General features: G+C 43.1%; 1 protein-coding gene and 1 pseudogene across 1 annotated transcript; one reads left to right on the forward strand and one right to left on the reverse strand.

Moving 5' to 3' along the window:
• Positions 1–32273: 32273 nt before the first annotated feature.
• On the reverse strand, positions 32274–47536 carry LOC128299726 (uncharacterized; annotated as a pseudogene).
• A 6076-nt stretch (positions 47537–53612) lies between these two features.
• On the forward strand, positions 53613–55204 carry LOC128299738 (nematocyst expressed protein 3-like). The gene is made up of 13 exons (XM_053035786.1): positions 53613–53706; positions 53770–53832; positions 53891–53956; positions 54021–54086; positions 54151–54216; positions 54281–54346; positions 54411–54476; positions 54541–54606; positions 54671–54736; positions 54801–54866; positions 54931–54996; positions 55061–55116; positions 55178–55204. Exons 1-13 carry the CDS (start codon positions 53613–53615, stop codon positions 55202–55204), a joined length of 834 nt encoding a protein of 277 aa, XP_052891746.1.
• Positions 55205–65602: the final 10398 nt, after the last annotated feature.

Genomic DNA, 65602 nt, shown 5'->3' on the forward strand with positions numbered 1-65602 from the left:
GCTGGGCTCAACCCGGGGATCAACTGGCATGAGTTGAGTTTTGCAAAGCGAGGACCCAACCTGGCAAGTGCACCGGGCGCTGAGAGCAGCTCAAATTTACATCGCAAACACTTGATTTTAAAATTCGCTTCCCCACAAAACGTAGCACGTTGATGCTGTACGTGAATATGTAGACTGGTGACCGTCGTAAGGGCTCGCATCTCGTAAGGTGCCCGCACGACAATCGGCAGCAAGATTTGCATCCAAGGCGCTTTTGGTTTCCTTTGGTTGGCGAGTTGGCCGCAAGCAAGGCAGGGCTGGGAATTTGTGGCACGAAATTGAAAATCCATGATGCATCAGTGTGCAGTGTTGTAATACTCCATTTTCGGTGATGCGACGTTTCGGACGAGACCGGTAAAAGCTCATGAATTTCAATCGCTTAAAAGCGTACTCGTGGAATGAGATTGCTTCGCCAAAAATCCATTATTTTGGATGTTTTTTTCATCAATTACCGCAACGTACCGTACATTCAAATTGACATGTTTTGGGAACTTTATTGCTTTGATGCAGGAAAACGGTAAATTTTAGTTATTAATGATTAGTTTTGATATATTAGACACAATATTGAATGGAGAAATAATTCGATGGTTAACTCTTGTAACGAGATTAAACCGTCCCAGTATTTCACAAGATTTATGAAACACTCGTCAGCCGAGTAGTTCTTATCTATTGAATTTATATTACAATATTAACGAAACCATTGCCAACCAAAATTCCCATCATTAGGTGCAGGGCCAAGGAAGTTGACAAAATGCTTACAAATTTGTCAAGAGACAAAATAGCACCTAATACAGCAATTTTACACGAAAACCGCCGGAAGGTATGCAATGTTTAAACACTAACTTTCCATACAAACCAGCTGTTTTCAGATTTCCGATACCAGGAGAGCATGTTTTAAGAGGTGACACCTGGTACCAGCCGCGCAAGATGGCGCGCAACTTCGTATGCAATGTTGAGCAACAATGCATGCAACAAACTTGCATGCAATATTGCATGCAACATTGCATTCATGTCACTTAAGAAATTTGCCAGTATTTTGTAAACTTTCATGGCCCTGCACCTATTCAAAGTTCATTTAAATAAGAATTTGTTTAATATTCTGCTGCCAAAACTATGTTCATGTCATCAGTAACTCCATAAGTGCCAGCAGTTCGAAAAGTAACCATTGGCCAAGTTCATTAACAGTAAATTTTAGTTACAGATCTTAGCAGTTCCTGAATATTTTACATCAAGTCAAAGTATCTCCAATGATTAGATATCGACATTTAGCAGAAAAACTCCAGAGTTCCAACACGCTAGCTTATTATGCTTGGCCTTGTTCAACAGGGACATAAATTAAGCACTTTGATTTGATTGTCCTGTGATCCTTTTGACTTGCTTTTTGAGTTTTACGACGCATCAACGTGCAACAATTAAGATTTAAGAGATTCCTATTGGTTGGACGCTTAATAAGAATGATGCCGAAGAAGCTAACCAGTCAGAGAGCCGCAAATCAGTCATCTACATAGACAGAGGAAGCGTTGTAAATTTAAGTTAAGTTCAATAAGCAACACTCTTTTGCTGCATGTAATACGAAAGCCTCAAAAGACTTCTGCAACATTTCAGGATCAGTGGTGGCGAGGTCTGCCAAATTTGTCATCATTAAAGCTAACTATATTATGCATTTGTACTCTCTACTCATCTTTAACTATTTTGTTTTTCAAAAGCACTTCCACCGTTACTTTTGTATAAAATAATTTATAACTTACTCAGTTTATTAAGTAAAGCTTTAATAAAGCAATATTTACTGAGCAAATTTGGCATCAGCCGAGGCTTACGTGCATTTTGCATCTGTATAACAGCATGCAGTTGTGTCTCCCTCGTGATGAAACTCACATACGTTAGATCTTAAGCGACCACTTGTGAAGGATATGTACAAAATTTGCATCCATTCCGAGAAAGATTGCACTTAAATTGCAAGTCCGCCGAGAAAGCGCCATCGCTAGCAATCGGGAACCGGTTGTGCCGGTGCTTTAGTGCAAATAACGATCACGATGTTAAAAACCGGCGAGATATGTTATGACCATCAAAACATGTTTGCCACGAATGGGGGGTTGGGTGAAAAATGCTTCATCCTACACCGCCTCGCTAAAGATTATGCGATGTGTGATAAATCCTTTGCCATGGTAAATCCCGTGGTATTTTTATTCCTTTGCATCAACACGATCCGCACGTTTGCACGCGGCTGTACGAGCGACGCTGTCGTAATATGTTCTTTCGCTTCCCGGCACCTTGTGCTTGTTGCCACGGTTCAGTTCAGCCAGAATTCAAAGGCACCAAACAGCAGCCACCGTCACGCTAAGGGTGCGCCAAGTTTCGTGCAACATCCGTTTCGCAGTGCTGTCAGCGATGAACATGATTTTTTGCCCGTGCCTCGTCTTGTTTTTTTTTTCTCTTTCAACCTTCCCAACCATTACAAACCATAAGGGATAAGACCACCAGACTGGTCCTTAATTTTCAAGCGAGCATATGAGCTCGTGATGCTGAAATTAACTCTAACGCCCATGCCAGCGAGTACTGGTTGCGGCCCGAAAATGTTTCCCTGCCTTGCCCACCGACCAAAACCCTTGGACGGCTGTTAAATGACTTGAAACCCGAACCCGGTATCTGACAGAAACACGTCTGATCATCTTCGCTTCGTAACGATGTGGCGATGGAAATGGGAGGGCCGGGCAGGAAGTGGAACGACCCGTCTCGTTCCATTTTTACACCCGTCGGTCCCACTTCCGGCAGGGATGAAATTAGCGTAGCCTTAGCTGATAATGGTTATGTGACTGGTGGGATGGAAATTTTCTTCCCAAAATGGCTACCAGGCCCAGGGCAAACGGGACACATTTTGTGCACACTAAAGACTTAAGTTTTCCGATGTGCGGAGCCGGAAGCGAATTTTTGAAGCGAAAGTGTAGAGAAAATTTAAATGTTCCCCATTGTTGGCTGATGAACGAATGAAGATGGGTCACGCTTTTCGATGTTGAAGGGATGAGTTTTTCTAATTTGTCTCATCTTGTGTTATACATCGGTGGTCGTCAGTGTGGAAAAGAAAATTTCCTACAGTTACATACATGTTTCGTTGAAGAACTCAATTATTTAACAATCGTGAGTTAAATAGAATTTTTTTTTATTTCACAACAAACGTTCAGCTAAATAGAAGAAAAGAAACGTATTGCTAAAATTAGCATTATTAGGTATTAAAATATACTATATTGTACCATACTATACACAATATTCATCCATCAAATCAGTTAGTTAAGTTAATTTATTTAATATAATAAATTATATAATAAACTTGATTAAATATTTGATCGAGTAGGAGCAGTGATCGGTGGACGACGGCACTAAAACAGGCGAACGTGACCAAACATTAAACACTGTAACGACAATTAAGTAGTAAGCATTGCATACTTTTAGGCGTTTAAATTATAAATCCAATTGCAGTAGACAGTTTTTATTATTTGTTCTTAAAACACATAGCAAAACATAAAGAAATTGTACACCGAACCAAGATCAGGATTGAAAATTGTAGGATTTAGTAAAACCTTTATGAATACCCCAATTTTAAAAAAAAAGGAATTCAAAACTTTGTAAATACCGTGCAGAAAGCAAGAAAACGCTTTCCCCGCATTGATCCTGTAGGCGTCTTTAAAGCATAAAGCAGCTTCCGCAAACATGCCACAAACATCACTCGGCGTTACCAAACACCTATCATGTTGCTCATATTGCGTTCCCTAATCTGCATCACCGGCAATATGCAACGCCGGCTCCATTCCAGCTCAGACTGCTAATTTCAAAAGTTTATTGTCTTCTTTTCCACTTCCCTGTGTCTGTCGCTCGACATGAAACACGGCATGCCTTCTAGACTTGCTGCCATAAATCACACATACACACCAGCTCACCGCTCACAAGACACGGATACCTGGCATCTGCCGAGCCGCGATCATCAAAAACACGCGGATATCCCCCCCCCCGGACGGCGAAAGCTCAACCCGCGCGTCCCGTGTGCTGCAAATTAAATTCAATGCCGGCACAAAATGACGCGCGCCCCGGCAGTGCCCCGGTGTGCGTATAAATTTCGCAACTCGCTCAACCGAAAAGTGCTTATCGTGTCTTATTAGTTGCCGGTGCAGCTGTGGAAAAGGGTGGCACCCACGGCCGGAAATGCTGTACCGAAGCCGGCTGTGGCGGTGGCGGTAAAGTGTGCAACGATGCTGCCCTTACCTGGCGTTTCGCCTCCAAACATGGCGCCGGATGCAGGAGACGCATGTTGCAAGCATTCATCCTGGCCGGGAAAGGGCAGGACGCGGAGAACGCTCCGCTCCCATTCGACAAGACACCAAACAGGTTCCGAGTGCAGTTATGAGTGCAGTTATCAGTGAAACAACCGTGCCGGAGTTGATTGCAAGTTGCTCCACCCCGGTGAACTTTACCGGCACATGGCGGCATTATTACTATTATTATCATCATCCTGCTTGAGTTTCCGGGTGTGGCCGAAAATATTTTCCACTGCCGGGCCTACACTATGGGTTGGAAGAAAAATGCAGGCCCAGGTGCATCCAATGGATGCAAAACGTGCATTCCGGCTGTTCTGGGCTGTTTGAGCACGAGATAAAATTCAACCGAACACCAACAAAAACTCCCCGAGGATGCGTTTAAACAGCGCGCAAGAACTTACCTTACCTTCCGAAGGAAGTTGTGCTCTTTGGCGCACCAAATTTGTCGAGAAATTATTTTCTCCTCCTCAGCGAGATTGGCCGTGCGGTGGGTGAAAAAATGGAGCGATGCTTTCGGCCCTCCTCCCCCTTCCCCCCCGCCTATAGTGCCGCAATTAGTTATTTCATTTCTTAGAATTTAACTTTCACAAACGGAAGTGTCTTAGCGGAGTGTTGACTAACGCAGTCGAGTCAATTCGGAAAGGGAAAACTTCACTGCTTCTGCTGCTGATAAGTACCGGGGCGCCAGCAGCGGTGTGCCGTTGTCGTTGTAGATGCTTTGCTCAGGTTATTTTTGTGGTTTTACTCACACCGACTTGCACACCGTGGTCGAGCGTGGTCGGAATGGTGTCAAGCGGTAGCTGGTAGTCAAGAAGCGATGCTTAACTTTCGCTTCGGTTATTTACACTTCGTTACAATGCTTAGCCACTAGCTTCTGCCGAACCGGCAACTGTCGTTTTGGTGTGAAGTTTTTTTTGTTTTTGTTTTGCGCTCTGCTCCCCATTTCTCTGATGCTGAAGTATTTGCTCGACCGAACGCTCCGAACCATCCGCGGCGCTGAGTGCTTGTGTTTTATTCAAATGTCAAAAGTGGAATCGCGCTGACGATGGAAAACTTGACAGTGTTTTTGCCAAGTGTGCCATGACGAAAAATACGCACAGCAACGCGGCCGACTGCAAGAGCAGTAGGCCACTTTTGTAAGCTGAAAGCTGGTTGCAGTTTACGGAACCATTTGATTGAGCGCGATAATCATCCTTGTAGAGAGTGTGCGTGTGAGTGCTTTCGCGGAGTCTCGATGACAGCACAACAAGCCTCCCAAAGGTAGCGAAAATGGGCAATGGAAGCTTTTGGTACTTAATTGACAATGTTGATGAGCTTAAATTGTCTTAACGAATGTGTTCATTCATGTAAAAACACTAGGATGGAATGGAAGCCCTATTCAGAGGACTTGTCGGATTGAGGGTTTCCATTGATAGTATACAATGTGTCAAATAAAAAAGGTCTGCTAAAATGTATTGCTAATTGATAAAGAAATGTTTAGATAACTATTTTAAAGATTAATATTTCGGAATGCAAAAATATACTACATGATTATTTCTATCTTTCCATATTAGAAGCTGACGTATAGTTGTAAGGTCAGTAAAAGAGAATTATAACATTTATAGCAAGAAAACCATACATTTGAAAATGATAGTCTATTGAAAAACTAAACTCTACAAATTGCAAGATAAACTCACTAAATTGCAAGATAAAAAGTGTATTTCTTCCTGAACATATTATTCATACACCAACATTTTAAAAGCTTTTCAAAACAACTGTTTTTGAGCAACATTTTTTAATATATAATATCATTTTTTTATAGAGTTAGAGCCATAGAGTTTTTGGGAAACTTTGACAATTGCATCCGCGCTTCAAGAGAGTTTGATAATAAAAGAGTTTCTACATATTTAAATCATACCATACATTATTTTTTTTTTGCTATATTCTTTACTATGTTCAGAGAAAGAATGAAAGGTCGAACATTTACTGTAAAGATGCTTAACTTTCAGTAATTCGCCTCAACAGGAACATTTATGGCAATTCGCCTTAATTAGTGCATTAAGATGTATTAGCTTCGATGTATTGAAAATTTTTCTATTGAACGTTCCAAATCAAATGTTGCTGTTTGGATGCTGTTAATTAATAAAACAGTAACAGTTTTCCATCTTACTACCCATTATAGCCATGTTGGAAGCAGCAGCATTAGAGTTCCTTAAAAAAACACCAAAATGGCCTTTTTTTGAGATTCTGAATTCATTTTCCCCCCTTCAAACTGTCCAGCGCACTCACCACATCGGAAATTAAGTACCATGTAAATTATAATAATTCAACTAATCCAACCACAAACATTTATTGATTGGCTATTAATTTCATCTCTTTGTATCCTTTCCACTCCCTTACAACAATTCCCCACGCTTCAATCAAGCCTTCCAATCCAATCGCTGCAACCGCTTGCATAATCATCTCGGACAACATCATTAAGATTGACGCAAACCACTTGCGGTTAGTGGCGGATAAATGTCCCGCGTCTGGCGTTCGGCTTCCGGGATCCCTACCCGGGGGGATCAATATCCCGGCCCGGATAATTAACAAAACCCCGGGCCGGGGCATCGGAAACGCTAACCCCGGAGGTCAGTACGTCTTCAGGTGGCCTTCCCGGACCACACGGCCGGCACCGCGATAACGCTAATGAAACGTCACGGTTTAGCGGTGCTTACGATGGCGCGAAAATCAGTTTGGTCCACTCAATCAATCATCCAATCAATCGCTCCATCAATCCAAGCTGCCAAGTTACGGCCCCTGCTCCGATCGGTCGGTCGCCCAGAATGCACGTCAATCGCGTGCGCTCGCGTCGCCTCGCGTGGGCTGGGTGGGACATGGAAAATCTCTTCCATAATTTACTAATCCCTCCACTGGTGCCCTATGGCAGGCTTTACATTAAGCGGGTGTACCGGGTCGCAACCCAGTGTCAGAAATCGATTGCAAAATCCATCCACGTGCCATTTAGCCCAGCCCAGCCCAAATACCTACAACAATATGCATCAAATCATCCATCGGCAAACATCCGTCCAGATGCGTCTCGTTGTCTCGCGCACCATCGACACCAACCCTCGACCGACAGACACAGTTCGATTGTGGCAAACGGTTCATCCCGTGACCAATTCAACCGTGCACCATTTGACGGGCGATAAATTGGGTCTATATTTCAGTGGGGCAGCATAAAAGGTAAGGAAATTAATAAGCTATAAATTGTGCGTCACTCCACCAGCACCTCACACTGGCGATGATTATGATGTTTGCTGCGGAGGAGTGTTTGCCGTGTCACCTAACGGTCGACAAGTCGGCGTTGCAGGACTGGCAAACCTTTCGCAGTGTTTCAAACTCCACAAAAAGGGCAGTCGGGCATTCTTACGGTGTCGAACCGTGCCGTTTCTGCAAACGCTTCCGAACGCTCGGTGAGCAGTAATCAGAAATGATTGAATGATTCCATAAATTACACCGCATTTGCGCAGGAAGGAGAGGAGACGCCAGAACTCGCTTCCCTCCATTTTTTGGGAGGGAACGGACGGCACGGGTATTTCGGCATCTCCCAAGACTTATGCCTCCACGTCCTCCCTTCCCGCATGACAAGCGTTTTTCGTCGCTTCCTTTCGGATCTTTTTACATATATTTTTTTCCGCCTGTATCTTTCCCTGTTCCAAAGATTGCTACTTCACCAGTGGAGCACCATTGCGAAAGGAAAGTTTCCTTCCCTCCTTTTTCTGCAAATTTCCCTTCCTTTTTCTTTTTCGACGGGTGTGATTTTTCCTTCCCGCATGAATGGTTTGATGGTTGGCAGATTTGTTTTCGTCCTTCACTTGTTTCGTGCCGTTTAGGATAACCTTTTTTTTCTGCATTGCTCGGCCCCATCAACCTCGCCGGGATGCGAAAACAAATACATTCAAGTGGTTCCACCATCTTCTGGGAAATTGTTTTTCTTTTTTTTGTTTTGTACCGCACGAAAAAAAAAGAAGCTGACAATATCCGATACAATCCTTTGGGTAATAACCATCGCTAGACGCAGAGATGATGACCGTTTTTATTTTTGGATTACTTGTTTTTTTTTCTTTTCTTGTCGAAAGATCAAATATGTCTGTGAAAAGAGCGAGGTTTGAGAAGTTCCGAGAGCTTTCAAGATTGATGCAGGGGTAGCGAACCCCTCGCCGGAGGTGGTTTATTTGATAGTGCTGTTTGCTGTAGGTTTCACTCTTGTCTTGCTGCACAATACGATTCTTTACTGCTAGTCGGGTCGGGTGGACCACAACACACACTCAACTGATTTATTATGGAAATGTTTGAATCACTTCCCACCGCTGCTTGTTTGTCAGTCGTTCGATCCAATCCAAGTAGTCCGCACAAATTGAAATGATACAAAATTGACGAATTGATATTGAATTTGCTTCTGTAATTGAGGGTTTGTTTAAAAGAAAGAAAATAATGTTTTCTGAAGCAATACACGAAACCGCAGAGTAGATTTATTAAATACCATCTTCATTATTACCCTTTAAGTAAAAATCACAGTTATTCAGTTACATAAAATTTGAATTATTATTTCCATAAAGCGAGAGATTCAATTAACAAACTTACGTATTAATGGCACCTATCGCGAACGAAATTAACTACTAGTCTATAAAAATATCAACCCTTATAATGACAGTAATGGCGGATTGGTATCGCAACGCAACAAATTTGTCAACCCTTAAAACGGTGAAGAAAACTGCCATGACTACCATACAAATCGTGGGGAAAAAATCGAGTAGTCTTTAAAAAAGTCTTTAATTTGTATCGCGAACGAGCTAAACTAATTATATCAACCCATATATTTACCTACTGCCTCGATGCAGTAGTTATACGGTATCAACCCCGTTTTATGTGAAGATTTAAGAACTTACTTCACGGGAAATTTAATGCAATGTAATGGGAAATGAATTATTGAAAAGGAAAAGTACAAACTTATGAAAAAAATTAAAAAATTTCATTAATATAATTTTTTTATTCTGGTAAAACGGACTTTCGTTTTTTTTCTTCTTATTTTGTGTCTGTATTTCCTTAGCAATTTCTTTCCTTTTCTAAACTAAACGTATTCTGTTAGGCCGTCTCCAAATGAGCGGTACCGCGGAAAACGCGTATAACTTTCGTTGCCAATACAGAACATCTGCTCGGCCCGGCTCATCTCGGTCCCTGTCGGTTATCAAATCTTCCGTGGCTGTTGTACCGCAGAGTTGTCCATCTTAAACCACGCCGCGTTTTTCGCGGTACCGCGGCGACCGCGGTCCATGTGGAGTTGGCTTTACCTTGATTTGACCACGTCCAAATGAAAAACATTACACTAACATTCACGAATACCTTATTTCTCTAGAATAAATGACGATTAGAACCGGACCGCCTGCATACGGGAAATGTCATTCCTATTGTTTTCAACATTTTAGAAAAAACTAGCCTAGTCGTGGAATGGGAAAGGTGGAAGGAATGTGCTGCAAGTTGCTGCATCACGCAAAACACTTCTTCGTTAGCCGACGATATGAAGAAAAACCACAGAATTTGACGAATAGCAAAACTACTAGATCTGTATTTATAATGGTTGGTATGATTTTATAGACTGGTAGGGGAAAAACGTTCGCGATACCATTTCTAGCAGATATATATAATGGTGGATAAAACCAAGCAGGTGTATAAATTTTAACAACTTGCTTCGCGATAGCTACCAATGTGTTGTAAAAAAATGCTTAAATGGTTTCATTGCTACCACCTCAGATATATGGGAGATAGGGTCGATTTTTTGACTTCCCTTCCTGGAGGATAGGTACTTTTTGTTCCACGTGCTTTATGTCAAAAATGGACCAGGTAGTTAAGTTACGTTAGGCTTTAATATATGTGCTACTAATAACGAATTATAGAATAATTATGTACACACAGCAAGTCGCATCTATAAAGTCTAATCGTGCAAATAGACATGCAGCGTTTTTTCTCAGTGCGAAATTTTGCAAAGTAGCTCAATCTTGTAAAAATCCCATTTCTCATTTGAGATAATTCAGCGCCTACTGAGGCTGTCAAATAATAAAATCGACAAGCCGTTTTTTATATATGAACTTACCATCGCATTTCATCGAATAGCATTGCGAAATTTCGCACTAAGAAAAATCGCTGCATGTCTATTTGCACGGTAAGAAATATTTTCTATGAGAGATCAAAGTTGATATTGAGACACTTATGAGAAAGTTGGTTGCTATGTAGTCAAACACCAGACTAACTAATTTCTAAAAGCTAACGTCAAAATTTCTCCTCAATTAGAGCTTGTCACGTTTCCTCATGAAATGTGTGCGGTCTTAAAATACTTCTTAATTACTTATTTATGATGCATTTCCTTGCAAAAAGGACCATCGATTGGGAATAACTCTAATGTAAATTTAGTCGTAAATGCTCGGAAACTCGGACGAACTCGCGGAAGAATAATCTGATATCCAAAATAAGAGATAAAATCCCGTATGAATTTATATGTATCTCGTTTGAGAAATATTCGATCACATTAATTAAACCAGAAGAAAAACACAATAATAACTAGACTTTCGAAGCACAAGAAATGGTTATTATTATAAAAACTTCAAAACATACCCTTTAATTAAACAAAATTGAGGGGAAAAAAGCTTGTTGGATGTTGAAAACTCCCTCTTCCTTTTCCAGAACCTCTATCTCTACGAAAAGAGTTAAACCCTCGCCCGGAAGATACTCTAAAAAAGCGTATCCACTCCAGCTTTTCATTGAGTATATAGCGTGTAATTGAATCTTCCAATCATAATGCGTTCAACCGTGGTGCGCACACACACACACACCCTAGTGTCGATTGGAGTGGTTCCCATCATCATCATCCGTTGGCTTGCTCCTCGCATCCCGTTGCTTTGCCCTTGTTCGCATTTTGTCTGTGTTTTTATTCGTGTGTCCCTTCTTTTTTTTATTTCGGTACGCCAAGACACGATACCTTCTTCTCAACGGCCCATAACGAATCAATCTGCTGCCACCGTTTTGCACCAGGTACATTCAATCACATTCTCTCGCTCTCTCTCTCATCTCTCGCATTGCCGGACCAGAAAACGATTACGGGGTTTTTGTTCATTTCATCCCTTTAACGAAGCCTCAAATTGATTCCTGTCGAATGTAGCATTCCGACGAAATTAAGTTCGGTAGCAAAAAAGAAATGATTCCCTTTTCTCTCGTCTTCTTATTTTATCTGATTCTTTCGTTTTTTTTTTCTTTCCCCGGTGTTAAATCTTGTACGTCCTGGTGCCGTGCATGCGAAGACGGTACCCCCTGCATGGGCGGTACGCTAGCAATGGTACTTCGCATGTTCGTGTCTGCCCTTCATTCTTTTATCGACACAGGCAGCACACCAGCAAACCAACTGGAGGGTTTTTGTTTTTTCTCTTCCCTCAGCGAAGCGGCTCCATCGCTTCATCAGGTGGAAAAACAAGAAAAAGGTTACCAAGCAATAATGGACTCGTACAAGCTGCTAGACCTGCCCCATACCCCACCTTCTGACGGGTGGGATCAAGAGTAAGCTGATGTGTTGTTTTTCCTTTTTTTTTTTGTTTGTTTCCTCTCATGCCTCTTTTTTCCGGGCCTACTCGTCCATCGCGATGCTGATGGTCTGATCCGAGACAAAATGAAAAGACAGCTCGGATAACCGAATATGAAATGTAGCCTTGGCGAAAAACTGAAGAGCCGCACACAAGCAAAAAAAGCCCCTTGCTCAAAATGGAAGATGTTATTATGATCCTTATGTTCATTTCTTTACATTCTTACGTTCGGTCCTGCATTGTCACTGCCCAACAATCCCCATCGTTCGTGCTACTGCTGCCCAAGTCATACACAACTTATATTTCTCATCCTGTTTGCTGGCAGATACCGAAGCAAAACAAAACAACACCACCAAACAACAGATGCCTCATCCGAAAAACATCTGGGTGAAAAGCCACCCAGGGCAGATAGGCAGGGATAGTTGGCAGTGTCCGTTTCCGGATTAGACTGGCCACGGGTACGCCAAGGGATCAAGAAACAAGGCTGGGCCGTAAAACCCGAAGCTGAAAATTGATGACTCGTCCAAAACACGGTTTTAAACAACGAGGATGCAAGGATGCGATCTGCTCCATTCGTTTATGCTCTGTTTTCGCCACATCACGCTGCCCAAAGGTCTACGGGCCAGCCAACCTACGCCTTGCCCCAAACTACCAAGCAAACACCTGACAGATGAACGCTGACGGATCAAATTTTATGTGACTCTGTCGTTCATTCCTTTTTTTGGGGTCAATCTCCCCTCTCGAACTGACGTACGGTCGTTGGAAGATTAAGAAGTTGTAATAAAAGATTTCATAATATGTTTAGACAACGCATTCCGGGCAACGACGAGTAGAAGGGGCCATGTGTCCCATCCGTATGACTGGCTTCGTTTGTCATCTTTCTGGGCGAAATAAAAGGTGCTTTGAATGGGCTATTCACTGCTTACGAGCGGAAGAGATAAAGCTGACAATGGTGAGTTGGACGTATGTTTTTTTTCGTTTGTTCTCTAGGTTTAGATGAAACATTTGAGGCATCATTGCTACAAAACAAGATGTAAGGATGCTTTATAACACGTGTTTATCATTTCTTGGGTGAAGATTCTTTGCTGGTTAAAATATCTCTTTGCTTACGGACGTAACATCGAGAACATTAATTCAAAAACTTTCTATAAAATGATTAACTTCATAAACATTACATTGCTTGAGTTGCATAAACATGTTTTGCTTGATTTACTAAATTTTATAATTTAATTAAAATATAATTTAATTTATAATTAAAAAAAATTTATATTAAATTCTATAGCGACAGAATCAAAGGTAAACTAAAGTAGCTTTAAGTATATGGCTCACATTGAAAATTTGTTTCTATTTTCATATAAACCAGAACATTCTTGGACTTAATTCCGTATGCTAAATCCTCCTTCAGTCCTCAGCCCTTTACAGGGATCGATCTTGTCCAGCGATATCTAACGTCTACTGCAACATTCCAAATCTCCAGCTCCATGTGGTATCCCGTGGATTCTAGCTTGCTCTGCAATATGGAGATATTGATAGGTATAAGTTGCACACCTCCTATTTCTTGTTTAGGCTAAGATGTAATCTATTGATTGATAAATTTTACCACATTCACCATTACACAATTGCAAAACGGTTTGGAAATTCCATCTTGAGCTGGATTCTTTATCAGCGGCGGATCAAACGGTAGGCGGAGTAGGCGGTCGCCTAGGGCCTCGCCGTGTTGGGGGCCCCAATAAATTTGTGCCTATTGTGCGATTTTTGAAAATTTTAAAACAAAGTTAAATTATATCAAAAAAAAAAAAATTTACAAGGTAGAAAATTGATCAAAAATATCTTCCTTGGTTATATAAAACATTATTTTCTATGTGATAAATTAAATGCAGAGAAGAATATCGACTTTGTGACTTTAAAGTATAAACGAAATTGCACCAGGACCAGGACACTAATTTTCCCGTTGGTCGAGAAAAATTTCTTCGAAAACTACCTGTTTGCGAATGTATAATACCAGGAGAGCATCCACGGAAGAGGTAGCTCCTGGTACTACGCCGTAAGGTATGCAATTTGTATACACTAACTTTGCAACCAATTTTCCGCCGTAAGGTATGCAATGTTTAAACACTAACTTTCCCGTTGGTCGAGAAAAATTTCTTCTAAAACTACCTGTTTCCGAATGTATAATACCAGGAGAGCATCCACGGAAGTGGTAGCTCCTGGTACTAGCGCCGTAAGGTATGCAATGTTTATACACTAACTTTGCAACCAACTTGCAACGCAATGCGCCGTAAGGTAAGCAATGTTTGTACACTAACCTTGCAACCAACTTGCAATGCAAGTTTGGTGCATGCAAGAAACTTGCATGCAAACTTGCAAGCAAGTTCTTGCAAGCAAATTCTTGCATGCAAAGTTGCATGCAAGTTTGCATGCAAGTTCTTGTATGCAAGTTCTTGCATGCAAGTTCTTGCATGCAAACTTGCATGCAAGAACTTGCATGCAAACTTGCATACAAGAACTTGCATGCAAACTTGCATGCAAACTTGCACGCAACTTTGCATGCAAGAATTTGCTTGCAAGAACTTGCATGCAAGTTTGCATACAAGTTTGTTGCATGCAAGTACGAAGTTGGGCGCCATCTTGCTGCAAGTTTCTTGCTTGCATCAAACTTGCATTGCAAGTTGGTTGCAAGGTTAGTGTATAAACATTGCATACCTTACGGCGCATTGCGTTGCAAGTTGGTTGCAAAGTTAGTGTATAAACATTGCATACCTTACGGCGCGAGTACCAGGAGCTACCTCTTCCGTGCATGCTCTCCTGGTATCATACATTCAAAAACTGGCAATTTTCGAAGAAATTTTTCTCCACCAACGGGAAAGTTAGTGTTTAAACATTGCATACCTTTCGGCGGGTTTCGAGAAAAATTGCTGTACTAGGTGCTACCTCTTCCGTGGATGCTTTCCTGTTATCGGCAATCTGAAAATAGCTGGTTTGTATGGAATTTCGTACCAGCCAACGATAAGTTTGAGCGAGATGAAGGATGCTTTCCGTTTCATCCATCTTCCTTACACTAGCGATCGCTCTCACGGATTTTATAGAATGCAATGCAATAGTGATGGGCAAATTTATTCCACACTGTAGGTGTCACCTCTTGATAACCATGCTTTGCTGGTTACGCAAATCTGAAAACAATTGTGTTGTTCATCGCCTAAAACATCAACTGAGCGAAACAGGTTTCTAAGAAATTTCTCTGATTGTTACCGTAAAGTAAACCGATTGAAAACTGTACCTTGGGCGTAAAATCGTAGAAGGCGTTGGAGCAATCAGGAATTATAAATGTTTGAAATCGTAGAAAATGTGATCCAAGTAGTGGCGTTATGATTCTCCTTAGCGCATACAAACGTTTATAGACTAGCTTACTAGGCCCGTTTACAGGGATACGCAACAGAACTCTGAGATGTACGCAAGGGAGCTTTCTTTCCGAGACTTTGCTGGTGTTGTTAAATGATGTTTGAAGTACACCTCCCTAACACCGATAATGTCGTAGCAAAATTATAGGCCCCCCTTTAAAAATTCCGCCCTGGGCCTCCAAGGGGATTGATCCTCCACTGCACATGACCTATCTCACCTGCAGTCGGTGCGTTGTTCCGGCACTGGTCAATACCTGGTATACGTGAAAGGAGAAAAAGGCGCAGCTCAACGCGAAAAGACATGCGTTCATATGTATGACTGAACATCCGAGTTAGGAGATTGCGGGTGATAAATACTCGCTGCAGGACAGACAATATCGATTATGTCCACCACCAACTACTGGTGCTTGAATGTTTTGTAAAGTTAAGTTAAGATCGAAGAAGTATAACTGAGTGTTGCATGGCGAATATCCCGGAAGAACAGCGAGCGAACCAATTCGATGGCAAAGTGCTCCTTGTATGCTGTAGTTGTCAATACCACCACGTGCAGCTTCTCGAATTTGGCGCACGTATGATTGTAGCTCCATTTAGAAGAGTACAGGTACAGTGGTAACTGTTGTTGGTGGTGATATAGCCGGTTCCGTTATTGTATTCGAAGATGGTGATTTGGGGTGGCCCAGCGGCGGATCAAAAAGGGTAGGCGGAGTAGGCCCCATCTTACTGCGCTTTTCGACTTGTCTCATTTCAAGTCCTCTCAATGTTCCCCTTCCCTCCCTCCATCGTTTTTGAAATTAGAGGCCCCAACTATAATTCCGCCCTGGGCCTCCAAGGGGATTGATCCTCCACTGTTCTTTATTGTTGCTAGCCAGAAAGGATCGTCCGTATCGGCTCAGGAATGCTAGCCTCAACTTGCGCTTCTGAAACAAATCAATAAAGTAAGATTATCCTTCCATGGTGAATTCAAATGTCATGTAGAAAGGCATTTTACTACTGTTGCGACAGTTGAAGCTGAAGTTCTCATTCAGCCCTTGTTAAGAACTGGTGATCTTCCTGAAGATCGATACCAATGTTGGAGTTGTATTCCAGGATGTTTAAACCCAGTCCAGAGTTTGTAAGGCTCAATAAAAATAGTAAATACAAATTGTTTGTGATATTTCGCAGCGCTGAATTTACGTGTGATTCACAAGGCGTTTGAATCGGAAGAGACTTATATTCCTAGTTTGTAACAATATTATCCTTACGTACTAAACTAACACATAGAAAACTTCTTCGGCCTACTTCGTTAGTCAGGTACAAGTACCTAAACTAAATGTATTGCAAATTGCATAACCTTCAGGCTGCAACACAAATATTAAAGCACCGGCCATGTTGACAGTTAAATTAGAAACTAATTTTAGATTATGCGAAATATCACTACAATCAAGAGAAAGAATAATGTATAGGCATGCCATTTACAGACCTATTTTCCGGTTGAAAACCTGAAATAACTCCACCAATTAGGCTCTAAACATTTCGCTTCAATGAACCAACTTCAAAACCATTCCATAACATAGAATATTCTATTCGATCCTATGGAGATCAAAACTAAACACGGCTCATTTAAGCTTCCCCGCATGTATGCAAATGATACTAGGAGCATTTTTTACTTCAACTATTTCTATTGATCGAAACAGAATGCTATCGCGGCTGAACACTGTCCACATCAAAGCTATGAATGTGTTTTTGTTTCTGTTCATCGACAATATGTGCTGATGATTGTGATTGCACGCTGGTGATATAATCTATTGCTAAGCACAAACCATATTTTACCCCTTTTTTTCCTATCAGTTCACAGCCCATCATGACACAGATGAGCACATTTTTGCATCGACTAATACGCGCATACCCGCTTTATTAAACCAGCTGGTTGACAAATGGTGACCCCCAATGCAATGTGCTGTGAAAGCATCCATACAGGCAGGGACAAATGGAGCAACTTTCAATGCGAAATGAGCAATGCCCCAATGACTTTTAATGTGATCAGTAAAAAAAACACAGCGAAATATTCAATAAATCAAATTCATGCATCACGTCCACCGTGAGCACCTTTGGACTATTCGAGCAAAGGGCGCGTTAGCTCACCGAACCGGGTTTTTGGCACACGTTTCCACTCGCTGAAATATGATATGTTTACATTAATTTAGCTTAATTACAACATATGCTGCGTCGCAAAACGGTGTACCGCGCGTATCGCAAGGCATTTCCACAGTCGCTCACAAACTTCGTCATTAGAGGGGGCCAACCTAATGTGACACGTATGGGCACGAACGTTACCGCGCGGTGTATGTGTGTTGAGTGCAGATATGTCGGCGAAGTTGTATGTGTTTACATTTCGGTTGTGTCCTATGCGCGCGGTTGTGACAATGCCGGGCCCGGTTGATGGGAACCGAATGGCATTTGCTGCCAAAACGTGCCTTTCGATATTGTTGCGCAAAACCCTTCACCATTTTCACCGACAACTTCGCTCCAATGTATGGTGCGGTACGCGGGGAGGGGTCGAACCTGAAACATGCCCAGGACGGTTGTTTGTGTTTGATTTGAAATTCATTTGCGGCAGGCAGATCTATTTACACATCCATTATCAGACCGGCTTCAGATGAAGCCTTTTGCGGTGTGGTGACTGTTTATCCTTAGCTTCCCGGTTCCGATCCGATTGTCGGCGTCGGGATAGCGGATCGATTGCTCAACTTTGTTGTACAGGAAATGCAACATCGCTCTGCGGTTTTGATGTTGGCAAATATTTTTTCAATTGCAAGCAAACACAATTATTTATTCAATTTCTGCCATGCTGTGTTACGAACCTGCTCTGGCCATGTGAGTGTCCCACCAGAGTGTCCTGTTTAATTTTTAAAAATACTCAAAAGCTAACCGTTTCCGGTTTGAAATGAAATTTAATTGTTGAAAAGCAAGTAATAAGGTAGTTTTATTTGTTTGGTTCCAAACCAAGCGGCAGTTTAATTAAAGTATTTTGCAAAAGAGTTCCCCGCGGAACAAATGGAAAGAATATTTAAAAAAAAAATACTATTAATTACGAATCTTTCATCGTTGGAAGAATTTTGTTGCTGTTGAAAAAAAATGCCTATTATGGCGAAGAATGCAATCAGCGGGAACACCATTTGCTTACAATTAAAGAATGCAATTTTCATTTAAAATGTGGCCCCCAATCGAATGAGCGAAGTAGTGCAGCAGTGCAAACAGAAATGCAATTCTTTTATATTGCGGAGAAAAAATTAAATTAAATCACACACAAAAAACGGAATTCACCCCCCAACACGCCCCCACACACACAGCGGATCCGAATTATCGTTCGCGCTTCAGCGATACTTAATATTTTATCACGGTGCAGTCCAACGCATCCAAGTGCATTGCCTGGATTGCAATTGCCTTTTGACGAAAGCGCCTGCAAAATGCGTCTGCCGTACGCTGCATGGTATGATTTTTACGCCAAGCGCAAACAACAATGTAACTGCGTACTGGTAATTAAAATTTCAGTTCCAAATGCGCCACCATCACCCTCTGTCGGCCACGATACGCGCATTGCAATTGTAAGGATTTCCCGTCCGGCTCCCTGGATGTGACCCGAACCCGGACTTACATCGACGCCAGTGAGCGACATTTCATCGCTGGTACAGCCTTTTTGTAAGGAAACCGGTAGGGTCGAATAATTTGCAACCGGAAACGTGTTCGACCAACGGCAAACACACGTCCCATAACCGTAGCGCCGTGTGCGCGGTTGATAATGAATTATAGCTGTGTACTAATTAAAATAATTAAGCCAAAGCTAACGAATGGCCCCTCGGGATGGCTGGTTCACACATGATAGAGCATTGTAGCACCTTTGTAGCGTTGGCCTTACGGTTTTACTTTGGCCCATTTTTCGCCTCTCCATTCTGCGACTATGGACACAAATGCAAACGGATGACACCCACGGGACCTGCCAGATGTGCTACCGTTCTATGCGTATGTATGTGTATGTGTGTGCACGTGTGTCTGGTTTTTGTGTTTAAAAGGAGAAGAAAAATTGAAATTTGCTCAAACCGCTCCCCATAGTAAAGCACCTGTTCGATGAAAAATAGCACTCAACCAACGGTTCTTACTCGTCTAGTTTGCATGGCAAACTATTGAACCACCGTGTCTCAGGAGATCGTAACTTTATCTTCGGTTTCGATGGTAAGCAATCCTTTCATGAAGCTAAATTACTACAATCGGTAAAAGCTTTCTCCCCGAGGTATAATTTTCAATTTCAACAGTGCACCGCGAATACTTTTACCGCTTTAGCCGTTCGAGTAATAAACTGTACGGGAATATTTCTCAATTAGAAACATTGTGAATCTGTAGAAAAATATAATTTCCCTACGGAGCATCGTGAAAATTAAATTTGTGATGTTGCCAAAAGCACACTAACTTTAGTGCTAGTATTTATAAGCACGATAAACATAATAACATTTCACATTGACTAAAATCTTGTACAATCTTGAATTTTGCCAACCTAAATAAAATAGCATTCTTTTGTTATTTTGTTTTAAACATTTAATATTTCCCAACTGTTAATGTCACATTAGTCGTGCAAAACGCTTAAACGGATTACCACGCTTTGACTTACATACATTTATAAAACACCAGGCGTCTCCATTGAATTACATAAAATTTAATAATAAATTATCAATTAATATTTCAAATTGTATTTCTTCTATTTACGTTTGTTCTTGTTTGTTACGAAAAACTTTTTTTCGGTGAGAATAATTGAAATTACTACCATTAGAGGCCAAAAGGAAAAAAAGATTACCACACTTTGACTTGCATACGTTTATAAAACACCAGGCGTCTCCATCGAGTCACATTGCGTGGAATAATAAAATAATTATTAAATTTCAAAATGTATTTCTTCTGTGTACGTTTGTTCTTGTTAGATATGAAAACACTTTTTTAAATTAGAATAATTGAAATTAATACCATTACCCAGCTGACACTGAAGCGCTTCAGGTTGAAAAGTATTGTTGGCCGTCCAGAAGGAAAGATGGAATGATGCTGTTGCTGCATCTGTATTTGATGGCTGTGATCTGTGATGTGATGTGTGTCTTTTGCATGAATTAATAATAAATTTATGTTCTTGCATTGTTCTACAGTGCTTATTATATTTTTTTTATGAGCGGCTTTGGGATTTACATAAATTTCTGATAAAATTGAGCAATACTTTGTTGAAATAACATGTTTACAGTGTAATTCTACGTTTCTTCACCCTCCTTAATAGTTTTCCGATGGCTTTTGCGTAGGAAATAGCGAAAACATTCCTTAAATAAAAATTTCGAACTTATCTGCTTTGCGAAATAAATGCGAAATAAAATATTTCTACGTAGAAATTGTAACTATTGTCACAAAATGTTTATGCATGAAACTATTTTTGGCATTTTAAAAAAGAGTACTCAACACAAAAAGAATCCGTTTTATTTTGGTTTCGTTTCAAGTACATTAATAAATGATTGGGTTCGTTTTTGTCGAGGCGAACAATTGGATTTTTGGAATTTTTTTTTTTTTTTGTTATCAATCGCGACCTCTATCGCTCTCTAGCTATGACTTCCTTATCATTCAGGAATGTCAAATTGACAGTAGGCCAAGAGGTTTATGAGACGATGAAGAAGAAGGCGAAGGAGTTCGCATTGTAGAAAAGACATCGAATAGTCATGCGTTTAACTATGATGGAATTGTTTAACCTTCACAATCAAAATGGAAAACTTGAAGCGTTTCAGCCGAAATGACTGGTAAAGGCAATCTAGTGCTCACTCACTCACACAGTGAAACTCACACCATAATATAAAGTTTTACAAAAAAAGTATTCTTAGTACATTCATCCTCACTCGAACGTAACAATATCACCCTAACGATTACTGGTGACGAATTAACTTACACCATGAAAGAAAGAGCTATCAACGTTAAGCTGCCATTTAGCTCGAACACGAAACGAATGCAATTTAATTTAATATCAGTTACAAAATTGAAGTTCCATCAATTCCGAGCCAGGAAATGAATTTCTGCGTTCACGTAGTTAATTTTCTTCACAAAAACACGAAACCAACCAGCACCCTGCACGATTTACTATCCATATAGCAGCGAAGCGGTCGCAAATGAGGTTCAGATGGATAGCGAACGCTTACAGGAACAAGCATCAACCGTAAGGGAGCCAAACCTCCTTCCGAAAGTACCTTTTTACCGGTAGTCCGTGCGAACGTGATTGGCATATCATATTTCGCCCAGAAGGACCATCAAGGGCGGACCTTAAGAATGAAAAACGACCCACGAAACGTCGTCTGCCCGAACGGTGCCACACCGTAAGAAAACTGTTCCGTAACACAGGGTCACCGACCATCGAGGTGCGGGAGCGAAGCACACTGGATGAAAATAACTTCAAATAGTGCTAACCAGAAAAAAAAGAGAAGAAACTACAACAGAATGGAAAAGACGCCGAAGCGTGAGCTGATATGGAGCGAGCGGTATTTTCCTTCCAATAAAGGTGCACACCATTTGTTACCCGCACGCGGCTATTTTACATCCGAAACGGAAATGTTTGCCAGACAGACGGCATACCTTACTGGCTGGCTGCCCCTGGAATGGGGAGGGGGGGAAGGGGATGTCCTTTTTGCTAGTGCCAGGAAGATTCCAATCCATTCATGCACAGTCAGCACACCCTCTGGTTTTGCTGTGTTTACTGGTGCCAGCTGTGAAAGCAGTTGTGCTGCCGGGCTAAAGAAAAGGAACCACTTTCCTATCAAGCGTGGCATATGCATCGGAAGCAGCAGTAACAGCAGCAGCAACAGCAGCAACATCCTCTTACGGCAGCACAATGTTGCTTGCTCCAACAGCTGGAGTCAGGCCAGGGGGAAGCCGGTTTGCTATCTTTCCACGCGCGACACTGCAGCATCCGGGTGGGTGGCAATAAAAAAGTTTAAGATGTATATAAAATGTCGGCTTTTGTGATGCCAAATGTGAACTGCTTCAAAAACCGTTCCCAAAGCACCTATATTGGTCCCTGCTTTTCGGGTATGGGAACGAGCGTTGAAAATAGTCCCTCAGAGTGGGATTCTATGGATTTCTTGTTTTCTGTTTATTTTTTCTACTGCTTTTCCACCCCATTTTCTTTCAACAAGAGCAACACGCTTCCGAAAAACACTTGAGCTTGTTGCCCTTCGGCCAAAAAAGTGTACGGGCAATAGGTTCGGGTAATCGCGTCATGCTATATGCCAAAACGGCAGCAGCGCTGGGTGGGAAATTTCGACCGTGCGGATGTTTATTTCTTTTCGGTCAATGGTGGAAAACGTAATATTGTGCTTCGTTGAATTTATTGACGAATGGTGCATCTGGGCACAGGCGGTGAAGTGAGTCGTAACCCGGCGGCAATGAGCAACATGCTTTTTGCGTACGAATGAATTCCTAAACATGCCTCCTTCCTGCTAGTTCTGCCAGCTTTGAAAATGCCAATAACAGCCCAACGCGTCCCGGCCGGCCCCATCCGCTTGGCGCTGCGTACAACGAACCACGGCGCAGTCAAATCGTAAATATTTTGGCATTTTTCACTGCACGGATCGTGAAAGCGACCGGGAATAAACGAGTGCGGGATGAGCGTTTCTTCTGCACGTAAAAGCATGGGCAAACTTACGATTCAAATGTCTGCTTTGTGCGGGTACTTTAGACAGCAATCGAACCATTGTTGATAACAGTGAGATGAAAAGTCAAATGCAGGCTAAGGAAAGCTGAAGTAACGGGTTTACAGTCAGAAAATGGTACGATTGTTGCAGTAGGCCTCAGAGTGATAGCCTACTGCGCTTTGCTCCAATTTGCAACCTCTAAACTGTCAAATACAACTGTCATACAATCAAATAGAATATTTAAATTGTGGAAAATTGGAATAGAGCAAGGAAAAGGATTCATTGAGTTTTATTTCACAGCTAGAAGTTAGTGAGTATTCCTCACATAAATAGGTATGTTAAATAACACACATATAGCTATGTTAGCTAATATAAAGATGTGTAAATCGACAAACAAGGGCCTGTTTGTTAAAATATTCAGCAAAATTCATCCTCGGTGATTTACCGGCAATCATAGTTTCTTTATTTTTATTACGCAATTACGTTGTATATAGGAAAAAAAAAACACTTCTAATGCTCCTAAAACGTAGATTTTGCAGGTTTTTTGTTGTAGAAGAATTATTATGAATCAATTATTTAATCAAGCAAGGTGTTGTAAAAGTAACGGCGAAAAAAGGTTTTGTCGGTTGTGCTAATCGTTAGCAACCACAAATTGGTCTTTATTGCCACTTAGTTTGGAAAAGAACGAAATCGTCCCTTTCACCCCCTATTTATACAATTTTCCGCTCTCCTAACGGCCATCATCTTTCTCCAATGTCGACTCGCACACTGTTTCGTCATGATCCTATCTCGCTTGACATTTCCTCAAACGGTGAACTTATTACTGCAGTAAACCTACGCTGTCACCGAGTGTGCACCACTACATTGACGCGTTGTTTTCACAACACAAGGCATTACATTAACCATTTACTTCATTTTATGGTTTAAGATTCATTTTAAACATTTTAATAAGCGAAATGAAAAAAGGCCTTGGCCGTTTCTTTTTGAATAAAGAAAGGAAAAAGGAAAACAAGTTCAGAAAAATCAAGAAAATGTTTGATCAAGAAAGTCAAACTAGATGGTCCGACAAAAATCAGTTTTTTTAACGTTGTTTATAGACCAATTTTTTTTTAATAAAATGTATTTAATAAGAAAAAAGAAACGAATATTTAAATACTAACTTAAACCAAAAACCTCAAAAATTTAAAATTTTAAATTCTCTAAGATATTTCCTTACAAATAAATTTCACTTCAAGGATACAAATATTTCGACTCAATCTTAAACGATCTGACATTGCATTGTAACTTTGTGCATCGAATAAATAATTTGAATTAAAAAAAAACAAGTGGAGGAAAAAAATAGCAATGAGGTTTGAACATCATTCCGCGAAAACAGGATCGTTATGCTTTCCCAAACAAATAATTGATGACGTACTCAATAACGACTCTCAGCTACATTGTCACTTTGGTTGAGACAAGCTAGTCTTAATGTTCCTATTTCATTTTGAGATGAACTTGCAATATATACATTTTATTTAAAACATGTTTGTAATGTAATATTGAAAACAATCATTTCACTACACGGTATTTATAGTGAAAATAAAGGATAGATAGGAAGTTTGCCCAACCCATAAAGGTTTTGAGTAATCGAAAGCACCGGAATTTCTACATTCAACACTAGAATAAATATTGTGCCTAATTGTTTGAAGCATATCATCAAACAGAAATTCTCCGATATGTTGAGAATCACAAAAACGGTAATCTTGGAAGCACAAAGACGAACAATCGTTCAATATTTCGAGATTAAGGTACTGTAAATACTTCTTCCTTTCGAATAGAAAACAAAAACATAACCAAATATGTAGTTAATCAATCAGCCTTCTCTACCTTCCGTTCACCACAGCATCGACATTTGCAAGTGGTATGCTACGCACGTGTATCTCAAAATTCATAACATTCTTCCGTGCCGCGATCCAAATCATATGCTTATCGGTTAAACCATAGCCTATCACGGAAAACATAATCATACCGTTCACTGAAACACGCGCATTAAACACACCTACACGGTCCCCGCACATACAGCGTGCGTGCCCGATTCGGGCGGGGGAAAGAATCACACACCGGTAATCCAACCATTTTTATTGCGCACACAAGCATAATTGCTCCCTCGCCAACACAAAGCCCACTCGAACACGCCTAATCCTTCTGGCTTGGGAATGTTCACCTCCTACCCCCCCCTCAGTGGTACTCTCACACCAACTTTGTCGTATAAAATCTAAATAACGAGATTTAAATGATGTGCTGCTGGTGCTGTTTGCTGCGTACGTGAACGGCACACGTACAACAAACATCTCAGCACGATAAGCATCTCCGGTGGAGGGCAGGGTTCGCAAATGGGTGCGACACGCGTAATAACACAATCGGCATTAGAATAAAAATGATCGGTACATGGTCGGGCGAACCATTTACGTACATCATCGAACCGAACGCCGGGCGGGACCTTTCCTAGATCATTTGTATTGTTTTTTTTTTTTTTGTTGCGTGGATAGGGTAGTTGAGGTTTTAACCACGTCCGTGTCTTCACACCTGTGGTGCGGCTAAAATCTTGCGGCCCAGAAGAGCTTTTTCGGACGGGACGGGTTCGGGGAATTCCGTTTTGTTCCTTTCTACGACCCAGCGATTCCTGCGTAAATCCACTTATGGCTGAGCCTTGTTTATGGCGCCCGATACGACCTTATTTGCAAAATCACGATCCCTCCAAGAAAACCGATATTTACTTTCGATGGGGGTAGGGCGTGAGTCCGTGCCAGGATCATAACTGTCGCCCAGCCTCCCAACCAGACGCACAAAGGAGTTGTCCTTCTTGGTGGATTTTTTTTGGCATCACCGGTACAAAAATCGTGCATGTAGGGAAAAATATTCGCACAAAAAACCCTTCGCCACAGTAAGCACACGGTAAGAAAAAAGGGAAAATTTATCGCCCCAAATAAAATCGATCCACAATCCGATCCTGTGGTGGAAGGCGTTTAGCACTAACGGGGCCAACCTTTTATTGCTAGGGCGTCGCATCATTCGTCTTAATGTAAACAATGCCACGTAACAATGGCGGTGTCCCCCGTACCGGCTTCAATCGTTCCGTTTCCACCGGGTGTCTTTTACTTCTCAACCTCGACGAACCACGGACAGATGGGCTCCGTAGGAAATTGATACCTTACATGATACTTACATCAAAGATCGTTACGGTTGAGGAATGGGAGATAAATTTGCCTACACCTACACGAACGCTTGATGGCCGATGACGCGCGGTGTTCTAACGTTATTCCGATCACAAACACGCACACCGCTGCCGGTTGGAAGTTTCCAGCGGCGTAAATATTGGACCGTTTATTTCTCTACCCACCGCACTGGATGGGATCTATTTTAACATCTCTTTTTCCGGCAGCGTCCTACTCGCAAAAGAATGTTGGATAAACAAAAAGACAAAAACAGAGCAAAGGCACACACGAAAAGATAAATGTACCGCATCCTCCCGATCGCGCGCCCGGCGATGTCCGTCGGTAATATATTCGAACCATTCCACCATCTTGAAACGTGCAGAAAAAGTGCAGAGCAAATGGGAAAAATATGGCAACAGACACGCAACCGCTTTGGCAGCACTAAAGAGGACCCTCATGCTCACACACACGCACATCGTTGGTGTGGGGAAACCAGAGAAATGCCAGAAATCGTAAATCCAGCCCAGAAAGTACTTTCGTTTCATTTTCAAAACATGATTTGCATACAGATGATGCGGTATAAATTTCACCATCGGCTGGCGTCTGGTGAAAAACAAATTGATTGTCTATTTTGCTCTCCAGGCCACCAATTCCACGCTCGGGACATACGCACACCCACAAACGGTTCGGCGGCTGGAACCGGGCAAACTGCTGCTGCAGAACGGTGGCTAATAAACGGTACGTAGAAGCACAGCACAGAAAACAATGGATGCCCTTCGAGCGGTTTTGTGAAGGGCTTCCCCCGGCTTTTTCAGTGTTCGATTCTTGTGACAGCTCCCAGCACGCAACAGTAAACCGCAATAAAGCAACAAGACAAATTACAACCCCTAGGCAGGGAAAAAGAAGTATGACAGCAAACCGAGGGAGCAAGGTTTACACATTATTTGACAGTTCGTTTTGCACTTGTACCGATGGAAGAAGCATTTACAAAAGCATTTAACTGAAAAATTGGACCCTCAGAAGGAAAGAGGCTTAGGGGGAGAGAGAGAGAGAGACCCATTTAATATTCTAAGCAGAATAGAACACATTGACAGTTTTAGCAAGTGATTGGCTCGAACAATTTATTGCCCGTAATTAGTTTAACGTACTAAATCAGTCGTTTTTTTTTAAAGTGCGATTGAGCTATAGGATTGAAATTGGAAATAAATGGGCTTAACGACTTTATGGGCCTTCTGTTTAATGTTTTCTTCACTATTTAATGCTACTTGTGAATTATTGACCTCCCAATTACGATTCAACACATGGGTCTTGTACGGGATGATGCATTGAATGTTCTCAACAACGTTGTCTATTGTTAGATTATAGTTTTAACAACGTACTTTCAATCGAATATTTAAGCAATATGTACTAGAATTCTGAAGAAATCTTCTTTTCATATAAGAGTCTCTGTCATACAAGGTGTAAACCAGCCACATACTCTTAATTTATTCCAATAATAACTGTTATACGTATATATAACAGATTAAGACACTCAATTTGTTGCGCCTTTCGATAGGCATTTCCCGCTATTCCCGCGGAAGAACCGGTACGACACGAGTATTGGTGAGTGCGGGTACGCTCCACGCTCCAAGAGAGGTAGAATTACACAAATAGAAGCGAATTACAATTAGTGTGTTAATAAAGCTCGAAGTTGAACAGGTCACAAAAAGAACCTAAGTCGAGTTAGTGAGTTGCAATTATAACGGATCCGAACTGGCCCTCAGTGCGAAAGCGTACACAATTAAATACCTTCAACTGATTGTGAGTTTAGTAGAAGAGTTCATATGAAAATTGTAGAATAAACCTGCGATAAAATAAAGGAAAGAAGCCATTTAATCTTTCTTCGTTCTACAAGAGTTCATTGAAGATTTGATAAAAAAAACTAAGAATCTAGGTTGAAATTTTATTTCTATGAGGACTGTCAAGACTTAGTTCAAACCGTTTCCGTTTGGTTAAAAGTAATCATATTTCGACACTAAGCTAAACTAATCCTCTACTCCAAAATTTTCAAAAATTGCGCTACTTAAGGTAGCAAGGATGCTAAAATTACAAGTGATCTGGTGGTCATAGCAACTGCAAATCTAATGCTTACTGATTTTTATATCAAACTGGAGATATCTAGCCCGTTTTAAGCCAAAAGCTACTCCCACAAGTCACTCTCTTGAGACCAGGATGCTATTCAAAGTTGACGAAAACGTTACAGCGGAATGTGGAGTGATGTATAGCCGCAAGGATAGCGACCAGAGGGTCGAGTATAAAAATTAGTCATTCAACATTCTCGCTATCAAGAGTTGGTCATGTCATTAGAATAACACCGGACGACCTTATCATTAAGTTAAAGTAAATGGTTCCATGAATGAAAAGGAGAACTCCTGCATTAGACCACAACAACGTTCAGGATGTTGGCCTGCATTTTATTACTTTCTCTATCAATTTCTTTTCTTTGCAATTCTGCTAACAGCAGAACTGTCTTGTATTTGACGTGGCACTTGACTAGCCTAACAAGAATCATTAAATGTTCTCAAGTTCTAACATCCTACGCTGTGTGCAAAAAATATGTTGATTCAAATACTGTATTTCTGAAAAAAAAAACAATGAAACAAAACACAACCCACACATCGAGTGCTTGCTTTTCGCCTGCTTCCAGCAACGGCATAATTCATCAGCCAATTTTGCAGCTGATTTTATTGTTCCGTTCCGCCACTAGATGGTCGATTTGCTTGCAGCTAAATTATTATGCTTCTCCGCCACCCATCCAAACCCCGCCAACCGCTTCCAGGTCCAGTGCTTCAAACTCTCAAAATCACAACCACCACCACCGCCGAAGTAAATACTCGAGTCTCGCCTTCTCAAACTCGAAAATCTTCACCATCGCATACCGGAGTGCGATGTTTCCAACCCGAAACAAGGGAAAACCGAACAGTTTCTGCCAGATTGTTTTCTATGGGTATTATACACTTTTCCAAAAACTTCATTTTTCCTTCCCGTGGCAATAGGTGGAGTGGAAAGGAGAAAAAAAAAAATGGAACCGAACCAGTCTAACTTCCCACAACAATTCCACGTAATTCGCGCTGAGCTGTTTTGCCAGCTGTGAGACGATGGAGCGAACGGTGGCCATTCTTGCATTGCCATAACTTCGACACCCGGCCGAAAAACCGAACCGAAGCCAACTTTTCTATCCATTATGTCCGCAAATGCCCGGCCTCGCCCCCACTTGAGGATATTTATGTTCCGGACTGCGAAAGTTTTGAATAATATGCTGTTGCAAAAACCGCAGAACAACTGTTTCCCGGCCAACCGAGCAGCCTGTGGGGGAGGAGTTTAATTTTTTTCGTTTTTTCTTTGCCTGCTTAGACCAACCATTAGTGCGCTGAGTCTAGCATGAGGCAAAATTCTTGTTCGAATCAACCAGCGGGATGAATATATGCTTTACCGAGAAAACAAATGCCACACATCAAAGCTCAACTATCAGCAAGCAAACATCAACTATTTATCAGCAAATTTTATTAATTTAAATTGCTAACATCATCCATTACAACGCCGCAACCAAAGCAGCATCAAAGCTGCCGTGGTTGTGAAAAATTCAAATATTCCACCACCGCTTGCTACACCAACATCATCAACACCACACGTAATGTTCGTGTGCGGTTAAGGGGCGTAGTGCATCAACAAAAAGTGTTTATTGCTTCCGGCATTCCGCTGAACGTGCTTTAGCCTGTTACCCCGTAATAAACCGTTTGTAGCAGCAAATTTGCTCTTCGACGCAGATTGTTTCGGATTGGAAGTGTAACGTAACACGAAAATTGTAACGGTTTTTTTGAAACAAAAAAAAGAAATAACCCACACCCAAGAATTCTAAAATAAAAAGTACACCAAAGCAAAGCAAGGTTTGCGTGCGTGTGGGCAGAGGAAAAGCTTTGCTAGTTTCCCTCGCACGAACCTGTGCGCCGTACGCTGGTGGCTAAGCATTCGCTGTCTATTGACGCTGTTTCACACAATCAAACCCAGGGCGTTTTCCCCTAACGAACTCGTTTTCTTCACATCCTACAACCTTCCATTTTGCTTTGCACCGTTCCAGAACAGTATTCCACACTTGCAAGCGCACACCGAAAAGGATAAACTTTTAGCCGGGCCAGAAACGCCGGGGCGCTTCGTTGAGTTTAAGCGCACACTTGCCTTACCCATTTAGCTAAATGCTGCATATAGCCGACGTTTGCCGTTTTCGTAATAAGCCGTTTTCTTCCCCAAACAACCGAACAGATTCCCGGTTCCCTGAGCTCCGTTGCGAGTTGTTGTTTTAAGTGAGTTCATTTTTTTTAACTTCCGTGCGTATATGCACACAAACACACATCCAAACGGTTGGAGGATCAAAATAAGGAAGCAACTGGACCTGGACCTGGAACTGTATGCTGTGGTCGCTCTTTTTTCTTTTAACTTCCTCACAGCACACGAGCATTTTCTACGCCAACAGCCCAAAACTACGGCACTGCTAATTGCCTTTCGCCACTCAAAAACCCGGACCCGGGCGACCTGGGGTGTGAGAATATTTTCCAAAACTTTACCGAAAGCAGCCATGCCGATCGCAAGCTTGCAGCCGGCAAAACGACTCCCTACGACGAAGGTTTTTGATGTTTGTTTCGAAAGCCACTCCAAGCGAGAGTGCTACGCACGACCTTACAAGCCTTAGCGGGCAGGAAGACGACGTTCAGGTGGGTTTTGCGGGGGTTTGCGAGCAAGATTTTGCAACCAGGAGCTCCACTATGCGCCATCGCCACAAAACGGCACGGGGAAGGAATTTAATTTATACTTCCAACTTACCCCTGCGAGGCTACAGCTGGGTGCAGCCGGGTGAAGATTTGCTACAGGCGCAACCCACCGACTTGGTTACGCTCTTCAACGCCTCCCCATTAGCTGGAAATGAATTTTGATGATGTCGATACGGCGTGGTGTGTGGTTTTGTTGGTCCCTTCTACGATAGACATGCTGGTTAATGAATTCGGCACAAGTGACAGTCTGTCAATACTGCACGAGCCAGATCAAATGAGGGTTTGGTTTCACGTAAGAAGCTCGCGTTCGATTACTGTGCTCCGGTCACAGGAATCTTCGAGAAGGGTTGAAAAGTTGAAGTGCGTTAGTCGATACCTGGGTGTGTCGATACTTGCGTTCGATCCTTTTTACCAACGTAATGCGAGTGTGATTACGTACGTTGAGTAAGAGATGCTTAGAGCAACGCCGTACCAAGTACTACAAATTGTTGAACGTTGTTAACATGTCGTGTTACAGATTGAAAGAAGTTGGCAAGATCTAGCAACTTCCATTAAAGGATTATATTTTGATATGATCAAAAAAGGTGTTTATATCTTAATGGGCTTATTAGATAACAACTTGCTTTATTAGAATAGCCAGCATTAGGTATTTTAACATAATTTGTGTGTTTCTTGGCTTAAGTATAAACTATACAATATCGCGCTGTATAAACTATACAATATATGGCAATCAGAAAAAAACACAAATTTCAAACTAAAACATAATAGCTATAAAAACTATTATAGTTATATATACTAGTGATATATAATGATTACATTGTAAATTTAAAGGTATTTGAAGAGATCCAATATGAGTAACCATATCTTTTATCATTCAAAGTGGGTTTTGATAGGAATCTAATGCTGATCTTCCTTTAATTCGTATTGGCAAATGACATTCCGAGCGGGGGTAGCTTATAAGACAGGGGTTTTAATATACAAATTGCTGATAAAGCAATTCAAACAACAGTTGTTTGTAAACATTTTTATCTCAAATTTCATTAGAATCCTGCATAAACCTTTGTTGATATCACAGAAAATTCATGAGAATCCTGCAAGCTTACCGCAGTTGTACCAACTCATCAAACTGCGTATGGATATCGATATCTCATTTGCGTAATGCATCACTACGTAAAACAAAATGTCAAACGAAAGCCAAGATTAATACAAGGTTGATGGAGGTGTATTTATTTCTCAGTAAAACCATCTCCATCAACGCAATTCTAGTGATCAAACTGCAGTTTGAATTGCTGTTGCTAAGGGCAACGAGGATGAGGTATATTTCTAACGAGTATAACTTTCTTGGAAATGATTTTGTTTCCATATGCTCTGCGTGGAGCAACATAACAAGATGTCTTCTTTTGCAATGGTAAATTGTTTGTACCCTTTGATATTGTAAGTAATATTAATTTCAACGAACAATACATAGACAATAACATGATAGTTGTGCCTCATAAACGACTTAAACTCTGGCATATTACCAAACTTCATTAGAAACCCTTAATTGGCCAATATTTTATTTCATTTTCATTTTATTTGAACCGACCGCCATTGATAAAGTATTAAACCGCCAAAAGTAATATAATGCTGTACCGCAGTAGCCATGTTCACTGGGAAATTAAACACATAAACAATACCAGCCCTGCACAGCGGATGAGTATGGCCCGATACTGGGTGGTCGATCGCCGCTCTACCAAGCAATAGACTTTGCCAATTTTTCAACAACTCTCTAGCATTACGAAATGCATAAAAAAGTTGGAACCTCCACCTTTATGTCTCTTGTGAGCTTTTAACTACTTGTTTTTTTTTGGTCCTTTGCCTGCAAAACTCTTCCCATCGCTTCAACCAGCTTACTCGCTTTTTATCATTTCAATATGCTGCGAAATTTGTGTAACTGGCTGGCTGGAAAGATAAGGAGAAGTAACAAAAAAAGAACGAGGTACACACTCCCGTACACTGGACCTACTTGCGCCCGAGCCGGAGCCTTCTCTCGGTGGGAACTTTTTCAATTTGGTTCAATTTTGGTCCTTGTTCAACGCCACCATCGGTTCGTCGGTTGGCCTCGTTTGTCAGCACCACCATCGTCATCATCATCATCATCGTCATTGTCGTTTTCGGCGGCCTCGGTTGCCGTCACCGTGGCCGCAATCAAACGAACTCGCATAAAAGTGTACGGTTATGAACATCAACATATTCCATCCGCCGGCCATTGTTGTCAGTTAATTTTGGTGCCCGTGTTCATACTTCTATTGCTGCTTTATTGCAGCGGAGTTGGTACGGATGGCTCCAGAGACAGAGATACTCCACCGCGCTGTGCCAGCAACAAACCGGATACCTTTCAATACCGCAACTCCCACCGGAGCTATAGTACAGGCCTCGCTCGCTCACAATTTCCCGGGAAGCAACGATGCGGAGACGACGGCACACGGAAACTCAGTTATCCAAAGGTGTCTTCCCTGCACACTCGCACCACCAATACCCTTACACCCCTGTGCCCCGAAAAAACCGAAAAGGCAACAAAACTTCTCACCGCATAACGATGGAAAACTTTTGTTGAGTTCGTAACCGGATCCGAAATCTTTCCGATTGCAGCAATCGAATTGGGTGCTCTATTCCCATTCCCTAATCTTCCCCCACTCTTCACCCCCAAAAAACACCCCTCCAGTTCCGCTTCCTGTCATGCGGCGGAGCAGCAACAACACCAACAACAGAAAATAAACCCCCGGATATCGGAAGAAGAACGATCCAACCTTGCAGCCTCGGAAGGACTCAGCGACCGTGGTCGAACCCCTAAAGGCGTAGCTGTTACCCGCTCAATAACAATCTAATTTTATGTTTAATGTTGCTATAAACGTTTTCATTTTATTCAATTTCTGTCTGCCCGAACCGACGAGCCGGAGGATGGCCTCGTTCGGCACCGTTGGCTCGCTGCCAACAGCGCGGGGGGTTCATAATGCGCGCCGTGAAGCGTTCGGTTACCCCTTTTCGCTTTCGCACAATGGCAATGGCGTCTGGCGTTAGTATGGGGCGGGGCAAATTTCTTCCCCCGTGCACACTGTCTTACCGGGTGGGAAAGCGATAGCCCAAAGGACCTCGAGTGCTTTCGCTACTTTCGATTGCTTCGCTTAACGATTTATGATTTCAATCGATTAAACAACTACATTCACCTTCGCTAGGGGGTAAAACCTTTCATCATGCCTTGGTTCGCTGCAAACTGGGGCAAACTGTACTTCAACCAGTCGGATAAGTGCTTGACGTTTAAAGGCGTTTCTACGTACCGGGTGCACAGCATGCGAAGAAAAAAGATGAAACGAAAACACTTTTCATCCTTCGGGGCTGTTGGAAGATGGCAAGAAATGCGTGGTGGAAGACGGGCACGAGCGACCGGAAGGGAGGCAATGAACAGATTGTCCACTAATCCAGTCCGTAGTAAATTACCACACTTCCTTCCACACCACATCCCGTGTTTTTGTTCTTTATTCTACCTACAATTACAAGCCACATAAAACGTGGTCCGCTCTTTTGCCATTTAGTTGCACAACTGCTCACAAAACATTTTTTTTTTCATTCTGTTTCCATATTTGCTCATTTGTCGTAAGCTTTTCAAAAAACAAGCCTTTTACAGCTGTGCTCAAAAATGTAGCAGATCGAAAGGGCGGACAAAAATGGTATTGAAATTAAACTAGCTGTATTGGCCCAGTTACACGGCGCGGAAACAAACTAAAATCTCTTTGAAATCTCTCTGTTTTTGCGAAAAATTTTAATTATTGATTGCTTTGTGATGTTGTTTTCCCATAATTTGCTTCTTACTATCAAATTGTTCCAAAAATGCGGACCGTGATAAAGTAAATATAATAAATATGATAAATATGCAAGTGTAAATGTGACGAAATGAGCAAAAGTGTTTTCACGATTACCGGAGAGGTTTGTTATTTGCCAGAATTTCTGCATTTTTTTTTTTGACGCACGGACAACCGACATTAAATTGGTGCTTGAATCTTGCTACGTGGAAATCAAGCGAATGATAAAAACTCTCGTTGAAGGATCAAAACATGCTATCGTAGAAGGCGTTGTAGTAATATGAAATCGTAAATGCACGTAAATCGGAGAAAACGTGATCCAAGTAGATGCCTTATGGTTTCCTTAGCGCAAACAAACGTTTGTATATAGAGATCTATTAAAACTAGGTAAACTATGATAACTCTGCTCCTAATATTGAGTTATGATAAAAACAGCTTAAGTTAATCAATCATATCGTATAACTATCAATTGTGGAAAATTGATGCAATAGAACTAAGCAAAATGGAATGAAATTGCATACATTTAGGGGCTAGGGTCACATTGCCGAATGAGCCGGCGCAGTGAATTATTTCCTAAACCACCTTAAATCACAACTTAAAATTTATGGAAGTTTTACTTAAATTCACTATTTCTATTATTTATTTCTTTTTTAAATCATTGCTTTACATATACTATTAGTTTTTAGATGAAGGTGTATTAAATTTTGTGTCAATTAATGAATTAACTACTGGACATTTTTGATTATTTTAATTATAAAAAAGCTCTTCCGACGATAAAGAAATACTACGGAAGAATTTATGCTACCTTTTGCAGAGGAATAATTATATTTGATTGAAAACACAGTTCAAACCGCAATTTCACCCAACTGAAATCTGAACGCCTGTGTGTTTGCAATCAATTCCTCTATTACTTCACTGTACCATTAAATTGTGATAGCAAAATTTCGTCTGAACTCAATTCTACAATTCACAATTACAATTCAAATTAAGGTTTTTGTAAGTAATGGGCAAAAAGTATAGAACCATAATACTTTAAAGGGTGATTTTTAAATCGCTTTCTTTCTTACATATTTACTTACCCATCTTGCGGACGTTTAAAAACAGCTACCAGTTTGAGCACGTTTGTACATAAATTAACGATCAAGCTAAAAAAGGGAAACAAGAATTAAATGACAAATGGCATCGCGGCGCTGGAATGAATTCCACCATAGCATCAAATAATAAAAACCTTCCGAGTGCACACATTTGTACACCGCCACTTTCGCCCTTTCGGTCGGTAATTTCTCTCGCCTGCAACCACAAAATTGTATTTAACGCGCTTGCCCGGGTGCACTACTTGCCTTACGGTCACTGCGCTGCAATTGCATTTTACTGCACGAGCTGCAACCCACCCTGTACGGGCTGGGCAGAGGACGCAGGGCGGAACCCGGGCTCCGCATGGACGTGCAGACATCAAACGGAAATGGCCACCACACAACAGCCCCACACGCGGGACCATTACAACAAAGCGCAATACGACGGCCAAACGAAGTAATTCAAACAATTAAAAGGCATTGCTTTCATCTCTCGTTAGTGACACTCTTTTTTTTCTCTCTTTTTGGGGTTTTCCACCGCCTCCTTCGTACTTCTTTTTGTCCATTCCCATCTGCTTCCGGAGGTTTTCCACCGTCGGTGTGTGCAGCGGACGCTTTTCCAACCATCCATTTCGTGTACCATTTCAATCAAGCAATCGGAAGCGAGGGAAATGTGCTTAAGCGCTCGGCTTCTGTGTGTAGTGTCCCTTTTTTTCTTCCTTCACACGTTTTGTCCTTAAATTTCCCTTGCTCACAAACACACGTACAATTCCACCCCCGGACATACAAACACTCGCCACCGAGAAAAAACCGTGCGGGCCTAAAACGGAAAGCTCTTTTTTGTTTCAGCAAAGAACAAAATCAGTCACTTGAGCTTTCGTGTTCTTCTCCCCCACCACCGTCACCAACGCGACCATTTTCCAACGCTTGTTTTTTCTTCGCAAAACCATTTTCTTGTACATTGTGTTTTGTGTTTTCTGCATACTTTCCGTGATTCGTTAGCGCTACCTTGTGCCTTTTTTCTTGTGTCGCGGTAGGCAAAGATTTACGGTTCGGCTTGCTTCGGGGGGAAGAATGTAAGAAAACACGACAGCAATTAACGTTTACGGTGAGCCTGCTCAAAAGGGCGTGTTGCGAAAGTGGTTCGTGATTAGGAAAGTTAAAAGTCGATACAATAGCGCGGTGGGGTGGGGTTAGAAACAGGTGGGATCACGCAGATCGGGGGTTAAAATTCAGCTAATTTTTGTAGGAAACAATTTAAAAACTTTCCAACCGTTTTGTTCTTTGAAGCTGTGGCCGTCGAATAAAAATCGGCCAAGACGAAACATGAGAATTTATCACCGTTCGTATCTTTATAAATTTTATTGTATTATCACGTCACCCAAATATGGGTGCACTAGGCAAACAATATTCGATTGCATTTTTTAAACAGAATTAATAGAACAAGCTACGATGTACAAATTGGGAATGAACGATAATAATAATAAATAATAATAAATAATAATAATACATTTTTTGAATACCAAATTCTTTACAAATTTAATATTAATTCTATCTGCTGTTTATTACATGCTTAACCGAAATTACTTTCCTTTCATAAAACCACTAAAGTAATTTGAAGTAAATTTCTTTATTTTCATAATTTTCGCGATTCCCAGATGTAGGAGATTAAATACGTTGTTTTTTTCTCATATCTATTTTGGATAATACTGCCGGTGATTTAATTTTTAGCTATATTCAACTTTAGATATTTGTTTTATAGAAGGTTTCTATTTTTGTTGTAATATTTGAGAACTTTACAATTACATTCATTTGATGTACCCACGCTAGCTCGCCGTATGTTTTATCGTAACTTATTTAGTTCAGTATAAATGTTTAAAATTCACAAACATTGAATTAGGAAAATTTATTAACGTTATATAACAAAAAAATATCAAACACAAACGACCTTGAACACCCAACTCAATTAGATGGCTCTTGCCGGGCTCAACATAAAAGTATCCAACACACTAGTGAGAAACTGTCTGAAGAGCAAATGAAGCACTTTCTTATAGAGCATTCGTTTCGATTGCCATTAACCCTTCAAAACCGCTTCATCCCCAACCCCAGTGATACAGGGTTTACCAGTCCTGAAAACAACTGTCCACTTGATTATAACAACCGTCTCTTTGATTAGTCACCACTGTCTACCACTTGTACACACGACACACAGCGTAAGCTACTCTGTCCAAATGATTAACACAATTGTCAATTTCAATTGAACAACTGTCATTCTTGCTATTCAAGCTATATCTTTATGATGTACATGCACCTAGCATTTCTATATTACCTAAATTATTTTGTAGAGTTAAGTTAGGCAAAAAATAAAAAGAACGTCTTCATCTTTAGAAATAAAAAGGATAATTGGTATTTTAAGTACTAGAAAAAAGTGATTATCCTTTCGCAGATCTCATCTTTACACAATAATTTAAGCAATCTAGAAAAGCAGGTATACATGTGCATGTACATCATAAAGGTATAGCTTGAATAGCAAGAATGACAGTTGTTCAATTGAAATTGACAATTGTGTTAATCATTTGGACAGAGTAGCTTACGCCGTGTGACGTGTGTACAAGTGGTAGACAGTGGTGACTAATCAAAGAGACGGTTGTTATAATCAAGTGGACAGTTGTTTTCAGGACTGGTAAACCCTGTAAGGTGCAGCCGACACAAAACTCCACACCACTCGAGCCCAAATCATAGGTTCATCTAAAAGCAATTAGAAACTCATCGCGGTTCACCACCGTCACGACCGTTCGAGTGCTGCTACAACAAATTAATCGCTTGTATTCTCCGGTGTCCCATCGATACGGCGCACTTAAGGTGCCATTAATCATGGGGAAAATTAGTGCCGGACCGGTTTTGCCGGTGTCGATTGGCCCACCCAAAACGAGCGGCATTTTGTTTTGCATACCGGTCCCGATGAGTGGTGCCGATGTTATCCTTAACGTTCCCGTGGGAACGCAATCCCTTACTGCCCTGTTACGTGCAGCCTGCTTCGATTGGTATCTGATTAACTCCTTGAAACACAACCCCGTTCGGTTTGTGGCCATCGTTCGGCAGCAAATGGGACGATTCTGTGAGCCGATGAGTAGTGGCTGTCGTCTAGCAGTTTGTCGATTTTTTTTTATCCACCAACCCATATCGGTGACTTCGAAGGCATTACGCGAACAATTAATTATATGCGCCACACCACTTGTGGCTACGTGCCAGCTGCTTACCTTGAGGAGTGCGCGGGATGAAATGGGTTCTCCAGTGACTGAAATCTGATCAATTGCCGTGTCGCAATGTTCAGGTGGAAAACTCGAGACTTGAAACAATTTGGGCCAATTGGTGAAAAGTTTACCGTGTCATATTAAACACGTGTTAACAAGATGCGGTACTTGATGTGGAGGAGCCAAAAATACATGTTATGTCAGAATGGAAAATTATACTATATACATTACAACGTTCTAGTCAAACTTAAAATCTATTAAATTATGTATGAAATATTAAATTCTTGCATTTATAAGGCAGAAATTTATGTATTTATTATTTAATATATTCAATTGTCTAATTTGTTAACCCGTTGCATTTTTAGTCCTTATCGTTTTTATAGGTGCAAGGCCACGAGAGCTGACAAAATGCTGACAAATTTGACGCAACGGAGCTTTTGTCACTTTTTGTAGGCTTTTGTCAAAATTCGGGTTGTAGAAAATCCACGTTAAAAAGTTGACTAAACCAAGGTCTGTATAGAATAGAGGTCAAATAATAGCCAAGATTGGGGTTCGCCATTTTGGATTTCATTTGACGTTTGGTCGCCCGTGTAAGATTTCTTGCGTCTAGCCTACTTGTTTACTATATCGCGAAGTTTCACAATTAACTTGGTCGTTAAAGTTTTCCTTCGTTTTGAATGCCTTTCAGTTGATAAGTTTTATAAAGTGGTGTGTGGTCATCACCTATTAGTGTTCTGATACCAAGGGTTGTTCACACGGTACCAGACTTTCACGTCGTTCTGTGAACCGGGAAATATGATGAGCCTCATCCTCTTCCTTATATGTGAAGAGCCTCACCTACTCGTTGCCAAATGATCGCTTTACAAAATCTGATTCATCTTGTTGCTATGACCGGCCCGATTAATCAACACAACTACGCACAAAACATTTGAATGGAAAAGGGCGTCCAAACGTCAAATCACGTGTAAGGAACTTTTGGCTACTTTTCAAATTGCTCTTTATTACTCGACCTCTATCCTACACCTTGGACAAAACCCTGACAAAATGCCAACAAAATTTTGACGTTTGCTCAAAATGACAAGTATTCACAAATGTAAACAAACACTCGAGCGTCATGATTGAATAATTTTTAAGTTAACAGGTAAAAGATCGATTGTTGTTTAGTTTAATTTTTACGTTGTTTTATCCGAATATCCGCCGAACTGTGCATATTTAATTTGTATACTATTTATGTATACTATTTCCGTACTATTTATGTATACAGTATACTATTTATATAAAACATAAAAATATAAAATGATTTTTTTTTGGTATCGACTGTTGAAAGCTCTTTCGACCGTGTGTATATTCTTGTCAATACAAGTCTTGTCAAGCTGATTTTTTCAGCTCTCGTGGCCCTGCATCTAATCATACAGGAACTGCTTAAGTGCTTAAGTCAATCTAGAACTCTTCATAAAAATTATGTTTGTGGTTATAAATTAATGTTTGGCTGGTTTTTAATTTCGTAAAATGTTTTCCTAATCAAACAATTAAATAAATTTTCTATATAAACTCATAAATTAAAACCTCTAAGTCTAAGTAAAATTAGACCCCTTCAAATGATTTATAAAGACATGCCTACAATAAAACAACGTTCTAACAGAAATTAGAAGTGACAGTGAATTTTCATAATGTGCCACTTTGCGCAGAAAATTCTCACCTAAATGACAATAAAGAAATTAGATAAACGAATAGAACTAAACACAATTAACCAGTTGATTCAATCACTAAGCGAACATGAGCGAACCAGTTAGACATTAGCAGCATTGTACCAGCTAGCATCCTAGACAGCTTCACCCGTTTGCACATAACCGTTTCAAGCTAATGGACGTTCGCCTTCTGGTTCGTGGAATTCCATGCTGCGCCCGGGAAAAGGAACGATGGAACGCTTATACAATTGTCATTAAAACTTGCATAAGATTAGCCGTACACACGCTCCTTTATCCACCCCTCCCCGGTGCTACTGCCCTATCTAGACCCGTGCACGATATTATCAAAGGCGACAATAATGTGTCGGAACGGAGCGAAGATACATCATTGGCTTATTAGCATTCCGAAGCGCACCAGCCAGTGCTGCCATCCAGTGGTACGGGCGAGCGCATCACCAAGCAAGGATGCGTTTAATATTTCCTACAATGTTATCGAAATCGAAATGGCACTGGCGGAGAAGATTTTCCCCGCTGATACAAATGGGGCTGTTCGTTTCACCATGTCGCTGCCCGTGCCGGGCGATGCTGCATACGAGATGAGCAACTTTTTAATGCAATTGCCTGTAGTGCGCTACCAGTCGACGCTACTCTGGCATTGTGCAGCATTCACACGGAGTGGCGCTTCACCGATCCATCCAGCGCACGGGGGATGCTGCACGGCTTACGACGATTCATCTTGAAGGGTTGTGCTTCGCTCCGGCCGGTTGCGAATATCACCATCGCCACCAAGTACACTTCAGAGAGCTACACACACTGCGCTGCTTGACACTTTCGCCTGCTAGCACTAGGCAACAAACACAACCGTGTCCGTGTTTTGGTCGAGGTTTTGCCACTGTTACACACACTATCTGCTCTATCCGGCCGTTTCCGGCCCCCGCCACGCTATCGCATCGCCACCCCTTTTTGACGGCCACCATCGACCGGTGTTGTGGGGTGGCGAGGGGATTGAGAGGGGGAGGGAAAAGGGACAAAAAGGGAAATGGAACGCACACCGACCGGAGGTACTGGGTTCACGAGTCCATTATGTTATCACTGCGGGGGATAAGATTTATTTGCATAATTTAACATTAAATGTTTTGTACACCGAAGAATAATGGCGAACATGACTTTTCGGTTACATTTAAGTGGCACGGTGACCACCACCATCCCAGCCCAGAGGGGGGGTTTTTCCCCCGACGAGGTTGACACACTTTCGTACCGCTCCGTGCCGGGGACATGGACACGCCGTTCAACAGCGAGCTGTCGGGTGGTGGACGGTAGTTTCAGCTGGCAGCATTGGCCATTTCGGTGGTTTCGCTATCATCGTTCGAGGTTAATGCAAATGCACTGTTGACAGCAAATGGTCACCACCTCCCCCGGTCCACCCCCGGGTTCCCTTTTTCCACCCCCTAGCGGGTATTGCGGAAACCGCCCCATGTCGAAGCTGGTTGGTTAGTCATCACTCCCATCCTATCATTTATGTACGGCAAGCGGGAAGCCCAACCCCCAACGCCCCGGGAATGAAAGCGGAAACCAGAGCAACATTACTGTAGGTTCGTCCCGATATTCAGCCCCAAAACCCTCGATCTCTGTCCTTTATGGCTGCCCATTATCGGGCAAGAGACAAAACGCTGCTGCTGATGAGCACGGATCGCCCCGATCCTCTATCTACCGTGCATATGTATGTGTAGAACCATTGAACTTGCTTCATAAATATGTGCATGTGCTTGAAGGAGCAGCCAACACCTTTGTTTTTTCTTTGGTGCATGCCCTGCCTTCACGAAACCGAAAATGTTCTGCACCAAAGTGGACAAAGAATGAGTTTGAAGCCGAAGAAACAAGCGCTGCAGAAGAATGTCGCACAGTGGTGCAAGCGCTTTCTTCAATGCAACCGGTACGAGAATGCGCCACCGTTCTCACTTTGCATACACTCAACGATAACACTTGAACCCCTTGGGGGTTCGAATGTGTCACATATTTGCAAATCGTTAGAAGCGATGGTACTGAAAAATTCATGGCACAATTGCACTGACGCGGCAGTGCAGCTAGGGTGAAGCATGAAGGAGAAAAGAAACACTTATCCTCTTCCCGATGTGATGGTACTGGTAAGAAACGTATCGAGCCAAACCCCGGTTTTGCCTCGCACACCATTCCCATCACCACACATGCCCAGCATACCTTAAAAAATGGGCTAACAATGGGATGGTACCCGAAATTCTCGTGGGGAAAATTTGCTTCAAACAATGACACACGTCGATTTCACTGCATATGTCCTCGAAGCCGGAAACAATCCTTCAACCTCTTTTCACACAACCCGGGAAAACGAAGGAACGAACGTTAAGAAAGGAGAACGGAAGAAATTTTGCAAGCAGAAAAAAAAGCAGAATAGAAAGGTTCAAGAATTGTTCGCTTTCGCCCAGCACAATGGAGGCGCCCGGTAGTTGGTGCAGTGTTCATTAAAAAATCATACGATATGATTTGTGACATAACCGATACGTCACGTTGGAACGTACGCTCGTTGTTTTACTACCCCATTTCGTTTGTGTTTTTACAGACAACTTGTTTGTAATGCCATTAGGCACAAAGTTGGATGGAAAACCTACCTGTACCTGTTTTAAATTACAGCACAGTTGAGGGGGGAGATTTTCCATCAATCAATGTGTGCTCGGTAAGAGAATAGTGAACAGTGGGAGCGGCCCATACCAATGGCTGGAAGAAATAATATTATGAAAATTTTATAGTTCCGCTAATCTAAACGATTATTTATCATACATAAATTAAAATTTGATCATACTCGGAATGAAATTGATAATCTATCGATGTTTTCTTTACATTATTTATAAAAACAATAATAATTGTATTGTGATTGCTAAAATATATTTTTTGGGGTGGCCTAATAATGTATTGGTAGCCTTCACACGGCAAAAACCGGTCTAAAATCCCATCCAGACCTTCTCACGCAGGATTCTATTCGGCTACGTGGTACATCAAGTCAAAGCAAGCCATAAATCAAGGCAGGCCTTGATTTGTTGAGGTTATTGTAACAACTTCGAAGAGAAGGAGTTTCATATTGAGAAAATTATACAAATTAACAAAAAATATTAAACTTAATTTTAGTTTTGTTATCTTTTGCCTTGTTTTAAAGGAGTATTAAATAACGTTTCAAAAACAATAACGATCAAAGAAATTGAACACGTTCTTAAGCAGTTATCGTTGCTCCTTGTAGTTCATTTCGTTTATCAAATTTAATGGACTTAGAAACATGTTTTACTAAAACTACGAATTTTCCATACTCAGGTTCGAATTCTTAAAATGTATCAACTTGTTTAATATAACTACTTAGATACTGCGAATAACGTAAACGTACGTAAACTACGTAAACTAAAACTTAAGAGGGCTTTCAGACGGGACAAACTTGACAGTTCGAGCGTTCGACGAATTTTACTCAATTATAGATTTATGAATGAAATTTCGATAGCTCGCTGTGTTCGCGAACTGGTTGAAAGTGAACGCTGCACGAACTCTACTTTGTACCAATTTAAACCGAATCCAATACTTGATTTCTACATGGTCCAATAAATTCAAAAATTGACGGTTGCACGTGCAAAATTAAACAAGGAATATGATTTTTCGTTAAGTCTTTATGCTCAATCTTTGTAAAATAAAAGAAAATTTTATTTTTTTTATATTATTCTGCAGGAACAGCATTAAAAATTGTTATTTTTATATATTATGATACATTTTAATTGGTTGATGGTGCACGGGCACTCTTTTGTGTTGTTTTTGTTGTTTTTTATTTGTGCTTGAGTTGTATCTATGAACAATCATTTCCTTATTCTAATTCGGAATATTTTGTGTGGTTTGTAGCAGATTCACATTTTTTACAAGCGCAATATTCTATTAAACTTACTTTTGTTTGTTCGATAGCTCCAACGGTCACTGTTTGAATTTAAAAAAACTGTCAAAGTTTGCGATCTTTCCATGGAGTTCGAGTCTATTTCACGAAAATGAGTTCGACGAACTGGCGAACTGTCAAGTTTGTTCCGTCTGAAAGCACAGTAAGATAAACTTTCTATATAACCGAGCATGCCCAGAATAAGGCAAATTGCAAGGAGGAATTGCCTTGTGCCATTTGTTATTTTCTCTCAACACAAGCGGTGTTGAAAATACGGCATTGCCTTTATAATAGAAATTATACAAATAAAAAAATAAACTTGATAATACGGCGAGAGTCGTCATCATGGAATAAATAAACAAATAAATAATAAAAAAATAAACTTTTTATCCTTGGATTCGCCCACTGTGCAGTGCATGCTAGCAATAAATAAACAGCAAATCAATTTTTCTTTCAACCACTTCATTCGGAGCTGAGGTTTAAGTGAATAGCTAAAAAGATGTCTCTAAAATTACATGGATTTATTAGAGCTAAATGAATAGAAAAATCTCACCACAAATTTAATGCATATGGGGATTTTAGTATTTAGGGATGTACAACAATAATGAATTAGTGTTTGTTTCTCTTCCTCACTGTTTCATTCTAATCCGATCCATTGATTAGTGGCCCACAATCCGATGCATAATTGCACGCAGCACTGCAGCAATTAATCACGACCATCATCATCAATTTGGCCGGAATGTCAACCGACGGGGAGCTATCTTCATAATCCAGCCGGAATTTATTTGCTTCCCATTACCACTTTGTGGTCTCGTTGGCCACCCCGTACCATTCCGAATTGCAATTACCGTTCAGGCGAATGACAGGCATACGTCGCTGCGTTCTGTGAAATCATTTGTGACGCTTCGCTGGAAAAAGGCATTACCATGCGCTACCTGCTACGATTGAGTGCATGAGTTTCCTTTTTGCTGCTGAATAAAACATGCACCCAGCCCAGTGGGTATGCATCTCCACCGTTAGGCGGGGCGGGCTGATTGGAAGGAAACTGTTCCTTCCGTCGGTTCATCGAATCGAACAATACATGAAACGTGCAGTGTCCGCTTCATTAAAGTACAATGTGTCTGTCTGGAGCTCTCTCAGCACAGGAGGAGAGCAAAAAAAAAACGGCAGCCCCCGCCATTTTTTTTTTTTGTATTCATCCCCCAAACCCGGTGGGGCACAGGAAGCGAATGGATGGATGGTACTCAAACATGCACTACTATCAAAAACGCAACAGCAAATGTAAATAAACCGTATTGTATCGATAATTGCTGGCAAGGTGTTCCCATCCGGACCGAACGGGCAGTTATTGATGCAGGAGGGGGAAAGTGGGAGGGGGGGGGGGGAGGGGGGGAGGTGGTTTGCAATGTATCCGATAATGGCTATCGACTAAATCAGCGCATGATGCACTCGATTACAATGCGGTGTGTAATAAATAATTAGCCATAAAAATTTAACCATTGTCGTCGAGAACGCTCTGACTAAATTACCACATTGCAGGGACACTCAGCTGGTTATGGGGTTAAGTGGCAGGGGATGGGAAGTATTTCGGAAGAACAAAAGGGAACGAACATGGACACAACAAAAAAAAAATACACTCATACACACACACCAATACAAGTGCCACATAAATTGACCGGACACCGGTCGCTGGCAATCGCATGTTCATAAATAAATGTATTACGTCGCCCGGAAATGCCATGTTGTTTTATTATCAATGGCTTTTAACAGTCAGCCGGGTGGCAGCGATATTGCGACTAAAAGAGACCCACTCCCTCCCCCCCCGCCCCCAACAAGGGGCTGGCAGGTGCATTGAAAGCAAAAATGCAATTATGCCATTAATTACCTGCATGAGGATTTAATGGACGGCCCAGGGTAAAAAGGGCCATTGCGTGCACTTTGATATGCGTATGCGGTAGGTCCGGATGTACGACCGGCTGCTTCGTGCTGTCGACGAGATGATGGTACGCCACCGTCCAGTGACATATCAGACCGGGGCTTCGCAGTGGGTGGGTTAGAAAAATGGTTCTAGCGAGAAGGATGGCAAAGATTGCACGGGGAATGGGGTCGGTGTGGAGGGATAAAAAGACCCCATTTTTCCATACCGTACTGGAATCGAAAATCCCGAACCAGCCGATGCAAGTGCAACGTCCTGCCGCCTGCGTTTCGATGGCCGTCGCGAGAAATGCAATCTGCCATCGGTTCCCCCCACCGGGCCAGTTCACAGTTTGAAAATTATTTTTGTCAGTTGCCGCTGTTGTTCCTCGCGCCATTTGCGAACCTGCAAAACGTTGTTTCGCTTACCTTAAACGGACAGCGTGGTGCAAAAGTGCTGACGCAGGTTCGGGCCCGACTCGGCGATGGACGAGATGTAAAGCAGCTTACGGAGCTGGATACGATTCGCCCACTCGATCCGCCCACGATCCGACCGGCCGGCGAGCCACCTATCCCTACCAGCGCTAAAAGCGTGAAGCTAACGCACAGCAGTTGCCGGATGTATTCCAGCAATGGTTCACCGGTCCCAAATCTCGCCTACGTTCGGCGAGCGCAGCAGTGGCTCATGGTGCAGTAAATTCTGCGCCACTACATCCCGGGTGTCCGCTGCGTTCGCTAGCGCGTATGCGGTACGGTTGGAGCAGAGAGTGGATGACACCCGGGGTTTGCCTGTCAGACGAATTATGCAGCATTGAGACCGCATCTCGTACTTACGATGGTCGATAATGTGTTCGGCAAACCGTTCGACAGGGTGAATGTTTTCGGATTCGATTTTAAGCCCGACAGCAGCGAACTGCAACGAAACGAAGCATTTTACGCGTCTGACAGCTACCAAATCGACGGTTTCTTTTTTTTTCTTGCTGGGCGCGAATTTACCATCGAGCAGAAGAATACGATCTCATAACCGTGCGCCTACGCGTCATGCTTAACTCCACCACATTTGATTCTCATTTCAACATCTAACTTCAGATTCCTCTATACTTTTGTAGTTTTTTTATTCAATAATTCACAAGTATGTTGACATTTCATAACTCAGATTGACTAAACATTACCAAAAATTACCAGTTTTTCAAGCTCCTGATACCAGTAGAGCATCCAACGCAGGAGGATGCTTTTTCCGTGTCAATCGAGACAGAACACTCGCCAAAAATGACCCATTTTTCAAGCTCCTGATACCAGGAGAGCATCCACCTTGAACCAGAAGAGGTAGCACCTTGAACAGCAATTTTGGTCGAAAACCGCCGAAAGGTATGCAATGTTTAAACACTAACTTTCCCGTAGGTCGTGAAAAATTTCTTCGAAAACTACCAGTTTCTGAATGTATAGTACCAGGAGAGCATTCACGGAAGAGGTAGCTCCTGGTACTGCGCCGTAAGGTATGCAATGTTTATACACTAACTTTGCAACCAATTTTCCGCCGTAAGGTATGCAATGTTTATACACTAACTTTTCATACAAACCAGCTGTTTTCAGATTTCCGATACCAGGAGAGCATGTTTTTCAAGAGGTGACATCTTCCTTCCCGCTCCCCCCCTTCCCCTACCATGGCGTCCAAGATGGCGGCCAAGATGGCGGTCAAGATGGCGGACAAGATGGCGGACAAGATGACGGCCAAGATGGCGGACACAAGATGGCGGCCAAAATGGAGGCCAAGATGGCGGACAAGATGGCAGCCAAGATGGCGGCCAAGATGGCGGACAAGATGGCGGACACAAAATGGCGGACAAGATGGTGGACACAAGATGGCGGCCACGATGGCGGCCAAGATGGCGGACATGATGGCGGCCAAGATGGTGGCCAAGATGGCGGACAAGATGGCGGCCAAGATGGCGGACAAGATGGCGGACAAGATGGCGGACAAGATGGCGGACACAAGATGGCGGACACGATGGCGGACAAGATGGCGGCCAAGATGGCGGACACAAGATGGCGGCCAAGATGGCGGACAAGATGGTAGACAAGATGGCGGACAAGATGGCGGACAAGATGGTGGACAAGATGGCGGCCAAGATGGCGGACAAGATGGCGGCCAAGATGGCGGACACAAGATGGCGGCCAAGATGTCGGACAAGATGGTAGACAAGATGGCGGACAAGATGGCGGACAAGATGGCGGACAAGATGGCGGCCAAGATGGCGGACAAGATGGCGGACAAGATGGCGGACACAAGATGGCGGACAAGATGGCGGCCAAGATGGCGGCCAAATTGGCGGACAAGATGGCGGACAAGATGGCCGACGAGATGGCGGACAAGATGGCGGACAAGATGGCGGACAAGATGGCGGACAAGATGGCGGACAAGATGGCGGCCAAGATGGCGGACAAGATGGCGGACAAGATGGCGGACAAGATGGCGGACAAGATGGCGGACAAGATGGTAGACAAGATGGCGGCCAAGATGGCGGCCAAGATGGCGGACAAGATGGCGGACATAAGATGGCGGCTACGAAAGCGGACAAGATGGCGGACACAAAATGGCGGCCATGATGGCGGACAAGATGGCGGCCAAGATGGCGGCCAAGATGGCGGACAAGATGGCGGACAAGATGGCGGACAAGATGGCGGACACAAGATGGCGGACAAGATGGCGGCCAAGATAGCGGACAAGATGGGGGACAAGATGGCGGCCAAGATGGGGGACAAGATGGCGGTCAAGATGGCGGACACAAGATGGCGGCCAAGATGGCGGACAAGATGGTAGACAAGATGGCGGAAAAGATGGCGGACAAGATGGCGGACAAGATGGCGGACAAGATGGCGGCCAAGATGGCGGACACAAGATGGCGGCCAAGATGGCGGACAAGATGGCGGCTAAGATGGCGGACACAAGATGACGGTCAAGATGGCGGACACAAAATGGCGGACAAGATGGCGGACAAGATGGCGGAGAAGATGGTGGCCAAGATGGCGGACAAAATGGCGGAACAGAAAGCAGACAAGATGGCGGACAAGATGGCGGCCAAGATGGCGGACACAAGATGGCGGCCAAAAAGGCGGACAAGATGGCGCCTTAAAAGGCGGACAAGATGGCGGCCAATATGGCTGACAAGATGGCGGACAAGATGGCGGACAAAATGGCGGACAAGATGGCGGCCAAATTGGCGGACAAGATGGCGGACAAGATGGCGGACAAGATGGCCGACGAGATGGCGGACAAGATGGCGGACAAGATGGTAGACAAGATGGCGGACAAGATGGCGGACAAGATGGCGGACAAGATGGCGGACAAGATGACGGACAAGATGGCGGACAAGATGGCGGCCAAGATGGTGGCCAAGATGGCGGACAAGATGGCGGCCAAGATGGCGGACAAGATGGCGGACAAGATGGCGGACACAAGATGGCGGACACAAGATGGCGGACACGATGGCGGACAAGATGGCGGCCAAGATGGCGGACACAAGATGGCGGCCAAGATGGCGGACAAGATGGTAGACAAGATGGCGGACAAGATGGCGGACAAGATGGTGGACAAGATGGCGGCCAAGATGGCGGACAAGATGGCGGCCAAGATGGCGGACACAAGATGGCGGCCAAGATGTCGGACAAGATGGTAGACAAGATGGCGGACAAGATGGCGGACAAGATGGCGGACAAGATGGCGGACAAGATGGCGGACAAGATGGCGGACACAAGATGGCGGACAAGATGGCGGACAAGATGGCGGCCAAATTGGCGGCCAAATTGGCGGACAAGATGGCGGACAAGATGGCGGACAAGATGGCCGACGAGATGGCGGACAAGATGGTAGACAAGATGGCGGACAAGATGGCGGACAAGATGGCGGACAAGATGGCGGACAAGATGGCGGACAAGATGACGGACAAGATGGCGGACAAGATGGCGGACAAGATGGTGGCCAAGATGGCGGACAAGATGGCGGACAAGATGGTAGACAAGATGGCGGACAAGATGGCGGACAAGATGGCGGACAAGATGGCGGCCAAGATGGCGGACACAAGATGGCGGCCAAGATGTCGGACAAGATGGTAGACAAGATGGCGGACAAGATGGCGGACAAGATGGTGGACAAGATGGGGGACAAGATGGCGGACACAAGATGGCGGACAAGATGGCGGACAAGATGGCGGCCAAATTGGCGGACAAGATGGCGGACAAGATGGCGGACAAGATGGCCGACGAGATGGCGGACACAAGATGGTAGACAAGATGGCGGACACAAGATGGCGGACAAGATGGCGGACAAGATGGCGGAAAAGATGGCGGACAAGATGGCGGCCAAGATGGCAGACACAAGATGGCGGACAAGATGGCAGCCAAGATGGCGGCCAAGATGGCGGACAAGATGGGGGACAAGATGGCGGCCAAGATGGCGGCCAAGATGGCGGACAAGATGGCGGACAAGATGGCGGACACAAGATGGCGAACAAGATGGCGAACAAGATGGCGGACACAAGATGGCGGACACGATGGCGGACAAGATGGCGGCCAAGATGGCGGACACGATGGCGGACAAGATGGTGGACAAGATGGCGGACAAGATGGCGGACACAAGATGGCGGACACGATGGCGGACAAGATGGCGGCCAAGATGGCGGACAAGATGGCGGCCAAGATGGCGGACAAGATGGTAGACAAGATGGCGGACAAGATGGCGGACAAGATGGTGGACAAGATGGCGGCCAAGATGGCGGACAAGATGGCGGACAAGATGGCGGACACAAGATGGCGGACAAGATGGCGGACAAGATGGCGGACAAGATGGCGGACAAGATGGCGGACACGATGGCGGACAAGATGTCGGCCAAGATGGCGGACAAGATGGCGGACAAGATGGCGGCCAAGATGGCGGACAAGATGGCGGACAAGATGGTAGACAAGATGGCGGACAAGATGGCGGACAAGATGGCGGCCACGATGGCGGACAAGATGGCGGCCAAGATGGCGGACAAGATGGCGGACACAAGATGGCGGACAAGATGGCGGCCAAGATGGCGGACAAGACGGCGGCCAAGATGGCGGACACAAGATGGCGGACAAGATGGCGGACAAGATGTTGGACACAAGATGGCGGACAAGATGGCGGACAAGATGGCGGACAAGATGGCGGACAAGATGGCGGCCAAGATGGCAGACAAGATGGCGGACAAGATGGCGGACAAGATGGCGGACAAGATGGCGGACAAGATGGCGGACAAGATGGCGGCCAAGATGGCGGACAAGATGGCGGACATAAGATGGCGGCTACGATGGCGGACAAGATGGCGGACACAAAATGGCGGCCATGATGGCGGACAAGATGGCGGCCAAGATGGCGGCCAAGATGGTGGACAAGATGGCGGACAAGATGGCGGACAAGATGGCGGACACAAGATGGCGGACAAGATGGCGGCCAAGATGGCGGACAAGATGGCGGACAAGATGGCGGACAAGATGGCGGACACAAGATGGCGGACAAGATGGCGGCCAAGATGGCGGACAAGATGGGGGACAAGATGGCGGCCAAGATGGGGGACAAGATGGCGGCCAAGATGGCGGCCAAGATGGCGGCCAAGATGGCGGCCAAGAGGGCCGACAAGATGGCGGCCTAGATGGCGGAAAAGATGGCGGACAAGATGGCGGACAAGATGGCGGACAAGATGGCGGCCAATATGGCGGACAAGATGGCTTACAAGATGGCGGCCAAGATGGCGGAAAAGAAGGGGGACAAGATGGCGGCCAAGATGGCGGACAAGATGGCGGACACAAGATGGCGGCCAAGATGGCGGACAAGATGGCGGCTAAGATGGCGGACACAAGATGGCGGTCAAGATGGCGGACACAAAATGGCGGACAAGATGGCGGACAAGATGGCGGACAAGATGGCGGCCAAGATGGCGGACAAGATGGCGGAAAAGATGGCAGAAAAGATGGCGGACAAGATGGCGGCCAAGATGGCGGACACAAGATGGCGGTCAAGATGGCGGACACAAGATGGCGGGCAAGATGGCGGACAAGATGGCGAACAAGATGGCGAACAAGATGGCAGACAATTAGGTGGTGGTGACCCGTGGGAGGTGGGTGTTAACCCGTGGGTGGTGGTAGGTGACCCGTGGGAGGTGGGTGGGGACCGGTGGGAGATGGTAGGTGGGTGGTGACACGTGAGAGGTATGTGCACCTGCAGCACCAATGTCACATTTAATGCAACTGTGATGATCACATTGCATGCAACTGTGAGCGGATTTGTGATATCACAAAACAGTCATCTGTGATCGTGGCCTGTCAAAAAAGTAGACCAAAATCAAAAATTTTACTCTAGCACATATGTATATCTATATCCATCTTGCAAAAAAATACCTGTGTATATCTATCCTTTCTTGCATGCATATGTGCAGACCTACACACGTACCTGTGTTTACCTTCCTTTCTTTCTTATTAGATTTTTTACCCCTACCGCAATGCCTTTACCCCTAAGTTTCAAGTACAGTTGTGTTTTTTATGTGGTTGCCTACGGTTGTGTGTGCTCTTCATCGTTCTCTCTCCGCGCTGCTTCGTGTGTCTTTGCTCTCATATTCGCTGATAGCGTCGATTTTCAAATTGCCTGTGTTGAGAGAGGTGAGAGAAGATTATATCGTACGATTGTTTTATGTGATGAATAATACTTACAATTTGATCAGGTTTTGATCCAAGGCTGGTGCAACGTGTGCTAGTCTCGTTCGGTGTCGTTTGCGTTGAGCTATTTATACTGGTGATCAAGGCAAGTATAAAGGACCAATATAAATGATCGTGTCGGTGAAATTGATGCCACGGCTAGTTAACCTTTTTTTTTTTATTTAGTTATGGATTGCGAGAATAAGGAAAATTTGGATACACCAAATCCAAGAGTTGTCCTTGGTGTTTTAAACGATGCAAAGAGTAATAAAACGATTATCGGTAGATATATGTTATTTATAATTGTGTTAAATATAATTTATTTATACTTTACATATTTAACAGGTCCTAATAACCCGAAAAAGCAATTTGTTGTGTTGAAAGGTTTCAAGGCTGACGCTGCTCCCGGTAAGTGCTTCAATGGCGCTTGTCTTAAAATTTTACTAATCATGTGACCCTTTCACAGGTCCTAGCAGGCCGAGACAGCAGTTAGTTTCCTTGCAGACGCTTCCGGCTGTTTCCTCTGCTCCCGGTAGGTGCATCGTTGATTGTAGCGCTTGTCTTAAAATTTTACTAATCATGTGACCCTTTCACAGGTCCTAGCAGGCCGAGACAGCAGTTAGTTTCCTTGCAGACGCTTCCGGCTGTTTCCTCTGCTCCCGGTAGGTGCATCGTTGATTGTAGCGCTTGTCTTAAAATTTTACTAATCATGTGACCCTTTCACAGGTCCTAGCAGGCCGAGACAGCAGTTAGTTTCCTTGCAGACGCTTCCGGCTGTTTCCTCTGCTCCCGGTAGGTGCATCGTTGATTGTAGCGCTTGTCTTAAAATTTTACTAATCATGTGACCCTTTCACAGGTCCTAGCAGGCCGAGACAGCAGTTAGTTTCCTTGCAGACGCTTCCGGCTGTTTCCTCTGCTCCCGGTAGGTGCATCGTTGATTGTAGCGCTTGTCTTAAAATTTTACTAATCATGTGACCCTTTCACAGGTCCTAGCAGGCCGAGACAGCAGTTAGTTTCCTTGCAGACGCTTCCGGCTGTTTCCTCTGCTCCCGGTAGGTGCATCGTTGATTGTAGCGCTTGTCTTAAAATTTTACTAATCATGTGACCCTTTCACAGGTCCTAGCAGGCCGAGACAGCAGTTAGTTTCCTTGCAGACGCTTCCGGCTGTTTCCTCTGCTCCCGGTAGGTGCATCGTTGATTGTAGCGCTTGTCTTAAAATTTTACTAATCATGTGACCCTTTCACAGGTCCTAGCAGGCCGAGACAGCAGTTAGTTTCCTTGCAGACGCTTCCGGCTGTTTCCTCTGCTCCCGGTAGGTGCATCGTTGATTGTAGCGCTTGTCTTAAAATTTTACTAATCATGTGACCCTTTCACAGGTCCTAGCAGGCCGAGACAGCAGTTAGTTTCCTTGCAGACGCTTCCGGCTGTTTCCTCTGCTCCCGGTAGGTGCATCGTTGATTGTAGCGCTTGTCTTAAAATTTTACTAATCATGTGATCCCTTCACAGGTCCTAGCAGGCCGAGACAGCAGTTAGTTTCCTTGCAGACGCTTCCGGCTGTTTCCTCTGCTCCCGGTAGGTGCATCGTTGATTGTAGCGCTTGTCTTAAAATTTTACTAATCATGTGATCCCTTCACAGGTCCTAGCAAACTAAATGAGGCTGAAGCAAATGAAACGGCGCAAGGTATGTTCATCGTTAGTTATCCTTAATTTTTAAACCTTTTTTCTATTTAATTTTTTGCTCTTTTTATTATAGACCCAAAAGACGTTCCATTTCTCGTGACAGAAAGAATGTTCGTAGAAATGTTAAATGGCAAGTGCATTAGGTTGTTTTTGCAAGGAATTATCTTTTAATCACTATCGATCTGGTTTGCAGTTCATCTTACGCCTTTAATCCAAAAAATGTTGGATGAAACATTAACCGGTAAGTACATTGGGTTATTTTTGCAAGGAACTATCTTTAAGTAACATATTCTTTGTAACATTAAGCGAAATTGAAGCCATTAGTGTCCCGGATCGCCAGTTTAGAAGCAGCCTCGGGAGCGCTGTTCAATTTAATGGCTCCAGCACCAGCAGGAAACAACGGTGCAACAGAAATATCAAAAATCACCAACATTGAAGAACTGACCAGCTTCAACGAAAAATTGGCTGCAGACCCTTCGTACTTCGAAGATGTGCTACATTGGTTGCAAGCTTCAATCGGCAACGTAGCAGAAAGCAAGCAAAGGATGGCACGGGCATTAAAGGCGCTGTTTGAAATCGAATTTTTATGCCAAGTATCATGGACAGGGAAGGGAAAACCAAAGAAGCACGCCATGTCGACCTGCAAAGGAATAGTTAAACTATTTAAAGAAATAGGGTCCACGCGACTACATACAGTTGATGATCGAGAAATTTCACGATTTTTTATTTTAAAACTGAGATATGCACTTATGTATTTAAATAGATCTAAGAAAATGTCAGAAAGTGAAAATATATAAGCCCCATGAGTACGATACTTTTTATAATACATGTTTTATTTATACTTATTGGATATCACTCCTCGAATGTGTTTAGGAGGGGAAATAATACTAGTTTACAATCATCATCTTCCACAGTCTTTACTAATTTTACTTTGATATCTGAACAATCGAGTTCGATTTCGTTTGTCAGGCAATCATTCATATTAGCAGCAAATATTAATAGCTCATTAGATGAAATATGTTGATCGAAATATTCATAAACCCGTGAAAACATTGTTGCAGTGATTATAAGTCTTTGTTCCACTTTTTTTACGGATTCAAATTTGAACACCTCATTCTCTCTCGTCAGAAACCAACAGTTCACGCCATCGTTTTTAAGTTTGAAACCTCGCCTAACATACAAAGTATATGTTTGTCCTCGTTGCTTGTAAAATGGTTCCTTAAACTGCTGTCGATTTTGTGGACATTCAAAACTTTCGAACTCCAAAATCCGGCGTATAGCTTGTTCCAAACACCTGTAGTTAGTTCTTAGAAGCTTTTTTTTTATACTGCCTAATTTACGTTCGAACGCATAAGTCGAATATTTACCGATGGCACCAAATCGCACTGCCTCTTCGTACATATGAATAAGACTATGCACATTCAACGTTACACCAGCTTTTGAATATACAAGAGGATAATTTGTTACAAATCTCTTTAACATATCACCTGCAACGCTCCAGAGCCTTTTATGTGCAGTTGATGACAGTATTGTAATTCCACAAAAATAGAGCATGAAGTGTTCATACTCTTCCTTCGTCAATATATCCTTCAGCATTACAGGAGATGCATAAAGGAGAAAGGTTTTGCAATCTGATCCTTTCCAGTATCCCAAATCATCTAGCGATCGAAGCTTCCGGTTTGTTTCAATCGGAAATGTTTGGTTTTGTAGTCGTTGTTGAATCCTAATCCGTTGGGCTCGGTTCCATCTTCTCCTTCCTGGTAACACTCCCATATACCAAATGTTGAGCAGCTTTTTAGTACCACCGAGGTCAACTTGGTGCAAAACATCCCCAACAGGTATATCCTGAATGACATCGAAGTTTCTCAAGTCAAGCAGTGGGGTTGATCCGGTTTGATGCAAAATGTACTCTTTGTCGCGAAACGCGCTATCTTGCCGCCTGACAGCCGTTGTATCCAAAAAAACTGTCCGCTGCTCTACCGATTCACCTACGCAGCAACATTTCAAGCAGGAATGTTTGCCTGTATGGCCTTGCACGCCTGTAAAGATAAAACATGGTAACACTAAATATTCGGGTTGTGGAATAAATGTTCATACATTACCTTTTATGAATGCTCGAGCTGGTGTATCCGCAATAATAGCGCGTAAATACACCCTTATTGTAGCTTCTTCCAGCACTAGGCCAGTTAAGTACAGCGCGTTTATTTCGTCTATCAGAGGTCGCAGAAATGCTTCGTTGTTATCTGGTTTCGATTGACCGCTATAGATTGCAACAATCATCACAGGCCAATCTGGTTGATCCACTATCTTTAGCAAAATAGGCCAAAATTGTGTTTTCGATCTGTTGTGTAGCGGAAGGCCATCAACGTTTAAGTCGAACTGTAGAATCGGCGGCACGTTTTGGTGTTTCCTAAATAATGAAATAACAGCTGTTTTTAATACGCTCATACGTAAGGCGAAACAATCGAACGAATCGTGAATCAACACTATCGAATTATCGTTGATTTACTTACTTTAGCTCAACAGTTAGGCAACGGCGTATTCCATGGTACCAATATTTTCCGCTTCCTATATCTGAGAGGATAGCAGGGTTCCGCTCCGTTTGTAAAATGGTCCTGGGATCTTTCGGCAAGTTAGGATGCGTTGTGGCACGTAAAATTTTTAACAACAACCTAGTTGATGCGTGCGACTCGTTTCCAGCCAGCGCCCAATACCTCAAGCATTCTTCGCTAGTCATATTAGCGAAGTCGGGATCATCGTCTTCATCTTCATCGGATTGCCCTTCAGTATGTTGGACAAAATCATCATCAGATTCCCATTCGTCAAATTCGTTTTGCTCATCGTCCGTGATTGCTTCATTGTCATTATTGGATGAACCTTCTACAGCACAATCATCCACAGCGTAATCCGAGACAAACTGCTGGCTCGAAGCAGGTACTAAAATCACATACAAATTTTATTCACACTTGAAAACTTAACACTTCATAGCTTAACATACCTTGAAGCTCACACTCTGATAGCGGAATGGCAATGTTCTCCAACTTCTCGGGTTCTTGCTGGATTCTTGCAGCTCGCCTGTACAAAACGCCAGATTTACGTAGAGACTGCAATTGGCTATTGCTTCCGCATAGTTCGTTCATCATACGTAGTTTCTTTTCGTAAGAACTCATTTTATCACCACGAAACAATACTTTTTAATCGTAAACTGGTAAAACAAGCACTGTACGTTTCTCAGCAAATGAATCTGTAAATAACAAGGAACTTAAATCTCGGACGTTTCACACTATACTGAACTGCACTTTATTGAAAACCTCCTGCTCAACTGCTACCTCCGTTTCAAAGTATATGAAGGGAAGGTTTTGGGGGTAGACAGTAATGAGAAGGGTGCGATTTTACAGCGACCCTTTTCCCTCTACTGATTCCATAATTTCCATTACTCTGATGGGCTATTTCCATTTTTTGTCTTTGAGAATTATAGTTTGTCTTACCTACACTTGTCCTTGTGATTTTAACCCTGATCAATATATTATTATGAACATCGGGCTGATCCTCTGTAATTTAACAACCTTCCTCAGCAGATTCCTTGGGTAAAGAACAGAAAAACCAAAGATTTTTGGCGCTTCTAATATAATTCAATGCAGTTGCAAAATTTAAACAGACGCTGCTCAACAGCTTTCTTCTTTTTCTTCTCACTCTTCTTTTTCTGTTTCTTCACATCTGTCTGCCTTCCATACAAAACATTGCAATACAACGACGCCCTCTGTCGGTCATTGCGGTGAACCTTCAGTTTTGGCTCACAAATCGACGTTTGGTGCTGCTAGTGTGATGACCCGTGGGAGGTGGTAGGTGGGTGGTGACCCGTGGTAGGTGGGCGGTGTCCCGTGGGAGGTGGGTGGTGACCAGTGGGTGGTGAGTGGTGACACGTGGGAGGTGGGTGTTGACACGTGGAAGGTGGGTGGTGACACGAGGGGGAAGTTGACACTAGGGGCGAGGTGACACAAGGAGGGAGGTGACAGGACAGGGATGGTGCTTCGAGGGGGTGGTGACACGAGGGGGGAGATGACGGCTAATAGACGGCTAATAGACGGCTAATCAACGGCTAATCGACGGCTAACGGACGGCTTAATTCCATGGAATTGACATGGAGTTGCATAATAAGTTGCGCGCCATCTATCGCCATCTTGCTCGGCTGGTACCAGTTGTCACGTCTTGAAAAACTTACTCTCCTGGTATGGGAAATCTGAAAACAGCTGGTTTAGTATGGAATTTCGTACCAGACAATGGAAAGTTTGAGCGAGAGAGATAAGGGATGCTTCTCATTTCGTCCATCTCACTAGCACTTGGGATTTGCAACTATCATCGGGAAGCGCCGAAGATGTCACCTCTTGAAAAACATGCTCTCCTGGTATCGGAAATCTGAAAACAGCTGGTTTTGTATGGCATTTCGTACTAGTCTATGGAAAGTTTGAGCGAGAGAGATGAGAGATACTTCCCATTTCATCCATCTCACTTGCACTTGGGATTTGCAACTATTCGGAAGCGCCGGGAAGTGAGCGATGAAGGGAGAAGGGGGAAGAGGGGGAAAATAGATGTCACCTCTTGAAAAACATGCACTCCTGATATCGGAAATCTGAAAACAGCTGGGTTTGTATGGAATTTCGTACCAGTCGATGAAAAGTTTGAGCGAGAGAGATGAGAGATACTTCCCATTTCATCCATCCCACTTGCATTGGCGATCTCACGTGTTTGATAGTATACAAAAGCAATAGTGATGGGCAAAATTGTCCCAGATGTCACCACTTGCTCATCATGCAAAACATGCTCTCCTGGTATCGTAAATCTGAAAACAATTGTGTGCGCGGTTATGGTATAGTGGTTTTCACAGTTGACCAGTTGATGTGGTCATTGGACAAATATGTAAGCATTTTGTCAACTCTCGTGGCTCTGCACCTAATGGATCAAAGAATGCTATAAAACATAATCAATTGTTGAAATAGTTCGATAAGTAGAAGCTCACCACAGAAATCAACCGTTAATTTTTGTTCATCGCCTAAAACATCGACGTGAGCGAATGATCATGGAGGTAGTCTGTCAACACAAAAACTTGACCTAGCATTTTAGTTTTCAAATGCTAAAAGCTATGCAAATCTAACCGACTGTGCATAACACAAATTATTATTATTATATAAAACTTGCGTTGTTTGTTTAATGGGATACACAATGTTAAACAATCCACTAAATAATAAATAAACAAAAAAAAATCGAAATTCACAACATAGTAACTCGCTCATTCTGTATTGCAAAACGTATGACGGGCGATTACCCCTCACAATGCATCAGAGAATGAGCGATCTCCCGCCAGGATATGCAATATATACGCGGCATACTTACGTGGAGTAATTTGATTGGATAAATTTTCCTCTGCATTCGGCTCCATCTGGGCATCATCCTGTGTTTGTCCCCGTGCTCGATGGTCTCGGCTGTCTTCCTCGGCGACGTATCTTAAACATACCATGAGTGGCGGGAAACCCTCTTCACTCCGTGGAAACAGGAACGGGTACTGTAGTGGACACAATCTCCCGTGTATATTCCGTGCTACCGGTGATATCCTCACAAACACACATGACCCACCTCACCTGCAGTCGGTGCGTTGTTCCGGCACTGGTCAATACCTGGTTTACGTGAAAGGAGGCAAAGGCGCAGCTCATCGCGAACAGACATGCGTTCATACGTATTACTGAACATCCATGTTAGTGGATTGCGTATGATAAATACCCAGGATATAGGATAGACAATAGCGGTTAAGTTCACCACCAAATGCTGGTGCTTGAGTGTTTAGTTAAGTTAAGTTAAGATCGAAGAAGTATAACTGAGTGTTGCATGGCAAATATCCCGGAAGCACAGCGAGTGAACCAATTCGATGGCCTCCAAGGGGATTGATGCTCCACTGAGAGCTGTGCTACATTTTCTAAAGGTCACAGATACTTCAGTATGCAAGAAGTATTTTTTATTTGCATTGCTAACAACTTTCCTTTTTTCAGGGCGCCCGATAGCTGATACGGTTTAGCTTGTGACAGATTAGATATGTTAATCCGCTTCGTACGTCTTGATGGCATTCCAAGCTAAACGAAAGAAATAAATCGTTAAAAGAAGTGGAACATTACGTGTGTCAAAAGAATACACTTACTTGGTGTGTAATAATCGTACACGATCACATATCCCGGACTCTTCACAGCCACCTTGCGGCGTCTGTGAGCCGTCACGGTGAAGCAGTTCGGTCGCAAATCCATATCGTTGTAATACACCAGAACGGATGTGCCGCCAAACCTAACCTCGGTGTTCTGTAATTGATTGTGTTGCTTAGAATTCTTGTGTACAACTATCTTCCTATGTTCATCTCACCCGTATCGCTGTCACGTCAGTCCGTTCGGTGATCGCATTCTCCTCGACAGCGTACCCGCTGGGGACGGTCACTTCGACCTTTGTTACTCTCGATTGCGGGTCGAATAGTGTCGACAAGAAGCTAACACACACCAGCAGCTGCAGCTCGTCGCCCGACGTCGTGTTCTGTTTCTCCAAATCTAGATTGAATCGGCGCTCGAAATGTACGAGATTCAAATTGTACCGAGAAAGCACCTCCAGCGTCCCGGACCCAACACCTTCAACGTTGATCTCTATATCCTTGGTATCAACCGGTATGTCCACGGAGTGCACCAATTCGGTGGTGAGCGAGCTTATGTGATAGTGTTTCGTTGAATTGCCGTACCGCAGATGCACCTCGTACTCGTTTCGTGAGGGAGATATTTTTTCCGCCAACTTTGTCAATGCTTTTGTAACTAAAAAGTGTCCCTGAGGTGTCCAGAATTCTTCAGAAATATATGGTTGTTTCACTAACCAGCTCATTATCGGGACAGCTTCCAGATACTTCTCCGCTAGCACGTAAGACAACAAGGCGTAAGCCGTTGTCTCGATGCTGTTTTCTGTCTCCCAGTACTGTTCACTGCCGCCAAACTCGAATTTCGACATGTTGGTGAGCTTGTCCAGTGAAGCATCTTTTTTGGGATGTCCATGCAACATGAATGCATAGGTCACAATTGCCAGCTCGTAAGGATCTTCGATAGTTTCCACCTCGCCGCTTAGATAGGCCATTGTAACATCGATCACATCCGCGTGCTCCTTTCTGGCGTACTCGTTCTCTAGCAGCGCCGTCACCACGTACGATGTTAGTGTGACACCGCCTTGCAGGCCACCTTTTATGTCGTTGTTTTCCACGAAACCGTACTCATCGATCCGCCCCGAGCGGAGCTGCTTCGAAGCAAGCCAATCGTATACATTCTTTATCAGAGCGGTATCAACCTCACTTAAGTACTTCGACGCTATTTCCATCGATTTGGCAACAAAAGCGGAAAGGAGCACAATACCGTTCCTATTTACATACACAGTAAACGAACCATCCTCCTTACGATAACGCATCTGATTTCTATAACCCTTGCGCAACAGATCGGTAGCTTTATCGATCAGATCCTTTTCCTTACCACCAATAGCATGCAGATAATCGAGCACCGCTGCGTTAGGGCCAAACTTCTTCATGTTTTGTTCGCCATTGCCAGATGAAGGATCAATCAGGTCTTCCAAACGACCGAGTTCACTATGCAGATTGACTGCGAACATAAACAAACAATGAAACAATTTCGTACCAAATCTGTATCTACTGCATACTTACGACGCAGCCGGAACACCATCTTTCGCGAACCATTATCGGCGTTCGGGAACATTTCTAAGGCCTTCGCGAATGTTTTATTTGTGTTGGAATCGAAGCAGAAAAACCACGAATCCCTCTTTTGCTGAACCAAACTTTCTGGCGTAACTCGTATCACCTTCTCCAGTGCGTCCGTGAGTTGTCTGGATTCAACCGCTGCCTGCACCCGTACCACCATCTCCCCAAGGCTTTGGGGTGTTATCGAAAACGAAACTGGTGTGGCAACCAATGGAGCGACTCTGACGGATTTGGTGTAAGTTGATTCTGCAACAATGGTTTATTCACATGTATTCAATGGATCACTTCAAACTATGATTGTAACTCACCTTCCTGAGGTTGGTCAACGAACCTCATCTGATCGTCCACTTTGTACAACGTCACATCAGCGATGTACTCCTCCTCAAGAAGGTTGAACAGTGTGAACTGCAACTTGACTGTTTCATATCGTTTGATCGAGGACGGTAAACTCTCCACGATGTAGAACGGCTTAAACGTTGAGAACTGGATCGGCTCTCTGATGATGCCCAAACCGTACACCGGATCGATGGAGAATCCCGTCAAGTACCAGGATGTGATCGTTTCTGACACTGTCGCATTCATCCTCAGCAATCCAGATCTTCCAATAGAAACGTTCTGCCATAGCCACGACTCTGGGAAGCTTCTCAGCTTTGGCTCTGACTTGGGGATCGGATTGTTTATCTGCAACTCGTAACGTGCCGCCATGCCGTGGGCCTCATTGAACTTCATGTCATTCAACGTCCGAACGAACAGTCCCATGCTCTGGAAAATGAAACCTCCAAGTGAAACCACGCGCAATCACTATTTTGCAAACCACTTTTCCATCTTACGCGAAATTTGTCTTCTTTCACGTTCTCAGCGTTCGAATCGTGTCCACCGTACATTCGCATAATGTCATCCCAGAAAGATTCACGGTCCTCATTGCGGAACGTCGATCTTTTGTTGTATGCGGCCAATCCCACGTATGCTCCCGGTCGTCCAGACATGTGCAGCTCGATTTGTTGTCCCGGTTCTGCCTTCTGCTTATCTATTCTCACAACAAACTGTTCATATATATCTTAGAACTCTCAGTAATTATGGTCACACAAAAAGTTACCGATGCACTCACATTGTTACGACGATCCTTGAAGCTGATATCCACATAGTCGTAAACGACGTTATCGTTCACTTCAGTCACTATGATAATTTTTGCCTTAGGAGACATCTTCTCCGAGGCGATTAATCGGAAGATATATTTGTTTTCATCATACGGTCTGATTACACCAGAATCAATGATATTGCCTTGTGACACTACGAAGTACGTGAAGAATTTCATAGGTCTACTGCATGTAACCATGAATTGTAATAAACGGTTCATTTTAATGCTGGAAGTACAGGTGGAATTATTTGTTAACAATCACGAGACTCTTTGGCATTCTTCAACATCACGTGCTACTCACTGAGATCTTAATTCCAGTTTGATGTAATCATTTATCAAGGAATCTGCTTTGTCCACAAGCTCGTAAAAGTAGAACTCATCATCATCGTTTGAAAACTGAATATTTAATTTAAATTCCTGAGCATCACGTACTATATAGAATTCACACAAACACTTACGTTTATGTACATCGAATCCACACTATCGCTTGAGTTTAACTCCAGTTTGATCAAACCGTCCTTGTCACTAGTTGCAGTTGCTTCGTATCCAATATCCAGTATCTCCACCTTCCCGCTGATACCTTGGGCAGGTGTTCCATCGTGGTATCGGAACTGAAGCGCACATTTAAATGGTAGCCCTGGTAGAAACGGCGGCGTTTCCTTTATCAATTGCACACGGTAAGCATGTTTGTACACAGTGATCCGAGATTCTTTCACTACGGTGCGATCTACAACAAAAACGATCCAAAAATTAGTTCATTCCACAACTAACGGCGTGATCTATGCTCACTTGTGTGCTGCTCAATAAGGGTCGTCTTCAATAACACATCTTTTTGATCCTCGTGCACCTCAAAGCGGTCAACGAACGGCAGCTTCATCTGCTTTATGCCGTACATTTCAAACTCTATTTCCTGGTCTAGCACGTCTTTTTCCAAGTAAAGTTCTACCTTGACCAACCCCTTCACAGGTTTTCGCCGATAGTTGTTGGCTGCTATCGTCAGATTCAAACCTTGATGTACCTCCAGAGGAATTACTGATGCTAGTACCTCAAGATCAAACGATGGCAACACGTACTCCTTCACCTCAAACGGTTTCGAGACGAGCTCTTCTCCGTCCATCTGCACCGTGATGTTCCACATTCCAAACATTGCCGTTGGCGCGAGTTGCAGATCATTCTCGAACACTCCGGCGTGAAGTTTTGCCGAGGGCCACTTCTCGATCACATTGCCATCTTGATCGCGGATCGTTACGTGAACTGTTTTCACCAGTTCCGGAGGCTTCAGCTCAGAGTCTAGCACTATCACACGAAACTTAATCGTATCTCCCGGCGTGAATACGGGTTTATTGGTCTGTATTAAACCAGATACAGATTTACCGAGGCACACCAAATCAGCGCTCGCGTGGAATACGTAGATATCATCCATTAAAACGGAAAGAGTGTAATTGCCGGGTGATAAGTCAGCAGGCATCTGCAAAAAATCATATGTTTAACATCCACACACTTGTCTGTTCGAACGCGTGCGTCTTACATTGAAATTGACCAACTTGCTCGTATACCGCGGCACTTCAACCGTTTGGGTTAGA

Source organism: Anopheles moucheti, chromosome 2 (genome assembly GCF_943734755.1).
Source record: "Anopheles moucheti chromosome 2, idAnoMoucSN_F20_07, whole genome shotgun sequence".
Lineage (NCBI taxonomy): Eukaryota > Metazoa > Arthropoda > Insecta > Diptera > Culicidae > Anopheles > Anopheles moucheti.

Coding starts and splice junctions, on each gene's coding strand:
- LOC128299738 (XM_053035786.1), top strand. CDS start 53,613: ATGGATTGCGAGAATAAGGAAAATTTGGATACACCAAATCCAAGAGTT. Junction 53,707..53,769: donor GAGTAATAAAACGATTATCG/GTAGATATATGT, acceptor CATATTTAACAG/GTCCTAATAACCCGAAAAAG. Junction 53,833..53,890: donor CAAGGCTGACGCTGCTCCCG/GTAAGTGCTTCA, acceptor ACCCTTTCACAG/GTCCTAGCAGGCCGAGACAG.